Source organism: Camellia sinensis, chromosome 10 (genome assembly GCF_055761805.1).
Source record: "Camellia sinensis isolate YWXY chromosome 10, ASM5576180v1, whole genome shotgun sequence".
NCBI lineage: Eukaryota > Viridiplantae > Streptophyta > Magnoliopsida > Ericales > Theaceae > Camellia > Camellia sinensis.
The window spans coordinates 100,468,814-100,540,902 of NC_138970.1; the positions used below are offsets into that span (position 1 = coordinate 100,468,814).

At 37.5% G+C, this 72,089-nt stretch overlaps 1 protein-coding gene across 2 annotated transcripts; it reads left to right on the forward strand.

Moving 5' to 3' along the window:
• The first annotated feature begins 2,787 nt into the window (after positions 1-2,787).
• On the forward strand, positions 2,788-34,067 carry LOC114265968 (putative UDP-N-acetylglucosamine--peptide N-acetylglucosaminyltransferase SPINDLY). Of its 2 annotated transcripts, none has more exons than XM_028206833.2 (18): positions 2,788-3,132; positions 3,715-4,155; positions 5,452-5,613; positions 5,709-5,884; positions 6,000-6,075; positions 6,638-6,766; positions 7,036-7,155; positions 7,241-7,309; positions 7,391-7,472; positions 8,571-8,665; positions 21,947-22,011; positions 26,734-26,932; positions 27,243-27,437; positions 30,978-31,072; positions 31,235-31,370; positions 31,474-31,691; positions 32,168-32,295; positions 33,220-34,067. In XM_028206833.2, exons 2-18 carry the CDS (start codon positions 3,745-3,747, stop codon positions 33,621-33,623), a joined length of 2,760 nt encoding a protein of 919 aa, XP_028062634.2. In that variant the 5' UTR covers positions 2,788-3,132; positions 3,715-3,744; the 3' UTR covers positions 33,624-34,067. The 2 variants fall into 2 exon arrangements, with proteins under 2 accessions (XP_028062634.2, XP_028062636.2); XM_028206835.2 differs by having other exon boundaries at positions 3,720-4,155.
• The last annotated feature ends 38,022 nt before the right edge of the window (positions 34,068-72,089 follow it).

A 72,089-nucleotide genomic window follows, 5' to 3' on the forward strand; every position in this document is an offset into this window, starting at 1 on the left:
GGTCAAATCTTGAGTTGGTCTTTAAATTACTCAAGTTTCTTGCTCAAATCTTCCATTTCCTTCACTCTCTCTCTCTTTAGTCGACCCTCTCTCTTTCTAAGGTACAAAATCTGATTTTGAGCTCAAGTAAAGTGATTGAGGGTGTAAATTGGCCCTTTAAAAGCTCATTCTCAAACACATTTCTTTAATATTAAATAATTGAGCACTATTTTATTAATTTAATCAATTTAATTTGATCTGAATAAATTTTCAATTAAATTTCACCGTAGGCTCTAAAAATTACGCTAATCACAATGGCGTAGTCAATTTCGGGTTCTACGGCCGATAAGGCTTTCAATTTTCAGTTTATAATAGTAAGTTGAACAGATATTCCTACAGTGAACAGATAGAAATTCAAAACCACATATATTCATATAAATGGCACTCAAAATCATATCAAACACATAATCACATTCATAATAAAGGTCAATTAGCATAATACGGAACGAGGTTATCACACAGAGGGTTTGCTCGAGCGCACACTTGGTTGCTCGAGTTGTTTGTAAATACTGCAAAAGTACTAGACGCTCCATTTTTACGCTCGATGGTCGCTCGAGCCAACGACCAACAGTTTGCAAGAATACTGGATGCTCAAGCGACGGATCCTTCGCTCGAGCGAATTAGACGAATTCTAGGCTTTCCAAATTTGTGTTTGAAGTTCAAAAACACCCATTTCAATTTCAAAGCTTGCATAGTTGGTCTCAAAAGCTTAGAAACACTTTATAAAACATGCATCTTTGGAAAATATGAAACCATGATTTCAAATTCTCTTTCAATTGTTGAAAACAAAGCTCAAAATACATTGTTCTTGACATGCATGTAACAAACTCAACTCTTTTCTTTCCAAAACATGTTTATATGAGATGTTGAGTGCAAAACCATGAAGAACTTCAAAAAATAACTCAAGTAAGTCCAATGCATGTATGAATTTGAAGAAAACCAAGTTCAAAGATGAATAATTATGCATGCATGTACATAACTTACTCAAACTCACAAAGCTCTTGATGATTCATGCTTAATTCTTCCAATTACATGCAATGGTCCTACGAATTAGTGAATTCGTCTTCCTACACAGATTAACTTCATGAATTATAGGTGAGAATCATACCTAGAGCTTGAATTGGACCTTAGTTGAGCTTAAACTCTACAATCTCTTCTTAATTCCCTTGAGTTCCTCTTCCCTCTCTCTCTTTCTTTACAATGTTGAACTCTCTTGTTCTCCCTCAATTTTCAGCTCAAAGAATGGTTAAAATAAGGTATTAAGCTTGATTAGTGCATATATAGGGTGATTAGTGTTAGACTAATTAAGTGTGGTTATAACTAATCAATTAAGCTTAAATCTAAACGATTATAAATAATTATTCTAATTATTGATATGAATTAAATTTTAATCAAACTTACTATATAGTTCTAAAAATTCTAAGTAGCTTATAAAATTAATCAATTTTGGTTTTTGAATCCATTTGGGTTTTCAATTTCGAATTCTAAGTTGGTTTTCTAACAGATAATTTATAAACAAACAGATAAACATCAATTAAGCATATAATTATGTACATATGCTCAATAAAATAATATATAAAAATAACACGAAGGTCGAGGTCGTCATAAGTATGGTAGTATTAGGTTAGAAAAATAATATAAAGCCTTTTTTGTTTGTGCACAAATGCGGTACTACAAAGTTAGTTGAGATCAAATTTACAAAATTACATAAAAACTCAATATTACATACAGTGTAACTTCATTGATTTTGTAAGATTTGAGACACAGTTGTCTTTTAACCACCAATTTATGGGATTGGATTAGCAATCTCAATCCCAATGGAGATTCTATTAACCCCACTAGGTAGATTGGATTATTAATATCATGTCATTTTTCAACAAACAAGCATGATCTAGATGAGTCCCTCCAATTACTTAATCTAATTTCCTTTTCCAAATTCCCGATCAAACATTCAATATTAACCACTAATTTTCGCAGGTCAAAAAAAAAAAAAAAAAAAAAAACTAAGAGAGTGTTTGTGGTGCACTATAAAAGTGTACTTTTTATCTTTTTTAAGCACATCATTTTTCTACTTTTCTACATATCTATTTATAAAAAATCAAAAACTATCCTTATTTACATCATTCCAAACACTCCTTAAAATTAATCTCTCTCTACTCTCATTATCTGGGCCAAGTTTATTGGGCAAGATCTGAGCTTAACCATTGTATATTTTAGAAAATTGGTTAAAAGTTAATTTTTTTTGACCTTTTAACTTTTTTAAATCACATCACATTTTTTTATACATTTTTTTTTAAAATAAAAAAATTAACTTTTGAACCTATTTCCAAAATAGGCCAATATAGCACAAGTTCAGCCCTGCCTCGATCTGTCAGAGAAAAGCCTTATAAAAGCATCCGCATCAAAGTAGCGAAAATCGTTTTTTAGCTAAATTAGTGATATTGTTCATAAAAAATAGACTGCATCAGCATCGCTACTGTTTATCGTTAATTTACGAATATTATAGTATCTCACTACAACAAGCGAGGTACTGTTCATCGCTATAACATGGAGATTAGTATTATCGGATGTCCGTCCGGACATCTGATCGGTCAACGGCCAATTTTTTTTTGACATTTTTTAAGAATTGTTTAATTGGTAACTCATCAATTCAATAAAAAAAAAATAATAATAAATTTAATAAAAAATAATATTTTAATAAGGTTAAGTTAAAATCCAAAATTTGATACAATAGTAAATTAGCTATAATGGTGTGATGCTCTACGGGCAAGAACAGTGGCAACAAGGTAATATTGTTAGAAAACGAAGGTCGTTACAGCGCCGCTGTCGCTTTATGCTGCTTCTATGCAGCTAACCGACGAACAACTCTCTCAGAGGTCTCCGGGGCTCGGGAGACATCAAACCCATTGTGTCGGAGAGAGAGGAGGGCACTGCTCCGACTCCGAAAACCCCTCCATCCAAACCCCCCCTCTCTCTATATATATATCACTTTTGTTTTCAGACCTCTCTCTCGTCATCGTTCGTATACTCTCTCTCATCACTCAGCTGTGCAGCGGAGTTAGCAGAAGCATCGCATATTGATCGACCTTGATTGTGAGTTTTCGTAAATCTCTCTTCTTTTCGTTTCTTTCTCTAATAGCTGGGCTTTGTTATTAATCTCTTTAAATGTTCTTATTTTGAATTGCATTTTGTTCTCAAGAACCCTAATTTTGTGTTTTGAATTCTTCTATGGAGCTGGGTTTATATGTATTGATGATCATTTAAGAGCGTTTGACAATTATTAGGGTTTTGGTAATCAACTGTGATTGGGTACCGAGTATTGATTACAGTGATTGACCATACAATAGTTAGGGTTCAAGTTGGTTACTTGAAAACTTAAAATAAAAATAAAAATATATGTATTGGAGCCATATGTCTTCAATTGGTGTAGTTGCTATGGTGTTATTATGCTATTGGTTCAGTTGGGCTTGATTTGTGAGTGCAAAATAAAGCTTTGCCAAGTCTTTGATCAATAGATGAGGTTTACTACTGAAACCAATAGCAGAAATAGCGATTCCGTGAGGTTTATAACAAGCTTATTTATATTTCTTGTAAAACACAAACATCCATATTTGGATTTGATTTGGGATTTGAACCAAAACTTGCAATTTCTTACTTCTGATAATTTTGGTCAAGGAAAGGGAGCTTGTAGCTTACCATACCACCATGGCATGGACAGATAAGGATGCTAGTAATGGGAAACAGAAAGACCCTGTTGGTGACAATGGGTTCTTGGAAGGAGTGCAGCTTGCTTCTGGTACCACTAGCTCTCTAGGCTGCATTAGTCCTGGACTGAAGAAATTTGAAGGGAAAGATGCTTTAACTTATGCCAACATTCTTCGCTCCAGGAACAAATTCATCGATGCTCTTGCTCTTTATGAGAGTATACTAGATAAGGATAATGGCAATGTTGAAGCTCACATTGGTAAAGCGATTTGCCAACAGATGCAGAATATGGGACGGCTTGCTTTTGAGAGTTTTGCGGAAGCCATCAAACTGGACCCGCAAAATGCATGCGCACTTACTCATTGTGGGATTCTTTACAAAGATGAGGGTCGGCTTGTTGAAGCTGCTGAGGTATGCTGGTGACAATCATGTTCCTTAATCATGAAGAAAGATAATTAATGCAATCATTGTTTTATTTAGTGGCTTTGCTGACATTCTGCATAAACACTTCCTTTTCCATCATTGCATGTTGTTGCTGATTTTATTTTAAATGGCATCTAGTTGCTTTGGGTTTAGTTATAATATTCTGTGCAACATATACTTGCATATCTGACACATGGTGATGGATTTAATTTATGTTTCTTATATGAAGCCATTACAAGTTGTCACTGATTATAACATGCACTTAGTACTATTATTGTTATGGATATCACTTATTATAGGACGGGTGGTTTAATTCTTTTAGAATATGCTGAAGAATCTAATACCTCTGTCTTCCTTTCTTTGATCTTAAGCCTCAACCTGTGCAGAAATAGATTTGTGATTTTTCTTATCTGTAGGAATTAGAATTTTTCTGTGATGAGGTGTCTTAAATCTTAGGCCTAGTTTGGGAAGACTAAATAAGTGCACTTTTTGACTTTTTATGAAATATGGGTTGGGTTTGGTTTGGGTTGGGTTTGAAGTGATGTGTTGGAGAGGTGATGTGACTTAAATAAGATGATGTGACTTAAATAGGATAGTGACTTTTTGACTTTTTGTATTTTTTCAATCTTCCCAAACTAGGCCTTAATCGAGCTTGATTGACTAAATTTTGGGCAATCTAGTTTGAACTCTATGCACTGCTTAGTTTGTATGGAATCTAAAAATTTGTATTCTAAGTCAACTCCAATCAGCTGCAGTTCCTTGTGTGATGGATTGAAGCTGACAGAATCCTTTGGGGAAAGTGATTGGAAGTGCAATAACTTGAACACTTTTGAGAATAGAAACAATAACAGTGAGGTCAAACAGTTATCAGTTCCAGGCACAGAGAGTAGAATTACTAAAAAAGACGTCAAACTTCCAAAGCCTCAGTAGTTGGAAGATTATGCCTTTTTTGTCCAAGTAAATTTGGAGAAGCTGGTATTCTTTTCCAATTGGTGGGGATTTTAGCTTTCCCCCTGGGTTTGTTGTCTTGGATGCATGTTTGTAGTTGTACATGCATGAATTCAGTTGCATTTTATACTTTTGCTATGTAAAGGCCGTGACTGGGCTTCACATCCATGGAGCACCTAACAATTTTCTTTTCTGCAAGTACAATTTTCTTCTGCCATGCATGCATAGAATTATTCTAATGCTAGTTGGGATTTTAATATTTGGTTTACAACATTATTATTGCTCTAAAAACTTCCATGCTTACTCATCACTTCCAATCAATTTTGCTTGATGCAGTCATATCAGAAGGCTCTGAGAGCAGATCCATCATACAAACCAGCAGCAGAATGCCTGGCAATTGTTTTGACAGATCTTGGAACCAGCTTAAAGCTTGCTGGTAACACTCAGGAGGGAATTCAGAAATACTATGATGCTATTAAAATAGATTCGCATTATGCTGTAAGTTTATGTTCCTCCTAGTACCTCCTCTTTGATGTAGACAATTTTTAGTTTGCTTCATTATATATTCTGATGCATTCAGTTTGCATGTGCAGCCTGCATATTACAACCTTGGTGTCGTTTATTCTGAAATGATGCAATATGACATGGCCCTTAATTGCTATGAGAAGGCTGCTTTGGAGAGGCCCATGTATGCTGAAGCATATTGCAACATGGGTGTCATCTATAAGAACCGTGGAGACTTGGAATCCGCTATTGCCTGTTATGAGAGGTAGTCTATTTGTTAGAATCATATTTGTTTTCTGCAGGTGTTTGAAAAATATTTAGTATTTGATTGTAGTTTTCTCTGCTGATGCCGTGTGTGCTTTATGCTTCTGCTTTCTCAGGTGTCTGGCTGTGTCTCCAAACTTCGAGATTGCAAAAAATAACATGGCAATTGCGTTGACAGATTTAGGAACAAAGGTGGTTTCTGAGACAGTCGTTGGCTCTCGTACTCTTCTTCACGTAGTCACATCACATGTTAAACTGCATGAAATAATTCAGGGTTTTATAACCTGCAGAACTTTTCTGTCCTTTGCAATGTTACTATTTTGATTGTGACTTCACCCAGTAATGTCATAGTCACCATTTTGGAATCACGATCTGCTGTTAGATTAGTTGGAGTTGCTGCAATTTGTTTTGCTGATTTCGTGCTGTAACACAGTCCATGCCATGGTGCCTCAATATTATTGTTATTGAATTTGAAGTTTCGGTCTTCCATTACGTGCAACTCATCTGCCTAGATCCATCTGGAAGATGGAAGATGATGTCAAAACAAAATTTCATGTTCAGATTGAGGGGCTGTCACCCAACATATTATCACAATTTCTTTCTTTTACATATGGACTATAATTAGGGAGGAGAGAATTTCCAAGGATTATTTATAACAGAACAGTTTTCAACAATTGCTTGTAAAAATCATATTGTTCATTCTTTTATCGTGAGTAATTTTTTTTCTTCGATTTTGGATTCATGATATATTCAGGTTAAATTGGAGGGAGACATCAATCAAGGTGTGGCGTACTACAAGAAGGCTTTGTATTACAATTGGCACTATGCTGATGCCATGTATAATCTAGGTGTTGCCTATGGGGAAATGCTGAACTTTGACATGGTAAATAGCAGTAAAGAAGAATTATGTTCTCTTTCTCTGTCACTGTATCTGATGTTTGTCACTCTATCTGATGTTTGTTTCTTTCATTCTCAACAGCCGTCATGTGTATGAAACTGATCTTGTTAAATACTAGTATTTGTTAGAAAATATTTTATTACTATTTTATTTCTCTCTAAAACCATCTATCTATTATACTTTTCTGTTGGTACCTTTATTGGGTGAAAACTAGATCTTGAGAAGTTTGATTTCACAAATCTTTATCTGTGCAGGCAATTGTGTTTTATGAACTTGCTTTCCACTTCAATCCCCACTGTGCGGAGGCATGCAACAATTTAGGAGTGATATACAAGGACCGTGACAACCTTGATAAAGCTGTGGAATGTTATCAGGCAAATTTTTTTTATGCATATTTACTATTTTTAAGCATCAAGTGGTAATTGGTGGCACATTATAATTATTAATTATTTTATGCAGTTGGCTTTATCGATCAAACCAAACTTCTCACAGTCCTTGAACAATCTTGGTGTTGTCTACACTGTCCAGGTTCAGTACTCATAGTCTTCAAAAATAATTGATATGATATGTTTGGGACTATTGGTGACAAGTGTTCAATACTTCTTTCAGGGTAAAATGGATGCTGCTGCAGGCATGATAGAGAAAGCTATTGTTGCAAACCCCACATATGCAGAAGCATATAATAACTTAGGTCTCTCTATCTCTCTCTCTCAACCTGTTGCCATCATGTTTGTGGCATCACTGTTCCTTTGTTGTTGTTGTTGTTGTTGTCATTTTGTATCAGTGTTAACTTGGATACTGTTTGATGCTCAAGCTAATAATTTTATCTTTTTTCTTGATGTTGAGGTCATGCTTATTCAAAATGTTGTGATCATTGTTCTCTTTAGTACGGAATGGAATAATTAGATCATGATTCATAAGAATCTATGAATGGAAAGGACGAAATGTGAAGTTGTAGTTCCTGAAGTGGGCATCCAAAGTAATAAATTAAGTCATGCATTGGTTAGGACAATTTGAATTTTTCATGTTGCACAACAATACCGACAACAACAATAAAAAAAACAAAAATAAAAATAAAAAAATAAACAAACAAATAAAAAGAAACATACAGACAGATATTGTTGTCAATTAGCCTATGTATTTGTAGTGGTTTTATATTGGTTCCTTATCACATGTGAGCCTGCTGAGTATAGGGCCTGTATGCATTCCTGTTATTCAGGTAGTAAACTACGTCTGAGAATATCAGTTTCTACATTGGGGTAAATAGACGAGACATCACTCTGGCTTGCGCTATGTTGCGTTGGAGTTGCCTATAAAAGATTTGGGAATAGGTTTTAGTTTTTACCACTATGATGCACTATTGTTCTTTTGTCTGCAACCCTTACCTAACACTCCACCAGGGATAATGATTACCTCTTGCTTATAGCCTGCCAATAGAGGAACTCAACTCATTTTTTCATAAATAGTCCATCGGCTGAAGTGTAACAAATTGCATACTCGGCATTTAGTTTATCAGGATTTGGTGTGCTGTTTAGAGGTATGTCTTATTCTTTCTGCAGTTGTCTTCATTTCTTAGAATGCCTGGCCAAAATTGTGTTTGAAAAACCAAAACTGCATGGCGTGTCTTTTCGTTCTGTTCAGTGGGGACTTTTAGTGTCATGGAGTTTCTAGTTCTGCACATTTTAATTCTCTGGACATTGCAAATGGTGTTCTGCTTTGAAACTCTCTCTCTCTCACACGCACACACATTTATGCTATCAATTAGTTTCTTAAATTCCTTTTTGTATAGGGGTTCTTTACAGAGATGCCGGCAATATAACACTGGCCATTGAAGCTTATGAGCAATGCCTTAAGATCGATCCTGATTCTCGCAATGCAGGCCAGGTATTGCTGCTCAATATTGTTTACTTAGTTGAATGTTAATTGCTGGTTGTTTGTATTGCATGGAAATGTCAATAAAATGTGATTATGTGGGAGCAAGGTTTTGAAAAGCGGTTGTGGTTGCGGGGTATAAAGGCCGTAGCGTAATGGTTGCAGTAACCGGAACCGTGAATTTTAATTTTTCGCACAATTTGAAAAAAATTTGCCGATGCGTATATATATATATATTTTGAATTTTTTTTTTCAGAATCATATTTATTAGGGTTTAAAATATATTTTGATCAATTTTTATTAATTTTTAAGTATGATCCAAAAATTTCGTATTTTTAAATCACTATAAAAGGAGTTTTTTTTTACATTTTATTTCAATATTTCATGAATTTAAGAATAATTGATTTTAAATGTCTACAAAATTATTTTTGACCAATACCTGAACTAAGTAAAAAATATTTATAAGTATTAAATAAAATGATTATGAAAATAAAAATTGTGCCATAAAAAAATTTATTTTTGAGCTAATTATTTATTTTTTTTAAAAAGACATTTTCTTAAACAACACTTTACAGCTAACTAAATAAAATTATTTAAAATTAAATATTAAATGTAATGATTATAAAAATAAATACAACCATGGTTTATATATTACATGTTAATGTAATAAAATAAAAATTAAAAAATAAATTATAAAGAAAAAAATTCAAACAAGGTTTTTTTTGGGTTTAGATCACTTGAGTATTCTTTTTTTTTTTTAAGTTTTTTTTTTTATTTTTAATTTTTGTAATTTTTTTTTTTGGGAAAGGAAGCTATTCAGAATATTGTTAAGTGTGTAAAGGCCGTAACGGTACCTCTACAGCTGTTACATATGTGAATTTCTGTCACACCGCAAAAGCGGGTGTAATAAGTAGTGCCTACTACCGCAACTGTTACGTAACGAGCGCAACCATTACGTAATACCGCTTTTTAAAACCTTGTGTGGGAGGTCATTAGAGTTTAGCTAGATAGTTTCAGCCCATTGACTTTAGATGATGCAATGAGAAAGTACTTAAAATTGTGAAATATATATGTATTTGGGATAGAATAAGTTGAGATCATAGAAGCAATAGGAACATTATGAGAGTGAGATAGACAATACAATCGAGGGATTATATGAGCAAATGAAATCTTATCCCTTCATACATGCTCCCAACATCATCCTTATTTCCAACCTAAGAAACACCGACACTTGATGTGTTGGATTGGACACCAACAGGCAACACTCGTTGGACACTTCCCAAAACTTATCAGACACAAGTCCAAACCTGTCCAACTAATCATTCTAGAGTCAAAATGTCCAAACATGTCCAACTAATCATTCTAGAGTCAAAAACACTTCAGACACTGGAAAAACATGTGTTTATTGCTTACAAGTTTGAACAAAATGACTTGACATCCAATGATAAAGAAGAAACAACGTATATTTATATATATTCTCCGCATTTAGACTTTAAATATTCTTATTTTGAACTAAGGGTAAGTTACACTTGTCTCCCTTGAGGTTTAATGAAATTGCAGAATTCTCTCCTGAGGTTTCTGAATTGACTTAAACCTCCATTGAGGTTTAGTTTTCTATTGCACTAACCTCTCCTGAGGTTTAATGAAATGTAGTTCACTAAGGTTTTCGAAACGACAGAAACCTCCCTTGAGATTTAGTTTTCAATTACACTGGCCTCCTCCGAAGATTAGTTAAATTGCTAAAACATTTCCTAAGGTTTTTGAAATGACATAAATCTCCTCGGAGTTTAGTTTTTAATTATTGATTCCCTCTTTTGATAGTTTATTGTAAAAAAATAACAGAAAATTTTGACATCATTCAAAAATTTAATTAGATTTTCATTTTTTTTTTGATAACTAAATTTTATTACCACAGCATCAATAAGATGCTAAAAGAATACAAAACAGACCCCTCAAAACAGGGACCCAATTTACTAAATCATCAACAAAATCTAAGATAACAAATAAATTTGGATTCACCCTTCCCGACACCTAGCTGTACAAAACCCCCAAAAATTGAGTCTCGAAACAGGAAAAGGACAAAGCACTTCCTTGAAAAATCCGACGATTCCGTTCCAGCCAAAGCAACCACATCAAACACAAAGGACTTAAAGTCCAAGCCTTTCATCATCGCTTCCACACTTGGCCAGGCCCCCCCTCCCCCCCAAAACAACAAAGAACCTCCTTGACTTGCTTCAGCTGAACCAACACCACTCCAAACAAAGAGAAAATAAGCACCCACAAACGAGAAGCAAATGGACAATGAATCAACAAATGGTCCACTGTTTCTGCATCCGTGTAACACATGCAATACCAATTAACCAAAATATGATGCCGACGGATAAGATTGTCAATAGTCAAGATCTTACCAAAAGCTGCTGTCCACGCAAAGAAAACTACTTTCGATGGAACACCAGGGACCCACACAAAAAGGCAAGGGAAACCCCTCCTTCACCAATATAAAGAAGAAATTGAGAAAACATCTTTAGCCCTTGGAACTCCCCAAACCAAGACATCCGCCCCTTTCTGCCTAACCTGAACCCTGTATAGAAAGGCCAACAAATCCACAAACTGTCCAACCTCTCAATGCTGCGTATGATGATGAAGAACAATATCCCAAACCAAACCCTCACCCCCTTTAGCCAAGCAAGATGCCACCAGCACATCAGGATCCACCACCAAATGATAGATCAAAGGAAAGCGCTCTAGCAGGATAACCTCCCCACACCACTTATTCTTCCAAAACCGCACCCTTGTTTCATTGCCCACCCAAAACTGGACTCTATTCCGAAACTGGACCCTGCGCAGCCAAATCCCCTTCCACAACCCACAACTAAGAACCCCCCACCACCTTAGTACACCATTCTCCTCTCCCCAACCCGTACTTGGAAGCCACCATCCTGCGCCACTAGTGATCCTGTTCTTGAGAAAACCTCCATAACCACTTTCCCAACAAAGCCAAATTAAACCTACACAGCCTACGTACCCCCAACGCCCCAGCCATCTTAGAGCAACAGACTTGCTCCCAATTAATGAGATGATACCGAAGCTCCCCACCATCACTTCCTCCCAGAAAATTGCATTGCAAATTTTCTAACCAGCGAGCCACCGACACAGGACTAACATGCATAGACAGAAAATAAGTCGAAATACTACCCAACACACTCTTCACCAAAGTTAGCCTCCCCCCTCCCCCCCCCCCCCCTTCAATAGATACTGCCTCTTCCACCCTGCAAGTCGGCGCTGAGCCCTTTCTAACACCCCATCCCACACCTCCTTCGCCTTATAAGGAGCCCCTAAAAGCAAACTCAAATAAGACACCGGCAAATGCTTACAGCCCAAAATTGCTGCTAAAAGACAAAAGTTGAGCAACTTCCCCTACTGGAATTAGCTCTGATTTCGCCAAATTGACCTTCAGATCTGAGGCCACCTCAAAGCATAACAAGACACATCGCAGATACCCTAATAGCTTTGGATTAGCCCCACAGAAATCAAAGCATCATTAGCATGCAACAGGTGAGAAACACTAACCCCATCTGCCACCATAAAACCTTCCAACAAGCCCTCCTGCACCACCCGAGACAACAACTGACTCAGCGCCTCAATGACAAGAATAAACAACAAAGGGGACAATGGATCCCCTTGCTGCAATCCCCTAAACGTCTGGAAATAACCCGCTGGCGTCCCATTCACCAATACAAACATCCACACTGTCAAAATACAAAACCAGATCCACCACCTACACCTTTCCCCAAAACCCATGCGCTCCATAACAACCATTAAAAAATCCCAGTTGACATTATCATAAGCCTTTGCAATATCCAACTTACAAATCACACCTAGCTGACCTTCCGCAACCGAGAATCCACACATTCATTGGCTACTAAAACTGCATTTAAAATCTGACGACCACCCATAAAAACATGTTGGGATTCAGACACTACCTCCTCCCACCTTGAACCGCAACCTATTAGCCAAAACTTTCACCAGCAGCTTGTACACGCTACCCAACAAACTAATAGGACGAAATTGCTGAATATCCTTAGTCTCTCTGACCTTAGGAATCAAAGCAACAAAAGTCGCATTGAAACTCTCCCTAAACTGGCCCGTCTGATAAAACTGCGACACCACTGCCATCACATCCCCTTTGACAACCTCCCAACAGTGCTGGAAAAAAGCCATTGTAAAACCATCTGAACCAGGAGCCTTATCTCCACCCATCCCCTTCAAAGCCCCCACCACCTCTTGTTTTGTAAACGGCTGCTCCAATCCATCAAAATCCGAAAGCATATCAAAATCCAGACCGGCAACCCCCGGACGCCACCCTTCCTCTGGCCTCCTAAACAGATGCGCATAAAACCCGGCAATTCTCATTCGAACCTCCTCCGCATCTGTCAACACCACCCCATTAACCTGAATCTTCCCAATCTAATTCACCCTGTGATGCGTATTTGCCATTCGATGAAAGAACTTTATATTACGATCCCCTTCTTTCAACCACAAACACCGAGACTTTTTCCTAAAACAGACCTCCTCCATCTGTGCAATTCGAACAAAATCTGCCCACAAACACTCCTTTTGAGCCAACTCCTCTTCCGCCAAACCTACATGAAGTGCCACCGCATCCAAATAATGCAATTGAGCCAACACCATGGCCTTCTGCCCATCCAAAAACCAAAGACCTCGTATTCCAGTGTTTCAAGTCTGCCTTTAACCATTTCAGCTTCTACGCAAACCTATGGCTTAGAGAACCGAACACAGCATATCCCTCCCACTAACACTTCACCCCATCCACAAAACCATCCGATCGGAGCCACATGTTCTCAAAACGAAAGGGCAAAGAACCCCTCCAAATACCCCCACCATCTAGTAGAATTGGCCAATGATCAGAAACTGGCCTAGGCATCTGACTCTGAACCACCCCTGGAAAGTGCTCCTCCCAATCTCCTGTCACCAGAAATCGATCAATCCGGGAAGAAAACCGGCCCTGAGACCATGTATAGTCCCTCCCCTGTAAAGGCATATCCACCAAATGCAACTCATCAACCAAATCACAGAAGTTCTGCATCACACCCGATATACAACCCTCGCGAGATCTTTTACCCGGCCATCTCACCATGTTAAAATCACCCCCTACACACCACGGAGTCTCCCACCGAAACGCAACACACTCTAATTCCTCTAAAAAATAGCCGCCTCTCCACACCCTGCATCGGCCCATACACCCCTGTAAACGCTCAACGAAAACCATCCTCTACACATCTGGACAAGCAGGACACTGAGAAAGCCCCAACCTTTGACTCCTCTCACCACCACCCTACTATCCCAACATACCAGAACTCCTCCTGCCACACCTACTGCCTGAAGGAACACCCAATCAATACACTGACCACCCCAGATCTCTTGAATAACATCCCTATCCAGACACTCCATTTTGGTCTCCTGAATACACACATCTGCTTTCACACTTCCCTATAATGCTCCCACCGCCACATGCTTCCCCGTCTTTCAACCCACCCACATTCCATGATAAAAGCTTTAGTCTCATTTCAACAGAAGTTGCTTCTCCTTCCCAGGCCTCACCTTCTTCCTTTGCTCACCCAAACGACTATTGTAATTAATAGAACACTCCAAATTATGTAGCTCTCGTTCCCCCTTCTGATGATGAACACCATTCCAAACAACTTCGTTTGACGGAATCCCACCACACCAAGACATTTCTATTGCTGAGAATAATCTCATAGCCTCTGCCTCATGCCCCTCAAATGAAATCCCCAGCAACTGACTGACCTCGCTAATTCTCCCCAAAACCCAATCTGAAACCTCCAAAGCTGAAGGCTCAATTTCCATCAATAGACACTCCTCCACCCAACCCATTATGTGACACTGCCAGTGGCTGAAGAAGTCGAAAGTTTGAGGCGTCCTCATTCCTTGACACAGCCAGACCATCAGATGTATCATTCGCCAAATCCTCCCACCTTTCCGGCATGTGCGACTGCAGACCAACCGCAGCCTGTGCCTCCCACCGCGGAACCACCGCCCGAGCCTGACTATCCTGAGCCTCTGTCAGAAGAATTGATGTCTCCCCTCTAGTTGACCTGTCGGCCCCTTCGGAAACTATCCCTCTCCCGATAGCCATCATCAGCCCCCAACACCAAGTCAGCAGCTTCATTTTACCATTTAAAATTGTGTCCAATTACAATGAAGTAAAAAATACAATTTCTAATTTTTCTCTTTATTATGCCTGTAATTATTTTTGATTGTGTTTATCTCTTTTGTCGAAAACCCTCTAAACTAACATCATTAAAAAAAAAATGACAAAAAATATTGACATCATCAAATAATTTAATTACATTTTCAATTTTGCCCTTTAAAATTATGTCCAATTAGAAAGAAATAAAAAAAATACAAATATTATATGAGTTTTGGATGAACAAATATTCATTTTTTGTTTTTTTGTAATTGGACATAGTTTTAAATGATAAATTGAAAATGTAATTAAATTATTTAATGATGTCAATATTTTTTTGTTATTTTTTTGTTATAAAGTAACTGAAGAGGGAATCAATAATAAAAAACTAAATCTCAAGGGAGGCTTTTGTCATTTAAGAAACCTTAGGAAATGTTTTTGCAATTTGATTAAAACTAAGTGGAGGTCAGTGTAATTAAAAACTAAACCTCAAGGGATGCTTCTCTCATTTCAAAATCCTTAGGGGAGGTTTTTGCATTTCATTAAACCTTAGGGGAGGTCGGTGGGTAATTCTATTTACACACCACTAAATCTCTTAGTTTACACTATCTTCTCCCTATTTGCTCAGTTCACACCACATCTAAATTGAAAGTTTGATTTTATCTCACTACACACCTCTATTTTTTAAATAATACCAAATTATTCTCATTTTCAACAAATCGTTGCTTCTACTCCCATTTCGGCGACCTTCTCCAGCTCTCTTCATCTACTCTCTTTAGTCATCACCGTCGGGATCGCGCCAATCTTGGTTGCGATCACGATTGCCCCTCCCTCCGTTGCGATTGTGATCGCGCTCCCCCTTACACTCTGGCACCCCCCGCCTCATCTTCTCCACCCCATCTCAACCTCTACTACAACCGTCGTAGCCATCCTTTCTCCTTTGTTCTTCTTTTTCTTCTCTTCTTCAAATCCTAGATCTGGGTTTTCCAAATCTGTGTGTGTGTGTTTAGTAATGGCGTTGGGAATTGCTATCAGGGGTAGGTGGTAGAGTGGGATGGCAACCGGAGGTGGTGGTTGGGGATGATAGCCAAGAGGTGGCAGATGCGAACGGTAATGGTGGTGTGTATGGAAAAATTAGGGTTTAATTATTTGTCTAAAAAGGAAATTTGATTGAGGCATAAAATTGTAATTAAAAAAAATTGAGTGATGGTGTGTATTAAGAGTATTGAAGGTGTGTCAATAGAATTTCCTGAAGTCAGTGCAATTGAAAACTATATCTCAAGGGAAGTCATTTCAGACAATTTCATTAAACCTTAGGGGAGGCAAAGTGTAATTTACCCTTGAATGAATTATTTATATATACATGTATTAATTGCTTATCCTTATATACGCGACATAACAAAAATATATTCAAACCAAACCAAACCAAATTAATCTAAGCCTTGTATCCTAATCAAGTGGGGTCAGTTACATGAATCATTTTTTATCATTTTTCTTTATTAAGGGATATAATTAGATTAAATAAATTCACATCTTTTTTACTATTACATCCCATATAATTAGATTAATTAAATTCACATCTCTTTTACTATTACATCCCATGTCAGTTTAGGACTTTTCTTTCTCTTGAGATTTCTATTTATTGTGATCATATCATTCTTCCTTTATTGTCAAGAAATAAATTTTCAAAGAGATCAAGAATTTACCCAATTAACCACATGAGAATTCCAACCATTGTCCCAAGTCCCCATAGTTATGTTTAATGACAACGTTTCATAAAAAGTTTTATTCCACAAGAAATCTCTATAACCATATGCTTAGGAAGCACAAACAAATACTTAAAAATGAGGGTTGTGTGCCTGTTCAACACAACACCCATTTGGGATCAAAGTAAAATATATGGAAACAAATAAGGGGGAAGTGAAAAAAATAAATAGAAAAATTCACATATGCCCTAAATTTATTATATTTATATATTATATACATAGAAAATAAAAATATATAAAAAATTAGGCTACGTTCGGTTTAGTTTTAAAATTCTTTTTGGAAGATTAGTTTTTGAAAAGAGTTTTGAAAATTTAAAACTTGTTTGGTTAGAGTTTTGAAACTAGTTTTTGAATTGTATATTTTGAACGTAGTTTTTAGAAATTGGCAAATTGAAAACTTGTTTGGTTAAAGTTTTCGAAATTAGTTTTTAATTAGAGTTTTTTTGGGGATTGTATTTTATTTGTCTTGTAGTCAAAATTTTTTTACAATATTATAGTCAATTTTGTTAACTTCTTTTATGTACGTAGTCAAAACTTTTTACAATATCATAGTCAATCTTATTTTTATTTTTATTTTTTATCGTTATATATTTTATTTTGTTTTCTTCTTTTACATACGTAATCTAAATGTACTTTGTAAATATATCTAATATAATTTATAGGGTAGAGTTTCATATGTATATATTAGTTCGTAAGAATGTTTTCAAAATTTTAAAACTGCTTTTATGATTTATATCCACTCAATCTACATACATTTAAAACGTTTCATATTTATTACATGGGGTTTTTTTTTAGGGTCCCTAATATTAAGATTTTATAACATAAAGGACATTAAATATTTTCATAATGTCTAAGGTCCCTCAACATTGATCCAAAGAAATTCTTCCCTGAAAAATTCTCTCCAGAGAAATTCTAGACTTTCCAAAGAATTTCTTTGGGTTCAATCCAGAGAAAATTTAAATTTCTCTGGGTTTATTTGACCAATTTTCTCTGAGTTCAAATTTCTTTGGATTCATTTATAAAGTAGAGAAAATTTAAATTTATCTGGATCTCTGAACTAACATTAAAAACCTTTGAACCTTTCACAAATTTCTCTAGACTAACATCAAATTTCTCTGACCCTTGAACCTTTCACAAATTTTGTTCCCAGAGAAATTTTGGATCCATCACCAGATGAATTCTCTTCCTAGAGAAATCCTAATTTTCTCAGAAGCCATCAGAGAATTTCTCTGGGAACAATAGTTAGGGGTATATTGAACTTACTTCCTATGTGAAAATGTAGTTGCTACACATGGTTTCTTGAAAGTATGTTTAGTAACCATGTGTTTAAGGTTCCTATTTATATTCAAACTCTAGTGAAAACATGATTACTAACCACGTTTCTAATAAAAAAGTGCGGCCAGCAACCACGCATTCTCTGCACTTCGATTTTTAGCAGACTTCTTCTCCAAATCTATTTCAAAATGAGGAAATTTAGTAACCGTGCTTTCATGTAGTTTGGGACTTAATAGCAGGAAACTCGTATAGGGTCCTTGCTCCCAACATTAAACTCTTCCATTGGGCCCTCACTCCCCACTCCCGTTCCCACCCCCACTCCCTGGCTTCGTGCAAATGGTTTGGGAATAAAGTGCAAAAAATCCCTAGTTTTGTAAATAAGGTTTTGAAAAAACATAAAATGGTTAGAGAGCCAATTCTTATGGGGGGGGGGGGGGGGAGTTTAATATTGCTCCTCTGTATGTACCTTGTATTTCCACTATTTTGGTGGTTGAAAGAGATGCAGGACAACATTTTAAAAAATTTCAATGAACATTTGCCCAACTTCTGTTGGCTATTAGATAGTTTCATTGTAATGAATTCCTAAAACCCATAAAATTACACTTATTTATCAATGTAATCTCCAAAATTCTTAGACAAATTTATTGACTTATGCTACCTCTTCAGTATAGTTAGTAGTAGTGCCTTTATTTGGGTGCAAACAGTACCAAAATTTGGCTTTACTTTTATTCCAGTGTTTCCCATGATATATAAATTTAATCTTTAAACATATGATTGCACAATTTTTGGTGTCCATGCGATGGAAAGTTCACACTCATTGTGACACAAACGTACTTGCTTCTGGTTGAAAACTCTTATTCTTTATGTAGTTTCTGCATACTCTCCACATAATTGATTGCTTCTTAGTAACTTTTCTTTTTCGAGTTAACATACACTTTCATTCTCTTCATCGAGGGAACTTGGATGCTTTTAAGAATCCCAATAGCTTTACTAAATGGTATTATTTGAATGGTTTTTCATTTTTTAATTTACTAAATGGTATAAAATGGTTTTGTAAATAAGGTTCATTTTCTCAGAAGCCATCACCAGAGAAATTTTGATTTTGTTCCCAGAGAAATTTTGATTTTCGCAGAAGCCACCAAAGAAATTTTGGACCCATCACCAGAGAAATTCTCTTCTCAAAGAAATTCTGATTTTCTCACAAATCACAAAAATATGATGAATATTACACACACAAATCGCAAAAAGTACAAACATTTTTCAACCAAAAAGGAAATGAAATTACTTGAACAAAAAACCAGGAAACAAATTCTAGAGAGAGAAAAGGCATTGCTGATAATAACAAATGGTGGCAAGGCACTCTCAGGAATGGAAATTTTGGAATCAAAGAAGCTCAAAAACAGGATAAGATTGACGGGTCACAAATTAAAACCTAAAAATTTGTGAAATAAATTGTAAATTTCCAACCTGAATAAGAGAGAATTTGGAATCAGAAAAACGCAATCTGAGGAATAAATTGAAACTTTGAAAACAAAATTAAAAGAAAAAAGAAAAAAATAAAGAAGAGGATATGAGGAGATACTCTAAAATTACGCCATAGTAACCCTAATTTTGCAAAATCCGAAGAAGACTCCCCATGATCAATCCATAGACGAATTCAATTGAATACAAGAAACAATCATAACCAAGAGAGAGAGAGAGAGAGAGATTAGGTGAATTGACAAGTACCTAAAACAACGAAAAATCAGAGAAGAAACCCAAAAGAAAAAAAAAAAGGAGGGTAGGGGGGATAGAGTGAAATGGGTTTGAAAGAAAGAATTGGGAATCGATCAAAGGGTACAGAGTGAGAGAGGAGAGAGGAGAGAGGAGAGACGAGATAGAAACCGAAATGGTGAGAGGAGTGTGATATATGAGTGTAGAATTGAGGGACCTTAGACATCATAAAATAATATTGTGGACCTCTTCCATTACTAAAAATGGGAGAGAGACCTTAGATTAATTTTTCCTTATTACATTTGTTTTTCATTTCTTTACATGTTGTTTACTGTTTCATATATATCTAAAACATAACAAATTATTTGGCTAATACTTAGAAAAAGTTTTAGGAAAAAAATTCCAAAATCACTTTTTTTTTTACTACACATCAATCGATTATTTTTCTCTCTTTTCTCTTTCTAAATCACTTTTCTCTCACACCCATCTATCCAACTACAAAAAAAATATCATATCATCACAAACTCCAAAACTATTTTTAAAATATACAATCAATCAAATTTTCACATTTTTTAGACTCTCTAGAAAATTATTTTTGAAATAATATCTCAAAACACAAACCAAACAAGGCTAAATTTAAAACTTTTTTGGTTATGAGTTTTGAAAAGAGTTTGAAAATTTATAACTTGTTTGGTTGTGAGTTTTGAAAGAAGTTTTCAAATGGTTGAGTTGAATATACGTTTGAAAACCCAAAACCAAACAGGTTTTTGGGTTTTGGGCTGTCAAATTGTGATTTGAAAAGTAAACCAAACGGAGCCTTAATTTTTTTATAGTATCCTTGATGGGTTCATATCCTAACTTTTTCAAAATCATTATATTCCGTGTCAGTTCTATGTCCATGTCCATATGCACATCCATATCCATGTCCACGCTTCATAGCCATTTACCAAACAAAGCAATATTCTTTTCTGCAATGTGCCCCATAACCAAATCCCTTCCTATTTCCCTCTTATTATTGGGAAGAGAAACCACATCCTAATTAAATCAAATGGTTTTTTCTCTGCCCAATTCTACCTTCCCGCAAAAATTCTCATCATTTTCTCCATTTATTTTCCACACTCATTAAAACTCTAAACAAGGACAAATAGTAAATAGGTATTCTTAACAAAATAGATTGGACCAATGTAAACCTACTCCCTTTAGAAATTGAGGCCCTTTTCTACCCATCCAGCCTCTTACCAATTTTCTCAATCTCTGGATCCTAGAAATTTTCTGACCTAAGAGTGTTCCCTAAAGAAGGCCCAAAATATTGCTAAGGCTAAGATTCAATAGGGCAACCCAATGGTCCTCAAAAAACTTTGCAGTCTATCTTGTGTAATATTAATCCCTACCATAATATTTCTGTTCATATTTACCTTCACTCAATGCTATTTATCCCACCACTTGGGGGGGGGGGGGGGGGGGGGGGGGGGGGGAGAATAAAGAACGTATAAATCCTTCAACACCGAAATCCTAATATTCTAGTGATTTACGGTTTGGTATGCACTTTCATAAACAGTAACGCTGAAACACTAATATCCTAGTGATTTACGTTTTGGTATGCACGTTCAGAGACATGGTATACTTTCATTCCAAAGTGGTGAATTTAGGAATTCCCAATTTTTTTCCTTATTATTTTCTTTAAGGTTTCCTTAGAAAGGAAAAATAATCAAATATAATGAACTAATTTCTAGAGAAAGTAGAGTTTTGGCGGGTTACAATTTAAAGCGCACCATAATGCTCTTAAAAATATGTTTTTACATGATCAATTTGGAATTAAATAGACCATATTTTATTGAATGTCTAATTATTAAAAGAAAATTGTTCTAGATGTACTGGAACTCCAATAATGTAACCTATACAGGCCTACCCTTATCGTACCAAATTTTAGGAGAATGTGGTGTATTATGTTTCCTTGTTCCAAGTAACATATAGCCTTCACGTGTTGGATAAACATTGTTTTATAAGATTGCTGTAAATTATCTTACGTGGGAGATATGGAGTGACTAAATTTGAGGTTGACTTCTGTGATTTAATTTGTTTTGCATTCACTACAGCTGTTCATTGGTTGATCATACCATTCATGGTGGTGTTTTTCTTTTATTTTGATTTATATATTTCTGGCTTTGCATTATGCAAGTTCAGTTACTGTCATTTCAGTGCATCTTCAGAAAGTTGCTAACTAGTAACTCTGTTTTCATGTTTGTTGGGTCCCATTTAATTTTTTCCCCCCCTTTCTTATTCGTATTTTATTGACCATTTTTTTGCCAGAATCGACTGCTTGCAATGAACTACATAGATGAGGGAACTGATGATAAATTATTTGAGGCTCACAGGTTCAATTAACTATTATCTATGTTCATTCTTATTCTTTGAATATGTTGGCGAAAGAAGTTTAAATGAACTACTTTAGAAATTTTGATTTTAACGGAAACAACTGCTCGGAAGGGCCAGAGAAATTTTGATTACATGCATTAAGTTCCTAATTTAAAATTCTGGTGACCTTTTGAAAAGATACTTGTATAACCATGCATCGAATAGAAGGGAAACTCCCATCCTTCTATTCTCTCTTTCATTTTTTCAGTAAAATACCTGTTGGAATCCTCAATTGTTTCCTCTCATATATTCCTTTTAGATGTTGAATCTGAAGAAAAGTGGATAACTCAGATATTGAATCTAATCATTAATAACAAGGCCTTACGTGCCTGTGGTGACTACAGTTGTGAATTTTATTAGGTAATGCTCATTTGGATACTATGTCCAAATTGTTTCAAAGATGGATCACACCCAAGAAAGGCATTTGAAATTGAATAGGGGTGTGCTTATTGAACTTATTTGGATTTTCTCTCTTTTGCTAGACTTTGTTATCTTTTCACAATTCTTTTCTCTTTCTCTCTTCCCTCCTCTGTCATGGGATACAAAAGTTTAATCAAGAACAAATATGTCTGTATTGTTAGATCATCACCAGTCCTAAAAGCTTAAGTTATTAGGAAATCAGTCAAACAATGTATATAAAACTTTTTAACACTCACATTCAACGCCGTCTTGTACGTAGTAATGCAAACATCTATACATATAAGCAGAATGCAAATGGGGAACAAATGCAAATAGAAAGATTTGAACCTAAGATCTCTCTCAACTCGAGTTTTGATACCATGTTGGATCACCACTCGTCTCAAAATTTTAAGTTGTTAGAAATTGAGTCCAACAATGTATATCAAACTATCCAACACGTATGACTACCTATGTGAACACACACATATGCAGAACACTTTTTTTTTGTGGTTTTGGGGTGGCGAATGTTACACAGTTTTACAATGAAGGAGATGAACAATGAAGTGCTGAATCAAATAAAATACGAGGATAGATAGTAGAAAGAGCAGGAATCAAAATTCAATGTTCGTGTCATTGAGGCTTTCTCATTGTTTTTGTAGTTATTTGAAGAGAGATTATTGAGTCTCACTATCGAGTATTGAATAGAAATGTGTGGATGGAAGTCTTTACTGATGAGGATAATGATTCTCACCAAAACAATGTACGTGCTAAGCTTCATACTTGAGTGGGAGTGTATTTTCTGTTTATTAAAGGGTAGATGGTTGTGAGGGTAAAAAATGGTTATGTATTAATTAGTAGATTTAATTGTTTTACATGTACTAAAGAGTGGATAAATTATTTCAAGATGATTGCCTTCCAATTTAGGACATAGTGAAAAAAGTTTCTCAACAATCACATATGGTGGGCTAGGGCTTCAATTATAGGGTTTATGGTCGACAAGCTAAAATTAGGGTTGAAGGATGGAATAAAATAAACGTTGGAATGGTGAGATTTGAGGCTGTTTCACATTTTGATATTAAAGAAAAACGCTTGCTGGATTTTCTGGACTGCTGGGAATTGTGTTTTTATGGCTAGGATGATACAATAATTAGGGATTAGGGTTAGGGATCAAAGGGCTAGGGATTTGGGATGAAGTTAGGGTTTTAGAAGGGGCTAGTTGTGGCTGTTAGAAGAGCACAACAATGCTGAAATTGAAATAAAGAAGGATAAACACTTTAGAATCTATGGAGTTTCTCTTAAGAGAAATCTATGGAGTCTCACTGTTGAAATAGCACAAATTTGCTGAGAACTATTATTAATCTACTTGTCCATTTGTGTTGACAAAGAGTTGCTTATGTAGAAGCATAGTTGCTTTCCTAGCAGGAAAAGGATTTTCTAAAACCTATTAAACAAAGGTTTCCTAAACTAATAAATAATAAATCAACTAAGTGTAGGATCTAAAAAATTCATAGCCAAATACATAATTAATTTCAACTCCAAACGAGTATAAGCTAAGTCATTTTACCCCTATTTGGGGAAATTACCAAAATGCCTGTAATTATGTAATTTTTTTTTTCCTCGACTAACTACAAAGCATCTGCATTCTTTTAGGTTCAATCAAAATCATCCAAAAATAGTTTCCGATCAAGTGATGGCTATGCACGGACCCATTAGTCTAGTCCCCCTTGGTGGCCACTGCACTTCTTTTTCTTTGTGTGGGTGTTGGGTTGGGTCTGGTCCTATTCTGTTCGTTCAGTATTGAAGGAGAATTGGACACCAAACCAAAGAGTTAACCCCTGTCTAGTACCTGGCAGAGCTAAGGGGGCTTCAATCCGTACTCCTATACCCATCTTTGCCCAGGCTAATGGGGCCTTATTCAGGGGGAGAGTGGAGCCTCGAGAAACACTGTTGAGAGGAAAATCCTTTGCCCCTCTTTATTCTTTACGGGGTCCCAAAACTTTCTTCAACATAGGTGACAACGAGCGAGGCAGAGATCGCAGAGATCAAACACGGTAATAAGAAGCAAGCTCGCCTTCCTTATTGATCATTTTGATAGAGGGGGATGGAGAAAGTTGACAAAACAGGCTCGCATTTCCCAGTTGAAAAGATGGGTTCCTTTTTCGTCTCGCATTTCTCATCGAACAAATACAATAAAAGAATCATATTGAAAATGCTCCTAACCCAACCCCTTCCTTCATAGAGCAATGTATTGGGTTGTAAAATGACATGAAAGTTTTCTATCTTTTATTTGGCTCCGTCTATCATGTCCCTCCAACAAAACCTTGATATTTGATCGTCTATGTTACATGGTAACATGGACTACAAAATGATTATCAGATACATGTCTAAGTGTTAGACCTTCATAAACCTAAATCTTAGGTTATGTATCCAAAAGTCGATTATGGGTACAAGCGTTAGACCTTTATAAACCTAAATCTTAGGTTATGTATCCAAAAGTCGAATATGGGTACAAGGATGAGTCAAGGACACACACACACACGCACATATATATTACATTTAGTATAATGTTCAAATGTTCTAAATTATGTAATTCTCTACTTGAAATTAAATAGAATTTGAAAAAAAATATTAAATTTCTCTTTCTCATCCATATGAGAGGTTACAAATGTTTCTTACTAGCAGATTGAGTTTCTTCTTTTTCAAATATTGTAAAAAATTAGAGGATCCAAGTGTCTAAATTTGGTACAAGCTATGAAGCATCAGACTTCAAAATAGGTGCCATAGCCCTGTCGGACATGTATGGGACACGGAAACGGTGGGAACGTGTATGGGACACATCATGTAGCATGTCTATTCTTATAATTTTTTTTTTCCCCAGGGACAGCAGGATCTTATTTTAATTTTTCAAAGCTAGTTTTAGGGTAATATTATAATATTTTTAAAAAAGTAAGGGTTGAAATTTTAAAAATTGTAAAACTCATGTCAAACCAACAATAACATAATACGGATCTAACCATAGTTGTGATGTGAGAAACTGCATTCCAACGATCTCGGAGCCTAACGCAACAATGATATAGTATCTGGCTAATTTAAATTTAGTTTGTTTTTTAATGTTAAATTAGTGTTTTCATTAAAACGGGTTGGCTAAAGTGGATGAGTGCGTATGGGGTACTGTATGATAAACGAATACCCACTAGACTAAAAGGAAAGTTCTAGAACAACTATCAGACCAACGATGATGTATGGGATGGAATGTTGGGCAACTAAGAAACAATATGTAAATAAAATAAGTGTTGTTGAGATGAGGATGCTAAGGTAGATGTGTGGTAAGACTAGAAAAAAAAAAGTTAGGAATGAATATATTCGTGAATGGGTTGGAGTAGTACCGATAGAAGATAAGTTGAGAGCGAGTAGATTGAAATGGTTTGGTCATGTACAACGGAGACCAACCCATTGATGTGGTAGGGGAAGGGTAGATCTAGATTGATGTGGGATAGTGTTGTAAATAGAGATATGAACCTCCTTCATTTGATTAACGAAATAACCCTTGATAGAGCCGAATGGAGGAGGAGGATTTATGTAGCTGACTCCATTTGATGGGACTTAAGACTTGTTTGATTATTCATGGATGTAATATTTATATGCAAAGAAAATAAAATTTTATGTATATATATAAATAAATAAATAAAAATTATATCTCTGTTGTGCCTGTGTCCTAATTTTTTTGAAATCACCATGTTTCATGTCCCATGTATGTTTCTATATCTGTGTTTCCTCGGGTATTGGTGTTGGACACATACCCTCAAACCTTATGGGAGAAATAGAGGAGTGTATGTAACACATTAAAATATTTTGGACTGAATTATGATATCAGATCCTTCTTTGGGTTGTCTTTTGCTTGCTCCTGATAAATTTTTCTATGAGGTTTAAGTAGCAAATGCTTCTCGGGAATTCACATTATAGAAGATGGCTTATTCCCCCCTACCATAAGGGTGTGTTTTTATGTTTCTTTGAATATTGTTTAAAATCTACTTTGAAGGTTATTTTCCTGAACTTCATGTAACAACAAATCTTTGCACCCCTTTTAACCAATAATGAATTACTCCAGGAAATGTTTATATTTTTTCCTTTGGGTGTTATTATTAAGTGGTCTATTGTAACATTTTTTGTTATATATTTCAAAGCTTAGATTTTTGTCAAGTGTTGCTATTGTTACTATTACTAAACATACATAAAGCTTTATCTGCAATTGGGCTTAACTAAGATGAAATGTATACTTGCAGAGATTGGGGTAAGCGGTTTATGCGGTTATATCCACAGTGCTCTACATGGAACAATCCAAAAGATCCAAAACGACCACTTGTTATTGGATATGTATCACCTGATTATTTTACTCATTCTGTATCGTATTTCATTGAAGCACCCCTTGTCTATCATGATTATGCAAATTACAAGGTGGTTGTTTATTCGGCAGTTGTGAAGGTATTCCCTTTCTTTATTTCTTTATTTTCCTTTTCTTTTGAAAAGAATTGTTTACATTACTTACCCTCTTCTTCTTCCCTTTTTTTTTTTTTGTGTGTGTGTGTGTGTGTGTGTCTCCCCCTTTTGCGAGTACGCATCATATCATGCTGCTTTGAAATATTTGCAACTAGTTGGAATGTTTTGTTTACTTTAAACTGTTATTATCATATAGTTTTCTATTACCTTATAGTCACCTACACAGAATGAGTACTCTACTGGCCTGGATGGATAAAAAGGTTGATAAACATATCCTTTTCTTTTGATGTCACAGGCAGATGCAAAAACTAATAGATTTAGAGACAAGGTTTTAAAAAAGGGTGGAATATGGAGAGATATCTACGGGATTGATGAGAAGAAAGTTGCAACCATGGTTAGAGAGGATAAAGTTGATATCTTGGTTGAACTTACAGGTCATACTGCTAATAATAAGTTGGGAATGATGGCATGCCGACCTGCACCTGTTCAGGTATCCTTAAGGCAATAATTTTTTCATTTTCTTCCCTGGATGTATTTTTCTTTTTAGTTCTAGTCACTTCAGATGGATTGCCAAGTAGATAGATTAGATCCAGATGCAGCTTTTGCTATGCAATGATATGGATTCAACTGTTCGTGGCTTCCTGTCCAATTTGATGTCACAGGCAATGCAGTTCTATCAATTTGATTTCACTTTTTTCTCTACTCCCAAACTCTCTGCAAGTAAATCTGTTGTCATTTCAAGTTTTTTAATTGGTGGCTTGCAAAGCTTTTGTAGGTTTAAGCATTTCAACTGGTCCTTTGACCAGTAACCTGGAGCAAAGAGAGGGGGGAGTGATTAGAGTCAAACAAGATTGCCTCATATTGTTTTATGTTTGACTTTTTTTGTTATTCATCTATGGATCAATTTACAGAAGTGGATTTAGTTATTTTAAAGTAGAACTGGGATTAGCTTTACTTAATCATTGCTCCTCAGTGGTCTTGACTTATTACATTGCTGTCCTCTTGGTGGAATTATGGCCAACTCTGTTACCTCCTACATTTGAATTGCTGTAGTGTACATCTACTAAAAGTCATGAACAAAGTACATTTGAAGTAGGGGTTTTTTAAACTGTATGGTACTTGTGTCGGACCAAGCACAACAAAAGCCAGAGACACGAGACACAACATTCAGCATGCAATTTAAAAAAAAAATGCAGGATACAATGCGCTTGGGACACATTAAATAATTATACTTCTATAAATTTATTATATATCAAATATATGAATAGTTTATTCATTGGTAATAATAATAATAATAATAATAAATAAATAAATAAATAAGTAAAAGGCAATATAACACCTATTAAAATTACAAAGTCATATATTCATAAGTTAAACATCAAGGTAGCATTCATGTAACAATTGCATTCTAAAGCATGCAAAAACAATTGTAGAACATTGAAATACACATGATCATCTTATAAATGTTTAGAAACATGTTTAGTGTGCACAAATTGCATTTTGAAGAATGCACAACATGGTTACTTCAAGAGATTCGGCACATAGATCATGTTAGAAGGATTCAAGAAATGTCATCAAGGTGTCCGAGAAGTGTGTATAAAGCGCTCAATATGAATTTAGAATTTTGATTAAGAAACGTTGAAGAAGTGTCAAGACATATTTTTATGAGTGTCCACAGAGTGTTGCGTTTGACACTCCTCGATAGAAATGTCCATGCTTCTTTGCAAACACTCATCTGATTGTAAGAGAAAATGATGGCTCTTTAACTGTGTTTTTAGTTCATGGAATATTGCACATGTAAGAGACATGATGTGAGTGTGAGCCATAAAGAGTGATCTTTATAGGACTTCTTCTCTTATTGCATGTACGGGTATGTGTATTAATATTGGTACGATACAGGTACAACGATATGGTAAAATCTAAAAAAGTATGGTACAGGTACGGCTGGGTACAATCATTAAACTATATTTATTTTTAATTTGAAGTGATGCAAAAAATTGTTACATGATTTATTTTATTAAGATTTAACTTGCAATTTGCATTTAATTCCAAAAGTAAAGTATAAATCAAAATTAAATGCCATTATATTAAAAAATTTACAAATAAGAGTGTAATTTTAAAATTATACTAAGCATAAAAAACTATGAAGCATGGATACTCCAAAATAGGCCGCGTACGAGTATTGGATATGTATCGGATACGGATTCCTGTCCGATATGTTTGGATACGTATCGGATACGGCTAGCAAGTATCCAGTTTTTTATTTTTTTGAATTTCGGATACGGCTCAGATACGCATGGATATGTGAGCGATATGTTTCGTATACTTTGGGGATACGACAGGGTAGAAAACGTAATTTTTGAAAACTTTTTTGGGGTCAAACCGTAAATAAAAGAAAATCCTAAGCTTGATCCTTAGAACCATGAAGAAGAAAACCAAACTCGAAGAGGATAAGAAACCCTAAAGCTCAAATCAAACAAATCGAAGTGAGAAATCGAACAAAAGAAGTTAGAAAGGTAAAGGTAAAGGTACAAAGTGGGTAGGCAGTTGAAATGAGCTCAAAATTCATCATCAAAACCAGGTTCTCCAGCCGACTGCTGTCGAGAGTTCGCTGGAGATGACTCCACTCCCGACTACCTCAGCTCTTGTTATCTTCCATCACCACCCGACTACAGCGCACATTGATCACGTTGATCGATTGTCTTCAGATCAGAGTCGTCTCTCTCTCTCTCTCTCGTTCTATTTTTATGTATATCATACTGACTGTGTATGTATCTATATATATATGTTCTTATCTTTTATTATTGTTATTAACTTATTTTCTTCTTCTTCTTTATTATTATTATAATAGTTTCTGCGTAGTTTTGTATCAGTATGTATAATATATCTATCGGTGTGGAATTCTTCTATTTATTTATTTGTTTTAAGTTTTATTTTCATGCATATTACATTATTAAAATTAAATTTTTTTTTTTTTTAACGTGTGCATCCCTGTCTTATCCATATCTTACTTTTTTAGATTTTGATATATCGCCGTATCCGTATTGTTGTTTCCCGTATCCGTATGGTGCTTCCTAGATAAAAAACATGTCTAATGAAACTAACTTCGCCTCTGCATAGAAGAAAATACTATTCTAGCTTAGGTACGACATGGGTATATGGTAGGTACGTCTAGGGTACGGCAAAAATTAAGAAGAAAATTTTGTGTACTTGTTTCGTGTATCTAGTATGTATGCAGAAGTACCATGCAAAGCAACAATGCCCGGTGCGGGTACAACATGTTTGCTGAAGTACCCATGCTTACCCATGCTTCATAGAGTATCTTCATTAAGTTTTCGCTATGCATCATTGTGGGCCTTTTGATTTGTAGCTAGATGATATATAAAGAGGTGGTCAAGATAGTCACCACTTCATGTATTGATGTAAAAGGGTGTAGAAGTTGTGGGGTTTGTTTGGTATTCCCTCATTCAACTTGTCATTAAATTTCAACTTGGTGAATCAATAGTAACAATACATACATTAGGGATGTTTACAAGTGTATGTAGGGAGAGGAGGATTTTAATAATAGAGCTCCCATTGGCGAAGTTGAGTCATAGTGTAGCGCCCCCCCCCCCCAAAAAAAAACCCTATTTCTTAACAAGATGGCAATGGACTTTGTGGGTAGTCTCTAGAACACTTGTACAGTACGCATGTTCCATTATGCCTGCCTGCCAGAAATGCATTACTGTACTTTATGAATGTGTTGTGTTTCATAATCACTTATTTTTGGTCATGCCTTTGTTTTGGTTTAGACCAATTTGATGCATAGCAAATATCCTCACCTTGTAAATATACTCGAGTCCATGAAACGTGGCCTTTGGCCTTAAAACAGCTATCCTGAGGACTTACTAAGGATGTTTGAGCTTGCTTTGTATGTTGAAAATCATTGCTGGGCTCCCAGGAGTTATTTGATGTGGTGGATCTGTTGTTGATTTTGTACTCCCATACTTGCTTGGCTTATAATATTCTTGTTGGCTTGCCTCTTTGTTAGGTGACTTGGATTGGCTACCCAAATACAACTGGTTTGCCTGCTATTGATTATAGAATAACTGATGCATTGGCTGACCCTCCCGATACAAGACAGAAGTAGGTGACATTTCCATTTTTTAATCATTTTCAAGTATTAGTTCCTGTGAAAGATAAAAGCATGGATTTGCAATTTGAAATCTCTCATGTAATTGTTTCATTAATTTGCAGTCAAATTTTTTTATTATTATTATTTATTTTGATAAAATCATTAAATGACAGGCATGTTGAGGAGTTAATTCGGTTACCAGAATGTTTCCTTTGTTATACACCATCCCCTGAAGCCGGGCCTATATGTCCAACTCCTGCTCTTTCCAATGGCTTCATTACTTTTGGTAGCTTTAACAATCTAGCAAAGGTATTTTGATTAGATCTAAAAGAAATGTTTTTCAGTGCATCTTTTAAACATAATGGAACTTCCACATTCACAGATAAACTGTGATTTTCCCTGCTCTTATCAGATAACACCTAAAGTGCTACAAGTTTGGGCAAGGATTTTATGTGCTGTTCCAAACTCTCGACTTGTTGTAAAGTGTAAGCCCTTCTGTTGTGATAGTGTAAGGCAGAGATTCCTTTCAACACTGGAGCAGTTAGGTTTGGAATCCCTGCGAGTTGATCTCTTGCCTCTAATTCTACTCAACCATGACCATATGCAAGCATATGCTCTTATGGACATTAGGTAAAACTCTGTTCTTTTTACAGGATCAGTAGTTTAAACTTTGTTCTTTTTACTGGATCAGTAAGATAATTGTTCATTCCTCCCTATTCTTGTTTTCCATGAAATGGTTCAGGAACCATCTTGTGCTACTTCTAGCACACTTTAACTGCCCATGGTTTTGTTTGCTATTGGTCAATTCTGTTTTAGATTATTTGCTATGGGATGGACAACATGTGGTTTTGCTTCACTAGTCCGTTCTGAAATTAGTCGGTGTTTCTACTAAGAATCAGAACTGATCTTATCTGATGACCCTTTGAATGGCTTATTCTGGTGTGTATTATATTTTGATGACATGTCTAGTCTATGTTACATGTACTCGAGCACGGGTGCAAGTCTGGATTCATGTCTAGTGTCAAGTGTTTGACACGAGTATTTGATTTATTTTGAAGAGTCCATGTAACGTCGTGTCTAATATTTATGCTCTTGTTTCTATGTAGCTTGGATACTTTTCCATATGCGGGAACGACTACTACTTGTGAATCTTTGTATATGGGAGTTCCATGTGTCACCATGGGGGGTTCAGTACATGCTCATAATGTAGGCGTGAGTCTTCTCAAGACAGTTGGTAGGAAGCTTCTGTTTATAATACCTTCATTAATATATTAGCTACTTTTTTAATCTTTTGTATTGGTTGTTTATTATTATTTTCAACGTTAAAGCTTCCTTGTTTCAATGAGACATTTTGTCTAGAAACTTGTAAAGCAAAGCTCCATGCTATATCCTTACTTAAGGATCAAACCTGATTACTGAGTCAATTTGGGATTGAGTTTGAAAGAATGTATATTAGGAGAACACTAAACTTGTCATTCCTTTCCTTGCATACGACAAGATGATAAACTACAATTGACGTATGGCAGAGTCTAATGATGGCTTCCTTGTAGGTAATTATGTCTGGAAAATATTAGGGGTTCATGGATGGATTAAAGTTAGATTAGCTTTGGTTTAAGGCTGTTTTGAGATCCAAAAATAAAATGTTATAGCTTGATGGACTTTCTGGACAGCAGGGAATGTCTGGTTTTTAAGGACATGACTAGGGTAATTAGGGTTGGTTTTAGGATCGAAGGTTTAGGGGTTTAATCATGGTGATAGAAGGGCTGCTTGTGGCTGCAAGTTTTGCATGACAATGCTAGGAATTAAAATCAATTAGAACAAAATGAACGAGAAAGAGAGTAGAAACCTTATAATCTTTGCAAGGCCTTCTAGGAGTCTTGCCTGGATGAAACAAATCAAAGCGTGCAAATATATAGATCAAAACTTTCTAATTGTCATTACAAAAATTGCTTATGTACAATGGTGGATCCATATATATATATATATATATTTTTTTTTTCTTTTTCCCATAACAGAATACCAAATAATGGATGTTAGCATTAGCTGCTCATTTATTAATTGCTTGTTTCTGCTGATGCAATTCCCACTCCAGCATCTATGTAGTAAAATCACATAGTAAATCGTAACTAATGTGGATTTTCTGGATATTGAAATACAGGGTTAGGTCATCTGGTTGCCAAGAATGAAGATGAATATGTCCAATCGGCATTGCAGTTGGCTTCAGATGTTACAGCTCTCTCAAACTTGAGAATGGGTCTGCGGGATCTCATGTCCAAGTCCCCCCTTTGCGATGGATCGAAATTCATTCTTGGTCTGGAATCAATATACCGGAACATGTGGAGCAAATACTGTAAAGGTGATGTACCATCTTCAAAATACATGGATATGCTGCAACAACCACATCATGTTGCTTGCGACAAGCCCCCAGCTGTGAAATTGTCTGAGCCAACAAAGATCGCTGTAGGGTCAGTCAAGACAAATGGATTTAATTCAGGGCCACATTCATGTGAAGAAAACGGGGTCCAGTTGCATCTAAGCACTAGCTCTGGCAAGTTGAGCTGAAGCTAACGGTTAGTCTATGAGGCATTTATAGGAATTCAGAGTTATATTCCGGAAGGTAAGTTTGTTGCTCGCGTGGAGTTAAGCCTACTGTGTCGTATATATATTTATGAAGGCTTGATCTGCTGAATTTGAGGCTGGAGTTGAATATGGTAACAACCGGTTGCATTGGATCAATTTTTTTGGGGGAAAAGAATGCTGGCAATATACTTGTTGCACTAATTTTGTTCTGTTCGAGATAGAATTGTAGTCTATTGCAATGTCATAAGAATGCTTGTGTTTAGACTAGGTGTCTTTTTTTCTCCCCCTGAATTATAGATGCTACCGTGGTTTGTAAAATTAAGGTTATTCTTTTTCTTTTCTTTTCTTTTCTTTTCTTCAATGTAGCTTCCTTCCAATTGGAAATTTCTTGATTGAGTGCAAAAATTGATGACACATAGTTTGGAATCTTGGATCTTCAATTTGTGGAGCGAAAGACAAGAAAAGGATTTGTGGGGGAAAAAAAATTACCTTTGTTTTCATTTGCAAGTTCTCTTTTGTGTGCGTGTGTTGGGTTTTTTCTTCCTTCCACAAATTTCTACAAAATCAGGATCTAAACACAACTTAAAGGATGAAGGCTGTGTTTGGTGTCGAGTTCTAATAATGACTCCACACCCATATTTGAGTATGGTGTTTAGTTACAACTTTCAAAAATTAATTTTACAGTACTTTTGAAAATTTGTTTTAGACGGGATTTGTATTTTGAAATTTGTCCTACTTGGTTGTCTGGCGGTTGACCGAATAATGCAAAATTTTATTTATTTATTGGACAATTGACACTTGTTATTTTTTATATATTAAATAAAAAATATTTTTTGAATTTTTTAAAATATTTGATGAAATTTGAATAGAATTTTGGGTTGTGTGTTTGTTATAATTCCTAAGTTTTTAAATCAAATATCGTATCACATCAATTATTCTAAACTCATTTCAAAATATATAACCAAACAAATTTTTTACATTTAAATCATAATTTCAAAACTTACTTAAGATATAATTTATTTTTAAATCATAATTTTAAAATTCAATCAAACGCAATCTAAATTCTTTTCACGAAGTGTTATTTCTTATCCTTCATGCATTTCGTACAAATCTTTACACAACATTAGAGATGTTTTAGATCATGTAAAGAAACTACAAAATCAAAAGCCTGATTTCTTTTTTCAGGAAACAAGGAAAGTCGTTACAAAGTAAGAAAGATGGGGAGAGGGTTAAACCCACTTATACACAAGTACAACCATTTCGGCTACTAAAATGGGCCTTATCGAATCAGGAGAGTCCTTATAAATCTTCAGGTCCTCTAGCTGGTCTGTTCCAATGCGTACAATCAGTGCTTTGATTGCCTCTTGGAAGATGTGCTTGATTGTGCAACCAATTCAATGGGTAAGGAATTTGGTGTCTTCTACCAAAGCTTGGTATGGGCAGTTTGGGTGGGCGCCCTCATTGATCAGATTCACTAATGATGGTTGTGTGTTGATAGATGGCCCAGATCTCCGCTTCTAGGCGTGTTGTATTATCAAGCTTTCCAGAATAGCCTGGCACCCAAGAGCTTTTATCATCCCTGAAGTCCTCCATATCCAACTTTTCTCCAATCTCCTTGGGCACATCCATCTGCATTTAGTTTGATTTTCCTTGCAGGAAGAGACAACCAAGTAATTAGTTTAGGTCTTTGTTGATTAGTGCTTAGGGGGGCATCAAAAGGCCTCATGGATCTCATAGGTGTACTGGAACACTTGGCGTAGGCTGTCATGAATGTTAACTTCACTATTTTCAAAAGCAGTTTTATTTCTAGCCTTCCAAATTTGCCAAAGAGTGACAGTGAACCCAATGTTCCAACTAATACCTGTAAGGCATGTTTGTTTGGGCGGACTGGATTAGCATTCCCATGACTAATAGTCCTAGGATTACGAATCCGTTGGATTATGTATCCTATCTTAACTAATAGTCAAGTTTAAAATAATTAGTTCATACTTTAATTGTTTAACCAAACATCGGATTAATAATTTTATTGGACTATTAGTCCAATCCCAAGCTCATGTCCACCCAAACAAACATGCCCGTAAGGTTTTTAGATTTGTCACGAAGATTATGAGATTACTAGTCTTCAAAAGGCTTGTGTATGCCAACCCTAATCCAGTGATGATTTTTCACTTTTTTCTACAACTCCCTTGAGTAGTTGCAGTCCTTTAGGAGGTAGCTCATTCTTTCTGCTTGTGTAGTACATCTAGGCAAAGATCAGAGTTGTCAAGCCCTTTAGTAAATTTGAATTGGTTTGTGAGTAGTTTACCATGCATAACAAGCAAACTTGGTTCCAGTTAATGAGATGGAATCTTTTTCTAGAGGCTGAATTGCCCAAAAAAAAGTTCTCATTCATTTTGTCAATGCCATTACAAAGGTTTTTAGGGAGCTCGATAGTTTGCATAACATAAGAAGGCATAGCCGAGGTGACAATTTGGATAAGGGTTGCTCTCCTAGTCAAGGAGAGGTTGTTGGCTTTCCAACTAGAGAATTTCTTACGCATTTTTTTTAATAATAAATTGGAAATGGGCTCTGCTGACTCTGTTTTGAAGTAGGTGTGGGATGCTTTTGGGGTTACCAAATGCGCCCAACAGTTTGGACTCCCAATCTCCTAATCTAGTCTCACTAGTACAATGTGAAATAGAAAATGAGAGTCCAAATTTGGCAACTTTTATAGAAAATCCATTTTATTACAAAATATTGTCAGAAATGGACTACATCACCAGATTTCAGAATTGCCACCTAAACTTTTGAGAAAATTAAGAAACCAATGACTCGTGCCGAAGGCCACCATCCGTCATAACCAAAGTGTCTCGGCTCGAGAACATAGGTATGAGAGGGGAAGGTCATTAATTGAGCACCCCCACTCACCCCATCAAAGATCAGCCTCTACTAAGTCATAATATGATTTTTATAACCAATGTAAATCCAAATTTTGATTATTAATAATGCTACCATTACTATTTGAGGCATTCAAATATAGATCGTGTTGTAAATTTTGGTTATACTCGGACTTCATGCATTTTTGAAAAGGGGTTTTCTTGGATAAAATCTGCAGCATAAGAATCATCTATACTCCAAAATAAATAACACAACCTCCATCTATTGGCACGACCTTCATCCACTGGTATTCAAACAAATATCTCACTTATGCACTTAGCCTCGTGTTGTAGCAACAGATATAGTAAGGAACACACACATGCAATATGCTAAAATTCAAAATGCTCACCTAGTACTCTAAGGTGAGTCACAACATATACAGATGTGTACAAATATACTTGATCCTATATGCAAGTTTCTAATGCAACACAACAGAACATGTATCTAGGAGTCCGGATTGTTAAGATGTAGCATGAGCATGGCACAATTCATGGATTTCTGCATGTATTCATCTTTGAATATAGTAAATCATATTAATGCGGATGATCCAGATCCAAATGCATGAAAAAATGGATACAATATATAGGCATGATAAAGAAAACATGATGCAATACCGAAAGCAGATCAATAAAAATGTTAGAAAGACGTGGGGTTGGAAGATTATTACAACAATTTGAATAAGAAATGAGGAGAGAGAGATTGTTACAATAATGAATCGATTCAGCCTAGCTATTGTTGAATCTAACAAATCATACTAAAGAAAGAAAAAAAGCAATCGGGGGGTCGAGAACTGCTTACAGAAGCATTCCTCAGAAATTATCTATTCTATTCTTGGGGAAATGATTGACCAAACACCAGGTGAGTCGGCTAAAGTAGAAAGTGGCTGGCCAAATTCCACTTCCAATTGGAATTAGGTCAGTGTAGAATCTCAGGATAGAGGCCAAATGGAGGCTTTCTAGGGAGTTCTCATACCTTCCACCTCCTCTGTTAACAAGGATCACTTGGAGAGGCGTGAATGGGCCATAACCCTCAACCATAACACAAACATATATATACGACGTATATTTTACTTAAAGAAACAAATTAAATGGATCAAAATCAAAACAAATTCAAGCCGAGAATTAGATGGGAACCTATATATTCTCTTTGCGAATAAGGGCAAGTTAATACCCAAACCCATGGTATTAAGTGGAGAGCGTAGATTAATGCAAATCATTTCTTGGCGGAAGCTTTGCTTACTAAAACAAGGAATTCATCAAATTCATTGAAAACTCCTTATCTAGTCATAGAACAAGGATGATAACACCCCTTTCTATGTTCACAAATGATTGAGAAGGGAGGTTTGAACTTCCTTTGACCCAAAGTCTCTTGTTTTACTTCCAAAATACTCAATGAAAAAAGAGACAACACTTGTCAACACCAAATCCCACAGATCACCCAAGCAACTTCATGAAACAACCCCTAACACTCATTGTTATTGAGTAAAGAGTTGAAACATATAGATTAGCACACTTGAGAGAAGGGGATAGGTAAAGATAAGTGGTGTAATAGGGAGAAGAGTTATTCTACTTATTGAGCTTGTGAATAGATGGCTAAAACTACTCCCAAGAACATCCACAAGGGTCCAAAATCCACAAGAATGAGATAGTTGAAATTAAAAAAGACTATCAACTCAATGGATAAGTGGCTAAGGCTACTTCCTCTACATCCATGAGGACTTACAACAATTACATAATTGAAAACAAAGCTAGAATTAAAGAAAAAGTAGGGATTCACCTCTTAAAGAGGATGAGCCTTTCTTGTTCACAAACTCCCTTTAAGGTCCCTTAAGAGCTTTTGGGGGTGTTCTTTAATGTCTAAAATCCTTTGTCTAGACCTTAGGATCAAGCTTTAATGGAGAAATGGGTGTTAAGGTTGAAGGTGGTAGGTGAGAGATGAGGAAAGAAGAAGAGAGCTCTCACGCTTTTCTATCCTTAGGCAATCTTTTTTTTAACCCTTTGAAAAGAGCTGGCAAGCCCTATATATAAAACCCATATCATAAATATCTGAGATATTTGTGGAAGGTTAGCAAAAAAAGATGAAATTCTAAAAAATGCTCTGTACCTAGAACATTCAGTCGGCCGAGCTTCCTGGTGATCGACTGAGTACTTTTGTGGTAGGCCATCATTTGGTGTCCAGCTAGCCAATGGGCACATCGTTAAATCAACAAGAGTAGGTTAGCTTGAATTGAAGGGAGAAATAAACATTTATGAGGATTTCATCCTTCCCATTCACTTCCACTATATTCTTCGCTCCATTTGTTTGAAAGAATACAACGCTTGGACTTTAAAAATATGAGCGTCAGAACATTACGGTAATGTTTCAAGTTGCACCACTAAAACTCATTTTGAAAGAGGTTTCCATTTTGATCTAAAAATATTTTGTCCACAACAGGTCGTTTGGAGGGTTTAGAGCTCGATCTTTAGAGCTTTTGCTATGGACCTTACAAAGATTAGGACCTATCGCTTTCAGCATCGAGAACTTAAAAGCGTGTAACCAAGTCTCAAGGCTAATAAAAAATAGCGTGTCTATAGTTATCCTTCTTTGATAGAGCTTAGTGCGTCATTTCATGACGTGAGTGAATATCAAAGCCCAAAGACGACCTTTTTTGACGAGGCCGCAAGATTTAGGCAAACAAACAAAATGTAAATAAAGATTTGATTGAACCCAAGGGCTGTCTATGTATCCTTTTGTAAGGAATCAAACCAGCTTAGTTCAAGGGCAAAATGCTAATGCTATGTTCGAAATACAGTTTGAAAAGACAGGCTTACATGGCAAGCGCTGCGATGATTTGATAATTAGGCTTACGTATACCCCACTGCCAGAGTTTGATGATGCGAACGCCACGAATGGTTACGAAATGGAAAAATAGATAAATCTGCAAAGATGGCAAAAGAAAGACGGGCCCAACACAAATAAACATGCAATGTATGAAAGAAATGCAACACCCACCGGTGCCATGGCACGAGAGGGAAAGAGAAAAGGATGATTGTAGCCAAAACCACATATGGCTAGCAATCACAGTAATAACGAACTCCACAACACACTCCAAACATGCCGCAACATGAAGAAAGAAAAGATGGTGTTAATCGCTAACCCCGCATGGGACGATATTAATTGGAGGGTGGTGTTAATCGCCAACTCGTAGGAGGCAGTATTAACCAAGGGTGGCGTTAACCACCGACTCGCATGGGGCAGTATTAACCAAGGGTGGTGTTAACCGCTAACCCGTGCAAAGGGCGGTATTAACCTAGGGCTATCGACCCGCATGGGGTGGTGTTAATCGAGGGTGGTGTTAACCACCAGACAGTATTAACCGAGGGTGGTGTTAACCGCCAACCCATAAAGGGGGCGGTATTAACTGAGGGCGGTGTTAACTGCTGACCCACAGGGGGCGATATTAATGAGGGTAGTATTAACCGCCAACCCGCGCAGGGGGTGGTATTAACCGAGGGTGGTATTAATCACCAACCCCAAGGGGGACGGTATTAACCGAGGGTGGTGTTAATCGCTAACTTGCGTAGGGGGCGATGTTAACCGAGGGTGGTGTTAACCGTTAACCCGCACATAGGGACCGGGTGGTGTTAACTACCAACTCCGCACGAGGCAGTATTAACCGAGGGGTGGTGTTAACCGCCAACCCCACAAGGGGCTGTATTAACCGAGGACAGACCGAGAACCCCATAAAGGGCGGTATTAACTGAGGGTGGTGTTAACTGCCAACCCGTGCAGGGGGCGATATTAACCGAGGGTGCTGTTAACCGTCAACCTGTAGAGGGGGCAATATTTAACGAGGGTGGTGTTAACCACCAACCCTGCAGGGGGCGTTATTAACAGAGGGTGGTGTTAACTGCCAACCCGTGTAGGGGGTGGTATTAACTGAGGGTGGTGTTAACTGCCAACCTCGTAAGGAGCGGTATTAACCAAGGGTGGTGTTAACCACCAACCCACACATGGGGGGTATTAACCGAGGGTACGGTAGAGATGACAACCATACATCTCTAAGTAACTACTGTACACTTCTAAACACCTTTCTTCAAATATGCAGTTGGCGCTCACTTAGTCGGCTGAAAACTTGGTCGGCCGGCTTTATTGGGTTTTTACAAGGTCGGAACAGTCATTTCACAACTTTGAAAGTTTATAAAAAAGGCGCGACCATCCAACTTCCTTCACTTCCGTCCGAAGACACCTCTCTAACTCTTTGAACTCATTTCCAAACACTACCCATGGCTGACGTTGACCTTCTCCATTTTCTACCCAACTCTTCCATCAATTTTGACAAATCGAACACACCATCGTGCAGTGATACCTCCTCTAGAAACACGGTAGCAGAGGCTCTTGTTACGGCCATGACAGATGGCATTGACCCAGAGCTTACTTATATCATTACCCATGTGAGGAGGCATGAACAAGGACACCCTCACAGGGGTGCTAATAGTAGCAGACAGGTAGCGGTTAATGAGCCTGTGGGACTCAGGCCTATGGGCGAGGACGTTACTATGGTCCTGGACAGGCTCTTCATGAGCGACACAGCCTTGGCCTCCGACGTCGACGAGGATGTGGGCATGGCTGAGTTTCAGTAGCTATACATATTCCAAACATCCACCTCGAGGTTTGGTTTCCTCCAGAACTAATCATTTCCTTCTGAAACAGTTTCCATGCAATACTTTCTGCTTTTCTCTGACTAACACTCTTTTTTGTTGGAGGGCAGAGTTGTTTTGCCCAAGGTGATTGCCATTAGCAGTGATGATGACGATGATGATGCACCTTATGAACCCCTTGATTATTCCTCTGTAAACACTAGTGTCTTCGGCAATGGGGCTAGTGATGATGATGACTGTGACACCCCAAATATTTAATTAGCACCATGTTACAACCAAATAAACAAACAAATACTAATAAATATATGGAATAATATATCTCATTTCATAGCTATACGTGTTAAAGATGTAATTTAATTTAGCTTTGGTTTATCAAAAATTAGATAAATATATTTTACTTAAGGGCCAAGTTAATACAACAATTAATTATGCAAATTGCTGGCGGAATGAAAGCCGAGCCATCTGTGCTGTCTAGCACTTGGGGGTGTGAGTCATCAATTTGGAGGCATCATTACAGGGTGATTCATCACGCAGGTCATGTATATATAAGGGGGGGGGGGGCTGTGAAGTCAGTATGGAAAAAAAAAAAAAAGGAGCAAGAGAACAGTCTCGAGTAGCCGGCAAAAATAAGAAGGAAATAGGAGGAAATAGTCTTTAGATGAGTTATATTATACCTTGAGTTACCATAATATATTTTACATATGTTTTTAGTTACCATAATTTATTTTACGCAAATTGTGTATTATAGATTATATTAATATTTCAATTACATTGATTATTTTCTGAACTTTATTTGCTTAAATTGAAACCCATGGATATGTTTGTTTAAATTTTAGAAATTATTTGACAATGATTTTATAAACAATTATTTTCTGTAAATACCATGACGGGGGTCCCATGCCTTGGGGGACTTAAATAACCATTGGCCTCTGTTTGGTCACCATGTGACCTATTTGTCATGGATCTATTGACCTATTTTCTGATTGTTACTCCAGTGACCTCTGTTCTGTTCTGTTCTATACCGTAGTTATGGTTATTTATTTACATAATTTTTGTATTTTGGCTTCTACCACTTAAATGATTGGTTATTCAAATGAAGTTATGTTAATGTTTTAGCTTAAATAACTATCCATGGTTATTTCGTGTCCCCTTTACTCTTGGCATAATATTTCTCATTCTGCTGTGTGCTTATAGTTGTTACCCTTTGTAGGTGATGAGATGCAAAGAAGAACTGTAACCTCGTATAGTGGGACCCGCATAGAATTTGATGTCGACCTGTTACATTTTTTTTTTCTTTTCTTTTTCTTTTTCTTTCTAAAATTCTATCACCACATAATAAAATAATAAAGGCCCTACAAATGTATTTCCTTAACAATAGAAAGATTAATGAAGTTAATTTTCTGTTTAATTATTTTCTTACTTCCATTCTGCTACCTCCTACGCCATTTAATTTGTTAAAATTAAGTTGTGATTCCAGCCCTAAGCCCCTAGGGTTAGGTCGTGACAAAGGTGGTATTAGAGCAATAATTTTTAACCTTCCTTGTAGAATTTTATGTTTGTACCATAACTAATTTTGGTGATATAGGGATGTCTGAGTTTATTCTTAGTGAGTCATTTTGGAAGGAGCTCGGGGTTATAAATTTGGAGGACATCTTAGTAGAGCACCACGCCCCCGCCTTGCCGGAAGGATGGGGAGACTCGGAAGACATAGTTAGGCGACTACATCCAGGCCTTGCCCAATTGACGGGTTGGCCAATCTATGTACAGACCGATCCTAATGATGTAACATACTTATCATGGAGGCAGAGTCGTGCCTATATGCGCGGACGATATATCGGACCTACTCGCGTAATCGGCCTTGCCCTAGGATTTGACCGCCTTCACTACATAGTTGGCCCTTTGGCCCCAAATTTTGCCGAGAGGAGGAGAAATGTTTATCCCGAAAACTACATATTCACCAACATCCCTAGCCCTTTGGAAATTATTCATATTTAGAATGTTGATTTTAGTAATGACTTATCATACATCGAGATACCTAGATGGATCGTTGATTGAGCGTTTTGGGAATACCTACAGTCTGTCCCCATTTATATAGTCTAGGCAGTGTAGGTTTGTTTTGGTATGGTACAGTTAGGATGGGAAGTTGAGTTTTTTATGCAACATTACTTTCCATGGTTATTTGACCCACCAATCTAGATTTTGTAGAAAAGAATTTTTTTGTGAGCTAACCATGATTAGTTTTGATTCCTATTTTGTTTTTGATACCAAAGGGGTTAGACACTAACATAACTTTTAACTTTTGAGATAGGGATGTAATGCTAATACTATATTAGTATAAATAGTAAAGCTAGTATTTTATATATACTTTATAATGCCTTATAAATGTGATGTCACATTTACTAAGTTATTTCACACTAAAATCTACTTTGTAGTAATGGCCAACGATGGTAACGGAACCGAGTCATCAGTCAGCGGAACTGAGTCAATGGAAAGAATCATGGAAAGAGCGGTTACTAGCTTTTTGCAGGCCTTGCAGGCCAACATAAACAATGGGATGCCAGAACGGCGAGAAGAGTCGGTTACAATAAAACAATTCCAAGATCTAAAACCCACCACATTAACTGGTAGTCCAAACCCACTGGTAGCAGAAGCTTGGGTTAGGGACATGGAGAAAATTTTTTGCAGACTACCCTTCACCGAAAGACAGAAGATAACTTTTGCAACTTTCACTTTCAAAGAGAATGCGCAGGAATGAAGGCTTCTTACCCTGGAGAAAAAAGAAATATTGTCTTGGGCAAGATTCTTGGAAGTATTTTATGAAAAATACTTTCCACATTCACTGCAGGAACAAAAGGCGTTGGAATTCACACATTTAAAGTAAGGAACCATGACGGTGGCCGAATACAAGAGAAAGTTCACGCAACTAGCCCGATTTTCTACATATGTCATCCCCACCGAAGCTCAAAAAGTAAAGAAATTCAAAGCAGGATTGGATGCTGAAATCAAAGATAGGCTTGAGGTGTTGAAACTACCAATCTATGCGGATGTGGTGGATCAAGCATACATTGCAGAAAAAGGGATTAAAACATCCCGTTCCGGAGAAACAAGCCAAATGAAGCGATTTTTGGAAAAAGACAACAGAAGATCCGGTGCAGCGCCACCCAAGAAGGTAAATACGGGCACAACTAGTTCAGGCAATCAAGGTCCTACTAACCCTAGAGGTGGCACTCTTCCTAATTGCCATACTTGTGGAAGGGCTCATTGGAGACGATGCCATCGAGACACGGGAGCATACTTTAAATGTGTTCAAGTTGGCCACTTGCTGAGAGATTGTCCAAAGTTTACCAATCCTATAACTGGCTCCTCTGAACCAGCTAGAAAACCTGCAGAACCTGGAGGAGTGAGGAAGGACCAAAAACGCGAAGGAAGAGCTTTTGCCTTGGTGCTTGGAAAATCAAAAGTGACTGAAAACATTGTGTCTGGTACACTTTCTGTCTGTGGACATTTAGCTCATGTCCTCATTGACTATAATTCAACTTAGTCTTTTGTTGCACCACACTTTGCTTCCAAGATAGCATCAACACCCAAACCCTTAGGATATATGTTGTTTGTGTCTTTTCCTTCTGGTTATTTTGCCCTTGGCACTAAGGTGTACAAATCTTGCACTATATCCTTAATAGGTGAAACCTTATACGTATATTTGATTCCCTCCGTATTGCTAACTTTGATGTGATTTTAGGAATTGATTGGCTGGCTGCCAATCATGCCTCTATTTATTGTAAAACTAAAAAGGTCTCCCTTTGGTTACCAAACCAACCCGAGCTTGTCTTTGATGGGACTGGAGTTTCCACCCCTCCCTGTCTTATATCCTCTATAACAGCCCAACGATTTTTAAGAAAGGATTGTTGTAGTTATATCTGTTATGTGATCGATACTCAAAAAGAGGCCCCCCACCGTCGATGTAATCTCCGTAGTTAGAGAATTCCCAGATGTCTTTCCCGAAGACCTACCTGGTACCCCAGTTGATCGGGAAATCGAGTTCACCATTGAAACCCAACCTAGTACCCAACCAATCTCAAAAACTCTTTACCTCATGTCAATGATAGAATTAAAAGAACTGAAGACCCAATGTAGGCACCCCATTTTTGATCGTCCTCAAGACTTGGACGTTATCATTTGAACACCCGATGATTGTGCTCGCTCATGTTCATTTTGAGTCCCTAAAGGTCTCTGCTGAGCGCCATGCCTTGGAGCCTCTAATCTTGTTTGTTTTGTGCTTGGTTGTGAGCCAAGAGCTTGTTGCTTCACTTCTGGAGGAGAGGGTGACCTGTCGGCCATCCCCTTAGCCTGCCAGCCATGATTTGTGCCTGTCGGCCACCAATGGTAGCCGGTCGGCTATGTTTATGGACGGTCGGCTACATTGATGATGGCCGACAGCCATTTTTCTCATTTTTCAGATATTTCTTTGCCAGCTGTGCTAGCTATTGTTCACTGATGCTCATCTCCATACACGTGTATGGAGGGATGAATGCAAGCTTTTAGCTTGATTTTCTATATAAGGGGGGGTCTCTCCCCCATTTTGAAGGGTTACACAATTTGGAGCAAATTTTTCTCTCTCTCTCTCTCTCTTCTCGTTTTATGCTTGAAAGTGAGAATTCTTTACACTTTTGCACCTTTAACCAAACATCTTCATCTTGGAGCTAAAGTTCTTTGAGGCTTGGTTTGAGCTTCTAAGGGTGGTTTAAGCTCAGAATTGTGACTGATTTTGTGTTGTGCTTCAAGAGGTAAAGGACTTACCTTGTAGACTTTGTTTTAATCAATTGCTTGGCTATCTTTTTACATTGTTTTGACCTGGTTTTTCAACTATAAAAAATTCTATTTTTAAGGTTTAAAAATGGTAGTTTAAGTCTTGGTGAGTTAGGGGGTTGTCTCCCCATTTTTGCTCTTTGGCTTGTGAAGCCTTTTGTGCCATTTCTTACCACCTTTAAATCAAACGTTTTGGCCATTTTAAACACTGAAATCCAGAGTTATTTTAGTGGTGAAAATCAACTCTTGGAGTCCAAAATAGGAGGGGTTAGCCTCCCCTCTTTGTGTCTTGCTTCCATGCCTAGGTTGCTTCACGTATTAGCTTGATTTTGTAGCTTGTGTTAGCTTAGTTCAAGCATGTTTTAGGCTCTGTTTTGGGTTGGTTGGAGCATTTGTTGCTTTCTTTTTGTACTTGTAGTGCAATTATGCTTACTAGTCTAGCATGCCTAATGGTTTAACCTATTTTTTAGCTTGTGTTAGCTTAACTTCAGGTTGTTTTAGCTACTATTTTGGCTTACTTTAACTCTGTATTGGGCTGGTTAAGTCCTTCGAGGCTTGTATTGCATGGCTATAGTGTAATGGTCTTCACTAGCTCATTGTTTTGAGGCCTCTAGCATGAAGTGTTTGAGTGGCTTGCATGGTGTAGCATCATTTTGCATATGATTTTAGTGTATATAGCTCTGTCACACTCTCACTTATTTCACTCTTTCATTGCTTTTGAGAGTTGTGTTTGGAGCCTTGTTTGCAAGCTAACACGTGAGCATGTTTGTCTAGCCTTTTATGCTTCAATCTCAGCATATTTTAGCCACTGTTTTGGCATGTTTTAACCCTGTCTAGAGCTGGTTTGGTCAATTGAGCTTTGTGTTGCATACTTATAGTGTTGTGATCTTCATTAGTTTGATGCTTTAGGTTCTTGAGCATGTCTTGCATGAGTTGCTTGCATGATTTAGTGTCTTTTTGCATGCCATATCAGCATTGAAATGTCTGCAACCTCCCTCTATTCTTCATTTTTTACTTTGTTTTGAAAGTGGTATTGAGCCTCTTGTTGGCTTGAGTATAGAATTGAAGCTCTCATGCCTAATGGTTTTAATCCTCCCTTGAGGGTTTCTACTAACCAACATCATGAGGCCTCTTTCATGCTCAAGGTACTTGTGACTTAGGCCCTCTTTCCAATTAGAGGACTCTCACTTTGGACTTAATCGGTTAAAGGACTAATCAGTAATGTAAAATGTGTAAACAAAACATGACAAGTAAAACTTGAGCAAGATAAGCATGTTTGTGTTGCATTGCATGTGTTTGGATCGGATATTAATTCAAACACAAGAAAAATGGGACGTTTCATACTCAAAGTAATGAAACGTGCCACTTTTCTTAGTTATCGACACCCTTGATCATGCATGATAGGGTGGTGGTCCTTCGAGTCTTATCTGTGCATTCATTGACTTTGTACAAGCTTGGTTTTCCAGCCATCATGCATTGAAAATGCTTGGTTAATGGCTTGAGAGCCAAGAGCTACACTCTTTTGAGCTTAATAAATGATAAGGAGTGTAGCAGTACACACATTCCTTGAAAATGCTTTGTTTTGTCTCTGTTGCTCTCTGTTGCAGCAAAAGCAGAAGTCCAGAAATGGGGGTGGCCGACTGGCCACTTGCAGTAGCCGACCGGCCAGTTAAGGTGGCCGACAGCCACTTTTTGTGGCCGACCGGCCACCAGTGAATTTTTGTGCAAATGTGTTCCTGTGTTGGAGCAGAGGCAATCTGGAAGTTGGTGCAATTTTCCAAGATCAAATGAGTGCAAACAGAGGTATCCGATGGCAAGGCAAGAGCATTTTCGAGAGGAAGCAACTGAGCATGCATGCATCCCTCGTCCCTCGAGGCCATTTAAATTGCTTTACTAGTTAGTTAGCGTAGCTAACCATTCAGTTCGTTTTGTAATATTTTAATTTGCATAGTGTAGATAGTTATTCAATTGTGTTGTAATAATTAATTAGCTAGAATAGTTAATTAGTTTTGTTTTGTAATAATTAGCTTAGCTTAGTCTAGCTTAGCTTATTTATTCGGACCCTCTTTGGAGAGGGCACAATGTTGTAATGAGCGTGCGTGCATGTGTGCATGTCTTCCAACCCCACTTCTTTCTCCCTTTTATTTATCTGCTTTCGATGGTTAGATTAGGGACATATTTCAATTGGCATACCTTATGCTTGTATGTTTGTATCATTCATTTGTCTTGCATGCACCGAGGTTCGACGCATCATTCAAATGGCATCGTTATTTCAATACACTTCTTTGAATATGTGTTTTCAAAGCATGCTATCAAAGTGTTGCAAATGTCATATTAGTAACCGAGCCTATTAATTACATATTGCATGTGTTGCATTAGGCATCTTGTATAGTTAGGAATCATACATTTTTCTAACTAGCTTTTGTTTTGGCTTGGAGTACTCAGTAAGCTTTTACACTTTAGCATATTACATGAGTGTAATTGCCATAAATGCCATGTTTTGCATGCTTGCCATGAAACTATTTGCTTAAATGATTAACTGCATGAATGCCTGTGGGTGAAAGCTTTGTTACTTGAATTGGAACATTTCAATGAATGTATGTTTTAAGCCCACTTTGCGAAGTGGCAAATCATGTTTCAAGCCCATCATGTTTGATGGCAAATCCACGTTTTGTGGGTGGCAAATTCAAACCATTTTCGAAAGCAAACATGAGTTGTTTTGTTCCAATTCTCTCAATTTTAGTCTATACTTGCTTGTGTGCGTCACATAGTAAAGTTAGCTAATAATCAGAATAAGAACACATGTGTTTATAAAACATCATATCATGATTAGTAAAGACCGATCTTTGGTCGGGCGAGCGAGGGTGCTCATTTCAGGACCTACCCCTCTCATACCCAAGTTCCCAAGCTAAGACAACTTTGGTGATGACGGATACGTGGCCTTTGGCACGAGTCAGGGTTTTCTAAATTTTTCAAAAATAAAATATTTAAGTGGTGACTCTATAATCTAGCAAAGCAGTCTAGTTTTGGCATTATTTGATTCAAAATTTGATTTTCCAAAATGATTTGCCGGATTGGACTCTTTGGTGCTTATCAGTTTCACATTGCACTTTGTGAGATTAGATTCAGAACCGTGACAGGAGTCCGAACTGTAGGACCAATTCGAGCTCTTCGAGAGGGGGGCGCGAAGAAAGTCAAGTCTACACCCAACTTCAGTAACTACTGGACAAAAGTTTCATTCGACCTAGTTCTTCACCATTGAGAGCTCCAGTACTATTCGTAAAGAAAATGGATGGCATAATGAGGTTATGCATTGATTACCGGGAGCTAAACAAAGTCACCATCAAGAACCGGTACCCTCTGTCACGAATCAATGACTTATTCGATCAACTACAAGGTGTCCAAGTATTCTAAAAAATCGACTTGCGTTCTGGCTATCATCAACTAAAAGTCAAAACGAAAAGCATCAAAAAAACTGCCTTCAGAATGCGTTATGGGCATTATGAGTTTCTCGTCATTCCATTTAGAGTCACAAATGCTCTAACAGCCTTTATGGACCTCATGAACCGAGTGTTCAAACCCTATCTTGATGAGTTCGTCATCGTCTTCATTGACGACATTCTCATATACTCCAAGTCACCGGAGGACCATGAGTAACACTTGCGAACAATCTTGCAAACACTACGTGATCACAAACTGTATGCCAAGTTCAAGAAATGTGAATCCTGGATCACTAGTGTACACTTCCTCGATCACATCATTAACAAGGATGGCATCTCTGCCGATCCCCAAACGGTGGCAGCAATCGTGGATTGGCCACGAGCTAGTAACATGTCAGAAATATGAAGCTTCTTGGGTCTAGCTGGCTATTACCAACGATTCATGCAAGATTTCTCAAAGATAGCATCACCCTTAACTCAACTAACTCAAAAGAACACATCTTTTGAATGGACTAATAAATAGGAACGTCGCTTCTAAGAATTAAAAAGCAGATTGGTGTCAGCTCCTATACTAGCACTCCCCGTGGGAACAGATGGGTTTGTAATTTATAGTGATGCCTAATATAATTGTTTGGCTTGTGTTCTTATGCAAAACAGAAAAGTCATTGCTTATGCCTCATGCCAACTAAAGACTCACGAGAGAAATTACCCAACCCATGATCTAGAATTGGCTGCGATGATTTTCGCCCTTTAGATCTAGCGTCATTATCTCTACGGTTCAACTTGCAAAATTTACACTGATCACAAGAGTCTTAAACATCTGCTCACACAAAAAGAACTGAATATGAGGCAACAACGGTGGCTACAATTTATGAAGGACTATGATGTAGAGATCCATCACTATTCAGGCAAAGCTAATGTGGTAGCAGAGGCACTGAGCTGAAAGACAACCAGAAGTTTGGCATGTACCCTCGTTTCTCGCCAGATAATGGATTGCTCGCCAATATAATCGTGGAACCCACCTTCATTGAAGAAATTAGAACACGCCAATGTGAAGATAGGCTTTTGAAGAAAAAATACGAGGAGCAAAGAAGTAAGCCCAACCCTGACTTCACTATAAGCATTGGGATACTAAAATTTCACAATCGAATTTGTGTACCCGACATTCCTGAACTCAAGAAGAAGATATTGGTGGAAGCTCATAGATTGAGGCTTGTAGTCCATCTTGGCAATACAAAGATGTAGCATGATCTGAAGGAACACTATTGGTGGACAGGAATGAAAAGAGACATAGCAAGCCACGTCTCCAAATGCTTGCATTGTCAATAGGTTAAAGCAGAACATCAGAGACTTACAAGAATGCTGCAACCACTCCCTATACCTGAGTGGAAATGGGAACACATTACTGTGGACTTCGTGGTCGGGCTGCCACAGTCAATCTCGAAGAATGATGCAATGTGGATCATAGTAGACCGATTAATGAAGTTAGCGCATTTTCTACCAATCAAAATCACGTACTCCCTTAATAAGTTTGCCACTTTGTACATCAAGGAAATAATTCGGTTGCATGGTACCCCAGTTTCAATCGTGTCTAACCGAGACCCTCGATTTGTGTCTTACTTCTAGAACAAATTGCAAGAGGCTTTGGGAACAACACTAAAGTTTAGCATGGCTTATCACCCGCAAACTGATGGACAGTTGGAAAGAACAATCCAGACTTTGGAAGATATGTTACGTGTCTGCGTGCTAGACCTCAAGGGTACTTGGGATGAGCACCTACCGTTAGTGGAATTTGCCTATAACAACAGTTACCAAGCAAGCATTGGAATGGCACCACATGAAGAACTATATGGAAGGAGGTGTCGATCACCCCTGTGTTGGGAAAAAGTTGGAGACAGGAAGTTATTCGGCTCTAAAATCGTACAGATAACGAGTGATAAAATTCAACTCGTCCAATAGCGAATTCACATTGCTCAGAGCCGCCAGAAAAGCTATGCAAATTTATAGAGATGGGACTTAGAATTTCAAATAGGAGATCATGTGTTTCTAAAGATCTCGCTAACAAGAGAGGTTATCCGAGTTGGCAAGCGAGGAAAGTTAAACCCACGTTACATCGGGCCATTCAAGATACTAGAAAGGATTGGTCCGGTGGCCTATCGCCTTTCACTGCCCCCTGAACTGTCTAATATCCACAATGTGTTTCACGTTTCAATGCTTTGACGGTATCTCCGAGATCCAGAGCATGTTGTTGATTATGGGGACCTGGAATTTCAAGAAGATCTCTCTTATGAAGAACAACCAATGCAGATTCTCAATCGTCGTGATCAAGTTCTTCGAAACAAGACTATACCTCTTGTAAAAATCTTGTGGAGGAATCATCGTGTCAAAGGAGCAACATGGGAAACCGAAAGTCAAATGCAATACCCACACCTCTTCAAAAACCAAGGTACGTCAAGTTTGAGGACAAATTTCTATTTAGGATGGGAGAAATGTGACACCCCAAATATTTAATTAACACCACGTTACTACCAAATAATAATAATATATCTCATTTCATAGCTATACGTGCTAAAGATGTAATTTAATTTAGCTTTAGTTTATCAAAAATAAGATGAATATAATTTACTTAAGGGCCAAGTTAATACAACAATTAATTGTGCAAATTGCTGGCGGAATGAAAGCCGAGCCATTTGTGTTGTCTAGTACTTAGGGGGGTGAGTCATCAATTTGGAGGCATCATTACAGGGTGATTCATCACCCAGGTCATGTATATATAAGAGGGGGATGTGAAGTCCGTAAGGAAAAAAAAAAAAAAAAAAAGGAGCAAGAGAACAGTCTCGAGTAGCCGGCAAAAATAGGAAAGAAATATGAGGAAACAATCTTTAGATGAGTTATATTATATCTTGAGTTACCATAATATATTTAACGTATGTTTTGAGTTACCATAATTTATTTTACGCAAATTGTGTTTTATAAATTATATTAATATTTCAATTACGTTGATTATTTTCTAAACTCTATTTGCTTAAATTGAAACCCATAGATATGTTTGTTTAAATTTTAAAAATTATTTAATAATGATTTTATAAACAATTATTTTTGTAAGTACCACCACGGGAGTCCCATGTCTTGGGAGACTTAAATAACCATTGATCTCTGTTTGGTCACCTTGTGACTCTCTGTTTGCATGGATCCATTGACCTCTGTTCTGACTGTCACTCCAGTGACCTCTGTTATGTGCTGTTCTGTACCGTGATTATGGTTATTTATTACATAATTTCTGTATTTCAGCTTCTGTCACTTAAATAATTGGTTATTCAAAGTTGTGTTAATGTTTTAGTTTAAATCACTATCCATGGTTATTACGTGTCCCCTTTACTCTTGACATAATATTTCTCACTCTGTTGTGTACTTATAGTTGTTACCCCTTTCAGGTGATGAGATGTAAAGAAGAACTGTAACCTCGTATAGTGGGACCCACACGGAATTTGATGCCGACCTGTTACATTTTGTTTTTCTTTTCTTTTTCTTTTTCTTTCTAAAATTCTGTCACCACATAATAAAATAGTAGAGGCCCTACAGATGTATTTTCTAAACAATAGAATGATTAATGAAGTTAATTTTCTGTTTAATTATTTTCTTACTTCCATTCTACCTCCTCATGCGTCATTTAATTTGTTAAAATTAGAATTAATTAGTAAGTTGCGATTCCAGCCCTAAGCCCCTGGGATCGGGTCATGACAATGACGCCGCCGGTGGAGTTGGTTCCCCGCTGCCCACTGGGACAAATGGCTATAGCCACTTAGCTTTGCATTAGTTTGTACTTCACTTTTCCTTACTCTCTTCTTTCTTTCTTTCTTTCTTTCTTTTTTTTCTTTTTTTTTTTTTGTCTTTGTATAGCTCGTTTGAACTGTGCATGTAATGCCCTCAACTGTCGTAGGATGTTTTGTGTCTGCCTTTGTAACCAACTTGTGCCATTCGTGGCCCATATATATAACAAATCTTTTACTTGTGGATGACTTCCATCTGCTACACTTCGTATCTGAATGCTTGTATACCTGACTGAACACCCTCTTCTCTCCCAAACTCTATAACTGCATGTCTTCTCCTGTTTAGGCATTCTGAAACTCATCAATACATTTAAACTACTTTCCATAACCTGCCGGCCATAGTCGGCCAGCCAAATGTGGGGTCAGCCAGTTTATCCGGGCTTTTCCCAAGTAGCTCATGACTTTTTCACTTCTGACACTGTGTAAAATGGTGTTACTTCGGCTGCAAATAACTCTTAGCCACCCGAAGTTTGTTGTTTATGTGGCTTTATACACCTTCTTTCATTTCAAATGGTTCATAACCTCTCTCTCATTCCTTTCCTAGACATCTTAAGAATGGCTTCTCTTCATTACTTGGACTTTGCCGGCATGTCCAATGAGAGCTCTAATGATACTGTAGTCCCGGACTCGGAAATCATACGCTCAAGAACTCCCTCTAGTGGTCGAAGAGGCAGTAGAAGGCTTGTTCGTAAGAATGAGAATCCATGGGCAGTCTTGAAGAAACCCATCGTTGACAACGAAAGACGAGTTCGCGGCCACGGCAAAGTTATCGGCTGATCTTTGAGCTACGCTTGTGCCCATAGCTATTTCATGGACTTGGCCCGATGCCTCGTGTATTCTAAAACTCCTTGCCCATGGGATCTTCATTCCCTCATCTCACCAACTCCCTGGAGGTATAATGCACTGATCTTGCCATTCATTTCCCATTCCGCATGTTATTCTTTACTCCTTCCTTCAATGACACAGTTCTTTTTATCTTTAAAATGACACCTTGGAATCACTCCAACCACCTATTCTGGTTTCTCTGGTGGTGAGTAGCAATGAAGAAGATGACACGGGAACCGCTTTCAGCATCGAAGAAAACTCTAATGATCGCGACGATTCCGACAATGACGGTGATGCACCGAGAAACTTTCATATTCCTTGCAGCACTGGAGCCTTTTCCCTGCAACTTAGGTTACCTCCAGATGCATTCTTTCCTCATTTTGCTCTTTGAAGGACAAGGGTTACATCTTTATGTTCATAAAGAACCCAGCGTATAGAAATAAGCATGTTTTGGGCTTGCATATCCTAGCACTTTCCTCGTGTGAAACACAATTGCTCTTGTAATGACTAAGCCCTCCTCTAGAGTTTTGACGAAATTCTTGTAATCCTCTTATGTTTAATAGAAATCTTTCTTTATGAATTAATTAGCTTCCTTTGTTTGCATGGCTCGGCCTTCCGGGCATATACTTGATATGTTTACTTCACACTAGAACTTGATTGGGATCAATTCTCCATTCTGGGTACAAACATAGCTCATCCGGACAAAAGTGTGACTTTAGTGGTATAAAAAGCCCCTACTGGTCACTCATTTAGGTTGCCAGCTACAAAGTTGGTTGGCCGAACAAATGATGGATCGGCAGGCTGTTTTGGGTTTTCCAGGGGCAATTTTGTATGTTTGCCTCCCAAAACATTTTATAAAAGCAAACCAACGGTTCATTTGAACTCCACACCACCCAAAAACATCTTTCCTCTTTTTTCCACTCTCTCTCTTTCTAGATTTTCTACATCTCACATTGCCTAATATCCCACACCCTTTTTCCTTTGAAACTGCTACTTTCCTCTAAATTTTGAACCGATCAGTTTATGATTTGGTTGAGTTTGAGTCTTCCACCATCCATTACGTGTTTCGCACATTTCGGCTTAACCACTCACTCTTTTCCTTTGGTTCCTCACATTTCTCTTTATTTTTTCAAATTTTTTGGGCTCCCTTGGGTAGTCTTTTAGTTTTCTTCCGCCATCTCCCTCGTTTTTGGCTCACCCACAAGTACTTTTTCTCAATGGACGTTGATATCCCTCGAGGAGATGTTCCTCCCGTCTTTCCAGAGGTTAAGGTGCCTCCCCTAGCCCCTAAGGCTGACGCACATATACTTGTCAAGGGCATAGGCATCCGAGTGGATGACCTAGACATGGTAGTGGAGGACATCCTTCCTCCCATGTTTGGACTTAAGCTTCTACCCCTGACTCTCAGGCCATTTGATCCGGCTAACTACTAACCCGATGTTCACTGGATTATTCATGGTAGCATGCTCACCTTCACTGAGTTTCGGCTAGGGGTTGCCCCGGATGTGCTTTTTCGGAAGTGACAGTTACACTTGTCCTACGGTGCCCAACTGGTAAGCCTTGATTCTAAACCCCCATGTTTATTTACAATTTCTCACATCTGTACTGTACTGATTCAACTTTCTTGTAATAGAACGATGGCCACTAGGTGAAGGGCTATGGGACAGTCATATTCCCTCACTGATGGTACCAAGTTCTCCTAACTAGAGTCCAGGCCTTGGTGTAGCAAGCCGACTTCGGTACCTTTTGTTCTAGGATTACTCAAATGTAGGCCACCCGGTCAGTCATTGCAGCCCTTATGGAGAGGTGGTGGAATACCACCAACTCCTTCCACTTCTCTTCCACTTAGGAGATGACGATGACCCCTATGAATTTTTGATGATCATCGATCTTCCAGGAAGGGTGATCCGATCCCTTTTAAATCGGACATGGGATCTTGGAATGCCGCCCAGCTTCATCCACTAGGGGCCATACCCCTGAAAGATAGCCCAGGGATCATTCCTTACAGTTGGCTGCATCAGAGGTTCTACAACACACATCCTTACACTCTAGAGGCCACTGCTTAGTACACCCGTGGTTTTCTCCTATATGTTCTTGATATTACCCTGTTTGTAAACAGAGAGAATACCGTTGGATTATACTTTTTGAGCACGGTGGTGGACATCTCGCGGATGAAGGATTATGATTGGGGAGGCACCAGCCTCGGCACATTGTACAACTATGTACGCTAATCCTCCTGTCAGAAGGCGAGGCTGCTTGAGGGGTATTGGTGCGCATTTGAGATGGCTTTAACCCTCTTTCAGTTTTCTTTACTACATTTTTTTCTTTGTACACTTGTGACTTTGTTTCTACTTGTTGTTTTGATGCTATCCCTCTTTCTTTCTTGTGCATGTATGGGCATATTCCTACTTCCTTGAGCTCGCTCCAGTTTCTGTGCGAGAGATTGGTTGAACGGTGCCTCGGTCTTTATATTTTGATGAGGCCCTCAGGCCACGCGACCGTCAGTCTCACAACTTCACTCATTTTCGCTATTTTTTCGACACCGTAACTCTTGTCTAGGTAAACATTTTGAACTTAGAACCCATACTGATCCATTTCAATCTTTGGCTTTCCTTATTTGTGATTCCGATTGCAAATCTCTCTTTCAAACATGCAAGTAGACTGGCACCCCTGGGTGGTGTAGACACCCCATTTTTTACTACCCTTAAGATTTAGGTGCCTCAGGTTGATCACTCAATGATGAAAGTTATGCTGCACAAACGTTCAATTTCTTCAGCAAGAAGAGCTTCTAAATTCCAACCTTATACCCTATTCTGGCCAAAACTATTTTTGACCAAAACTATTTTAGACCTTAAAATCCTCTTTTTCCAAATGTTTCTACGATGTTCCGAGGCTCGCATTTCTTTCAAAATATTGCATTTTTCAATAAACCGAGTAAGGACAATGGAAATAAATAGAATGGAGGTGAAATCTTTGAAAAATCTTTTAAAAAAACATCTTATTTATAGGTTTGGAGTTGGAGGAAATATGAGGGGAGGGAAGAAAACTAGTTGGGGAAGAAGTTGGGTATCAATCCGTTAGGATAGAAATGAGCAGCCTTTACTAAAATAGGCATATCTCTTTGCACACTTTGAATTTAGTTGTAAGGCCACCACCATTGGAAATTGGACTTTTGAGGCTTCAATTTAGACTTAAGAATCTCCTAAAGTGGAGTCCGAATGAGGGAGATAGGGTCATTTGAAGTTAGGCATCAATCCGTTAGGATAGAAATGAGCAACCTTCACTAAAATAGACATATCTCTCTGTACACTTAGAATTTAGATATGAGGCTGCCACCATTAGAAAGTAGAATTCCGGGACTTCAATTTAGACTCAAGAATGACCTAAAATCGAGTCTAGATGAAGGAGATATACCCATTTGAAGTCGAGCTTGGAGGCAAATTTTTGTGGCCGGCCGCCCACTATTAGTGGCCTGCCGGCCACTTGTGTAAAATGCAGATATTTGTTGCCAGCTATCCCCCAAAAGCTCCAGCTGTTCGTATACAGATATTTCCGACTTGAGAGGCAGTTTTTCTGTATATACAAGGCCAACTTTCATGTGTTTAGGTTACAAAAAATTTCATAAGTCCCAAAACTTGAAATTTTCTCTCTATCTGTATCTTGCAACACACACACCTTACCCAAACACTTCATAAACCAATATTGGAGCTTTCCTTGCTGAGATCATTAAGTCCAAATTTCAGCCCTTGAGAGTGAGAACTTGTGGGTTTGTTAACAAAAGAGTTGTCTTGCTTTTAGAGGTATAATTTTGAGCATCTTTACACTACTTGTTTTCTATCTTTTCTTGTTGATTGTGAACTATTTTTACACTATTTTTATGGGCTGAAACTTGTGGTTTAAAGCTACCAAAGGTGGAGGGGTTAACCACCATTCTTTGAACCTTGTTCTTTAAGCTATTACCCTTGTGTTTCCCATTCTTTTCTTAACTTTTTTTTGAGCTTTTTACCACTGAATTTCAAAGTTTTTCAGAGGCTAAAAATGTTGTTTTGAGGTCCCAAAAATGACGGGGTTAGCCACCCCTCCTTATGCTTGTTTACTAGCTTGCATTCTTCATTGTTTTAGCTCACTCTTTTAGCTTTTTTTTACATCAATTCAGCACTATTTTAGTCTAATTTAGGACAGTTTTGAGGTGTTTATTTCATTTAAGCTTTGTATAGTATGCTTGTAGTGTAATGGTCCTCATAGGTTTGGTGGTTTAGGCCTTAGCCACCAATCTATTTGAGTTGATAGCATTTATTTCTTACTTTCCATACTTGTGTTCACCTCTAAGCATCTCTCCAACCTCCCTCATTTCTTGATTTTTCATTCTCTTTGAGAGTTGTTTCAACCGATGGATTATTTAAGCTTGAGATAGAGATTTTTGTGCTTAATGGTTTAATCTCTTCGGAGGTTCATTACCAATGGCATGACATCTCTCTTATGCCCAAAACAACCATTGGTTTGACACTTTCCTTCATTAGTGGACTTAATCTTCATTATTGGACTTAAATGACTAATGTATGGAAATGTAATTAAAAGAGGTATTAAAATTGGAATAAAATGGAGAAAGATAATAAAAAGGTTTGGGTTCAATCGGATGCTAATTGAACCCATTGAGTCTTGAGTCGTTTCATACTTGTTAGTGATGTAAACGGTTCAAGAGTCAATGTCAACTGCTTCCCTTGATCAATCCATGATAGAGAGGAGGTTTTGAGAGTCTTTTATTGTGTATTTATCAAAACTGTATCCCTTGATTCATAAGTCATCATGCAATTCAATTACACTGATTGATGGCTTGCTAATTGAGCCTACCTCTCCTTTGAGCTATTTGATGATAAAGAGAGACAGGGTCGACAAACATCCCCTGAGAATACTCTGGTTTGTGCTCTGTTTGTTCTCTGTTGCTACAGGAAAGAACCAACATTACTGGACGGCAGGCCACTACTTCTGGGTTTCCGGCCACTTTTTCCAGGCAGGCAGTGTCCTTTTTCCAGCAGAGCAGAGTAGAGGTTGAGGTGAAAAAACAGTACAATTTTCTAACTGTGCAACAAAGGCATTTTGATAGCAAAATGAAGAGCATTATCGGGTGAAAATCCACATCCATGCATGAATCAGCAGAGCAGGCAGTGTCCTTTTTCCAGCAGAGCAGAGCAGAGGTTGAGGTGAAAAAACAGTGCAATTTTCTAACTGTGCAACAGAGGCATTTCGATAGCAAAACGAAGAGCATTATCGGGTGGAAATCCACATCCATGCATGAACCATCCCTCGATTCTTGGGATCCGTTAAAATGATGTTGTAATATTAGTATGTTGTACTTAGAGTAACGAACTTGTAACTAATTAGTTAAATTAGTTAGAATAGCTACTTAGTTTTGTGCTGTACTTAATTAATTAGCTAAAATAGTTAGTTCATTTGTGGTGTTGTAATAATTAGCTAACATAGTTAATTTATTTCATTTGGTTTGTAATAATTAGTTAAGTAGTTTAGATAATTCATTCATTTAGACCCTCCTGCGCGAGGGCAAAAATGTAATAATGTGTATGTCTTCTAACCCCACGTCTTTCTCCCTTTTATTTACTTGCTTATAATGGGTAGTTTAGAATATCATGTTTCTTTTAGCATACTCTATGATTTGCATCCACTTGTCTTGCATTCATCGAGGCTCGGTTCATCATTCTAACAAAGCATTGTTGTTTATTACTTCGTCGAATATGTGTTTAAACTGCATGCTATCAAATTGATTCACGTGTCATAATTAGTAGCCGAGCCTATTAATTACATCATGGCTTGTGTTGCATTAGTCATGTTGCATTAGTTAAGGGCATGCATGTTTTCTAACTCTTTTGTTTCTTTTGGCTTGCCTTGAAGTACGAGGTGGGCATTTTTGTGCTTTAGCATATCGCATGCATTTGATTGTTGCCATGTCTAGTATGCTTGCCATAAGGCTAAGTGCTTAATTGATAAATTACTTGAATGCCTGTGGATAAAGGCTAATTGGTTGAATTGGAATAATTTGAGTAATGTGCATATGAGATCACTTTTTCGAGTGGTACATATTCGAAACAATTTTCAAGCAAACATAAAATCAAAGTGTTGCACTTTTTGCAAATTAGTCTATGCTTGTGTGCGCATCACATAATAACAATAGCCTAATAACTGGAACAAGAGCATATATTGTAAATAAGAATCACATCATGATTAGTAGAGATTGATTTTTGGTCGGGCGAGTGGGGTGCTTAATTCATGACCTTCCCCTCTCGTGCCTAAGTTCCTAAGTCGAGACAATCTTGGTGATAACAGACATGTGGCCTTTGGCACGAGTGATGGGTTTCCTAAATTTTCCAAAAATATTTAGGTGACGACTCTGTATCTGGCAAAGTAGTCCATTTTTGGCATTTTGATTCAAAATCAATTTTCCATAAGAATTGTCGGATTTTGACTCATTTGTATTTTTTTATTTCACATTGCACTTGTGGAATCAGATTTAGAACCACGGGAGTCCGAACTGTAGGGCTAATCGTATCCGAAAAGAGCACGAAAAGTCGAGCTACAGGTGGCTATGCCCCAGGATGAGAGGGAGCGGTATGCTACATCATAGGTGGTATCCCCAACGAGGATACTATTTGAGGGTCCATTCAGCAGAGCCTAGTACTTAGGAGAGCGCTTCCTTTGCCAGACTCTAGATGACGCCATACCAGATATTCCATCTCCTCCGCCAGCTCATATGAGGACTGCTGATCTGATTATTAACATGGTGGAGCTCCAGGCCATGTTAGATATGCAGGATGCCAACTTGTTCCATGTGTCCGAGGATTACACTGCCTTTTTGTAGTCCCATATCATGCCTCTCATTACTCTTGATACAGCTTGAGTTCTGGAAGGTACCGCAACTGCTGCTCCTATTCCTGCTAATGCTCCTACCCATGGAGGTGTTGTTATTCCTTCTGTCTATCCTACCACCGGCTTTCTAGTACTTCTTCTCTCAGTTACATATATAAGGCCAAGTGGTGCTCTCAAAGAGGTCCCTTTAGAGCTTCTTGAGGATCAGATGCTCACCCTTGCACCGAAGATGAGACAGGTATATCTTGTTTTGTCCATGGTTTTCTCAAATGCCCCTATACTGTTTCTTTCTAATTCACACTACTCCACACTACTTCACTCTACTCCACACTACTTCACTCTGCTTTACTCATATTCCTACTTCTGCTTGCAGCCTCTTGTGGCCTACACTAAGCGATGTCTGAGGTGATCGAGTCTCTAGTTCATATGGTGTGGAGGAGGGAGCACACTTTTACCGTACCTGGTGTTCAGGTATCCCATTCTGGCTCATTCTATATTGCCTGGCCTCATACTTTTGCTCTGATACACTCTGATAAACTGTCTTTATCTTTGCATCATTCTTATCTAACATTCTATTTCTTGCCAATCCTTCATTTCAACTTGCTGCGGTACCCGTGATGCCTTCTGCAATAGTCGGAGGGAAGTAGGTCATTCTTTAGCCCGAGGGAGAGGCATTGATGGAGGTCGTAGCAGCGTTACCCTTGGTAGAGGTAGGGGAAGAGGTGACTAGGTTATGGAGAGCTCTTTCTATTCGGAGAGGACTCCCACTACTTCTCGGGTGGAGAACCTTGTCACCGACGAGACCTCCGAGGATAGTGAAGGAGATGCGAGCATGAACATTGAGCACTCGGAGGGAAGCAATGTTGGTGATGATGATGATGATGAGGGTAGCAGAAGCGATAGTGGCTCTTGTGGTGGCTTTGGAGATGATGCCAGTGGCGGTGCGAGCGATAGCGGCTCCGATGGAGATGGCGACAGTGAGACCGGTGGTGAGGCAATTATTGTCACGACCGGGACCCGCCCCAATAGGTTTAGGTCATGACCAGCCAATAATCCCAGATTACCTTCGGCCTCAAGGACAAAAACAATCATGTTATATTAAACAAGGCTTAGCGGAAGCAATGTTAATATATAAGATAGTCCATTGAGTTGTGCATACATGAAAGACCTCTTTATAGTAAAATAAACTTTCATCCTCTTACATAGATACATCATAACAAATTTAAGGATCTTTTACGAAACATTTATCCCAAACAAACTCCAAAATAGCAAAAACGAAACTAAACAAAAGAAGGGTTTAACAAAGCTTGACATCGTTTGAGTCCAAGCACACCCCATCGCGGAGGCAATCCAAAACAGCGTCACGAGGGTAGACTCTTGTGGCATCTCTAATTCTGATGATCTGTCAGGCCCCAAAATTTGGACAATTAAATATTAAATTAGAACTAAACCCTACTCAATATTCCATCATCCAAATCCTAGGGGTGAAACAAAATCTAAACATTTTCGTCTCCATAAGGTTTAAGTAAATTTCAATGCTCAAAAAAAATACAAGGGATAAAACAAAATAATTAACAAACACCAACCAAATTATCCATCATAGATTCATAACTATCCAATACCTAAAAAATTAGAGTAACAAGAACTAGTCAAAACAACTTAAATAATGTAAAGTTCAAAAATAACCCACAATGTCAAATTGTCAAAATACTAAGGTCATGAAAAAATAAATAAACTAATGTCAATCCTAAACTCCAGAAAACAAAAGAAGTCAGAAAGACATGTCCTACAACCATAATTATTTCTCGTCACCACTGTAGTCCCAACTAATCCTGCAAAAGAAGCTTGGCTGCGCTCAAACAGAACGCACCCGAGTTACCAAGAGACAAAACGAGTCAGTATACAAGTATACTGGAATGAGTATAAGATTTGACACCCACGTGTCCACCAGACACAAACAAAAAATACATTAAATTCTTGTTATGGGACAAGACAAGTAGTTCCACCCGCACCGAGACGAAAGGGTAGTTTCCCGAGAAATTGTGACATTTAGTTTCTTACCCGTAACCAACTAAATATAAATTGAGTATAAAATAAACAAAATAAAAATAAAAATAAAAATATGGTGGGTCTGCCCTGCATAAAAAGTCAGTAAGACCCACCATTCTACAAAAAAATAAAGTTAGTATAATTTAATCATAAGTAACTTGCTGAGAAGTATAAAAATGCACCGTTTCATGTTTAAATAATTCGAATTGACCAAACCTCAAAGAACAAAAGTTGTACAGAATCAAATTTCCTAAAAGGCTTCATGAACGAATTTAGTAGAAACTGAATAGGTTGAGGGAAAAACTTGATGGAATAACCTAGATGGAACCAAAAAATCTAAAGCTGAAAACGAAAAGAAACTGCCCTAAATTTTTTTTTTTTTCGAAAAAGTTCAAAACACGAAAAGTGTTCAAAATAATGTTTTACTTCAGTTTACACGAAATCAATAAAAATAAGCTTGTTTCGTGGGTTAAAACAACATCTAAAATCTGCATTGTTAAAATGAACAAAAACTATTGTAACCAAGATCATCCCATTACAAGTTCTAATCAATTTTTTTAGTAAAAAGTTAAAACATAAAACTTGTCTAGAATTACATATACATGCCTCTGCCCAAATTAGGTAATTTATCAAGGTCGTTTACTATTTTCCAAGATGTACAAATCAGCGCAATTCAAACTACACCAATAAGTTCATATTTAATTCTTTGTAAGACTCCACCACTTCAGCCCTGCACTTCTGGCCTACACATATATCCCATGTGCCTCCCATATACCTAACACCACTCCGAAGCCAAACTTGCATGGGGATATCGTCCCGAGTTTGACCCACACTCCACGGATGGTTAGAATATACATACGCGCGTAAATCAAAGCACTCATCTACTCTTGAGAACGAGGCAACAATATAGACATACACAACCCCTCATCTACTCATGAGAACAAACATAACAATGCCAAGCCTAAGACATTCAAATAAATCTCATAATCCTCACTCTTCTTTTTTTCTTTTTTCTTTTTTTTTGTACATCCTTTTTCACCAACACTCAAATAAAACAAACAATTCATGGAGTCATGGTGGAGTATTCGGAATTTATCTATGAGTTCTAAGTTTATTTTAATCTCATATATCCATGAGTCTGATTGCAACCACAAAATAAATACATATAAAACCCTAAACCTGGCATACACAACCAATCAAAATAATTAAAATCAATCCATCATCTTTATGCCAACACAATATCAAACTAATATCAAATAAATAAATAAATAAAAACAATAAAATAAAAATAAATCAAGGGAAGTGGGTTTTGCACTCACAATTATTTTTCGAAGATCAATGAGTTACTTGAAGAATTAATAAAACCCCTAAAATAAAACCCTAACCCCATTTTTTTCCTTTCCTCCTCTCCACTTTCTCTCCATTCTCTCTCTCTCACGGCTTTCTTTTCACGCCCTCTATTTTCTTTGATTAATCTCACTTTTTTTCTTTTTTTTTTCTCCGTGGTTGCTACTCTCTCTCTCTCTCTCTCTCTCTCTCTCTCACACACACACACACACACGCACACACACACACACACTCGACTGTTGCTTTGAAAATTCTCCACACCTTTATGATTATAACAACCTAAGTTTAATATATAATAACCTAATAACATTATATTTTATAATATTATACTATACAAATTCAAAACAAATACAACATGTATAATATGCTATATAAAATTAATATATATAACACCTTTTTTATATATATAATAAAATATATATAAATATTCAGATTAATTATATACAATTAATTATCACATTAAGTTAATTAAATACCACATTAAATCCTCATGTAACCACACAATTAATGAAGTCCAAAAATAAAATAAGGTTATAATAATAAAAAAAATAATGACTTAAGAAAATTAGGGTCGCTATATGATCCATGTGCTCACCTACATATATATAAGGGAGAAGGGTGAGTTAGAGCCTAGTCAGTAATATCAATATAAACAATTTAAATGAATGAAGTCCAACATAATTCAAAACATATCTTTTCAATATCCAAAACAATTCGTATAGCCAATTATATCAATCTTTTGCATTAACAATAACCAATCAAGTCATTATACATGGTACATCCAATAGAGTAACAATGTTACAATGTGTTGAAACCAATAGGACCACTAGGGTCAATCCAATGGGACCGGTCAATCAATAAACCATTACATGTAATTCAATGTGGACCACTAGGGTCTAACATCAGAGATCTCTATGTTTCAATTAATCCAATGGGCCATAGTATTATTTTCCCCAAGTGAGGGCCTCTCTAAAGGATGCCACGATTACAAGTTCAAAATGGAGCTTCATTCATGGATAACAAAATTTGACTTAAAGAAAATAACACTTGAATAATTCAAAAATACTTTTCAAACATAGCTTTATAAAGACATTACTGACAATGGGTTTGTATCGATATTAAGCCTTGGGCAACCACCTATACATAACACGTAATAAAGCACACACTGAAACACATGTCTTAAACAACTGTTCCATCTTATTTCAATTCTCATTTTTAATGTGTTTTTGATTCATTTCCTTATTAGTAGTGTCTAAATAATGTTTAAGAATGCCTATAAGAGCACAAGGATGAAAATGTGTACATGAGAATGTGTTTCAAAAATTTTAAAAATAGGGAAGTTCACTTGAGCGGACCACTTGGTCTGCAAAACTACTGGATAGTGTGAAAGTGGGCTCGAGCCATCACTTGGTCGCTTGAGCCAAGTGTAATGACCTTGGGTTTGCTTGAGCATATAGTTGGTCGATCGAGCCAACTGTAAAGTTATGCAAATATACTAGGGGCTCACTAACTGCACTCAAGCGATGAGTTCATTGCTCGAGCGATGAGGTCAAATTTTGGGTTTTCCAGAATTGAGTTTTGTGTTCCAAAGCATGAATTTCAACCCCAAAAGCTTGCATGGCTGATAAAACACATGAGGAAACTCTTTGTAAAACATGAATACTTGATAATTATCAAACCATAGTCCCAAAATCTTTTTTAATTTTCCAAAATAAAACTCAAAACTCTATAATCTTGCCATGCATGTAATGAATTCCACTTATTTCCTTTCAAAACATGAATATATCAGATGATAAATGTAAAATCATGAAGAATCCTATAAATTAACATGTATAAACTCCATGCATGTATGAATGTTTGGAAAATCAAGCTTGATGATGACGAGTTATGCATGCACGTCCCAATTTAGCTCTTGTTTTCTAAATTTATGGTGATTCTAGCATTTCCTTCTCAAATTCATGCATGTGATTCTACAACTTTATGAATTCAACATCTACATGGAGCATTTACAAGGATTACAGATATAATTCACACCTAGAGCTTGAATTTGAATATTAACTTGCTTAATTCCTCCAATTTTCCTTCAATCTTCACAATTCTTCTCTCCCTCTCTCTAAAACTTGAGCTCTCAACTCTCTTTACAATTTTTAGCCGAAAGTGTTGAAGAAATGAGCTCATTAGGCTTATATCACCTATATATATATATATAGGGTAGATTAAGTTAGGCTAATCAAGTGGGATTAAGGCTAATTAACTTATCTTAAGTCTAATTAATCCTAATTAATTCTAATTATTTTGGTCTAAATCAAATTTTAATCAAACCTACCATATGATTCTAAATATTTCAATTAGCCTATTGAACTAGTCAATTTTAGTTTCTGATTTCGTTAAGGCTTCCAATTTTTGATTCAAAGTAAGGAATTATACAAAAATTTTATATACAAACAGATAAGCACAACATTAACACATAATCATGCAAACTCTCTTAGTAAAATAATATGCATGTTGGGATCGTCATAGTTGCCAAGGCCGAGAGGGTGGCACTCGTTGTGGCTGAGGGTAGTGGTACTGATGGGGACAATACTGGGGTTTCGTCGGCGAAGCGGACGAAGAGGGCGAGCTGACCCTGATTTCTTTTCTTGTATTTCTCTTTTTGGTATATTTCTTTTGCTTTGTAGTTTGGAATATCATGTATAGTCTCAGATAGGTTTTTGCAAAAACTTTTGTAGCACTTTTGATCGGGAAGTAATGAAAGAAACACTTTTGTTTTTGGACCATATCAAATGTTTAAGCATGCATGGCACTACACAAGAGTTTTATTTTTATTTTGAAATTGAGAACGGTTGTACTTGGATGTGTTATGAATCTGATATTGAGCCCACGACTAACCAAAACACAAAATACAACTTGATAAACACATAACACAATAAAAACAACCTACACATACCTATTTACACCTACTCGGATGGAAAAGACTTAAAACAAGACCTGAAACAAAATGTATAAACTAAACTACAAAACCACACTATTCTTGTGATTCTTAGGGTCGGCCAATCACAAACTTGGCCGACCGAGCCAATCCTGGCTGGTCGGTTGAAGGTTCCAGCTGGACAGTGGGATACAATTGTCAAGCACTCATGCAACCTTATCTCTTTAAAAGGTGGCTTGTGATTGCTTATTCACCCAGTAGTGGAAGACTAGAAAGTTTTTTCTGCAAATGGAGGTTCCTACTATGGCTAGGCTCCAAGATTGGATAGCCTCTTTGGATGGCACCGATAAAGTGAATTTCGCGTGATTCAGCCTTAATGCCCTTTTTCCTCTGAGTCGCACTCCGCTCCATCTTCCTTTTCTTCAGGTCGCAGTTCATTGTTGGGATCCAATTACCCATGTATTCCACTTCGGCATGTAGGAGCTCTGCCCGATTATTGAAAAATTCTAAGCATTAATAGAGCTTTCCCAGGATGAAGAAATCATACCTCAGCCTAATTTTAGCCATGCTCATTCCTTAGCCCGGATGTGCGGTTTATCTATGAATGAGGCTCGATCCTTAGCTCTCAACGAGGGTTTGGATGTGTTCAAATTGATTCACATATTTTCTATTGTTGGAGATAGGAGTGATCCTATTTGGTGGGCGCGTCGTCAGCGCATGTGTCTACTCTCATACTTCTTGCTTGCCCCTAGTGGTAATAGGATGAGCTTCAAGGTTATCGAGGTGGCCCAAAGATTGTGGGAGGGTTAGAGTTGTATGGGCTTAACATTAGTTGAGACTTTGATGGGTTTAGATGTATTCCATAGACAATAAACGTTTCAGTTTGCAGGGAGTCCACTTTTTTTTTTCAGGTACTATTTCTCACCATTTCTTACTTTATATTTCTCACATCACTCTGGCCCTCTTCACTTGATTTTTTCTCGAAAATCCCTTCTCATTTTTTTTGCTCAACGCACATCTCTCTATTATTTAATTTCTCTTATTTTTCATCCCTCCCTAGGTATGGTTGATGGATAAATTGAAAGTAGTGGCTCCCTGTGCTCAATACTCAGGTAGGAAATACCTTTTCACAGCCCGGACAATAAATTTTCCTTCATAGAGCTTGTGGTACGACTGGATATGCAATAGAGCTGCAGCAGACATTGCTTAGCGTTGCCCTTAGCTAGATTTGTCTCCAATGACATACAATATGCTCCGCCAACTGGGTGTGCAATTACTCGTCCTGATACACTGTGTCTTCTACTTCCCTTTTCAATTTAGGCGACAGTTTGAACATGATCTGACCTGCCCTACTGATGAGATTGAATATCTAACTTCATTTTCGCTCTAGGCTAGACAACTTCCACAGCATGCAATTTCCTGGAGGACGAGGGAGCTCTTGGATCCTGTCGGAGTTTTCAATCATGCCCTTTCCCGTGAGTGCTTGCTTGGGCATGAGGAGAAGGCTCAGATAGACGCATCGCTGGTGGTGGAATCTTCTGATGCTGATGTGGGGAGAGGGTCATAGACTTGACTCGACTATGCCCTAGTTTATTACTTTGACCTTAGTTTTTACGATGTAAAATGCTTTAATTAACATGGGAGTTAGCTTAAGCATGTTTGCTCCACTTTTGTTTTGAAAACATGTAAGAAAGATTTTGGGTATTTGTAGACACCCCATTTTTTACGGCCCTTCAAGACTTGGGTGTTCTTGCAGGTACATTCGATGATGAGTTTGGTTGCTCGCCGAGCGCTCAAAGTCCTCAGCGAAACGCCATAGGTTTGAGCTTTCCAAACCCTGCACCCTTTTTGTCTCATTTTTGGACCATGTCTTGGCCTTTCTCCCCTGTAGTCTTTGGTGGCCTGCTGGCCATCTATGAGGGCTGTCGGCCAGGGCTTTTGGCCTGCCAACCATTGATGTGCCTTGCCAGCCAGCCACCAGTGTTTTCTGCAGATATTTTGTGCCAGTTGTGTCAGCTGGTTGCACAGAGGCTTGCATCTTCACACACGTGGAGGGCTGGATCTCTTTGTATGGAATTCATATTTTCTATATATAGGGAGGCCCTCTCTCATGTTTTGAGGTTGGAAAAATTAAGACTCAAATTTTTCTCTCTCTCACATTTATTTACATCTTTGCCTACTTACACTACACTTTTGCACATTAACCCTTAACCAAAAGTGATCACCTTTGAGCTAAGGTTGTTTGAGGGCCTATTGGAGCTCTACAAGTTGTTTTTGGCTTGAATTGTTGCTTTGAACCACTCTTCTCTTCAAGAGGTATAATACTAGTCTTTGAAGCTTGCTTTGCTTACTTGTTTTTCCATCTTTTTCCTACTATTATGGGCTGGTTTTGAGCTAAAAAAAAAAAATTTGTTTTCATGGGCTGAAATTGGTGTTTTGGGCCATTAAAGGTTAGAGGGTGGTTCATCCCTCTTTATTCCTTGTAATTAAGGCCTTTGCACCTTTGTTTCCCATTATAAAATTAACTTTTTTTTGGCCTTTTAATCACTAAATTTCAGAGGTTTTTCAGTGGCAAAAAACTCATTTTGAAGTCCAAATTTGGAGGGGTTAGCCTCCTCTTCTTGTGTCTTGTTTGCATGAGCTTCAATGTTAGCATGTTTTTTTAGCTAAGCTTAGCTTAATTCCAGTATATTTTTGCCTCTGAAATAGCCTACTTTAGCTCTATTTTGGGCTGTTTGGGTCAATTGAGTCTTGTTTTGCATGGTTGTAGTGCAATAATCCTCACAAGCTTAGTGATTTAGGCTCTAGACACCTTCTTGTTTGAGTTGATAGCATTTGTTTATGCTTTTATCACTCATTTTCAGCACTTAACCATCTCTGCAACCTCCGTCCTTTCTTGGTTTTATTTTTGCTTTGGAAGTGGTTCAAACCATTTGCTTGTTTAAAACATGAAATTGAGGTTTTGTGCTTAATGGTTTAATCCCTTTGGGGGTTCATTACCAACGACATGAGGTCTCTTTCATGCCTAAAACAACCTTTGGTTCAAGCTTTCTTTCCACTTAGAGGACTTAATTCGCCATTTGGACTTAATATGATTAAAGGATGGTTGGTAACTAAAATGTGCAAACAAAATTGATAAGTAAAAGAGGCAAGATAAGCATCTCTTTGTGTTGCATTTGCATGTGTTCAAATCGGACGTTAATTTGAACACAAGGAAAATGAGACATTTCATACTCAAAAGTGATGAAATGTGCCACTTTCCTAGGTCTCCATTGCTCTTGATCATGCATGATAGGGTGGTGGTTCTTGAATGTCTTGTTTTGCATTTATTGAGCTTACACACCTTGAAGCACAAGCCATCATGCAATGAAATTGCTTTGATTGGTGGTTTGAGATTTAAGGTCACAATTCCTTGGATTTGTCTATGAAAATGAGAGGTGAATTGTGCAGGCAGCCCTTGGAAAAACCCTTTTTTTGCTCTGTTTGTGCTCTGTTGCAGCATCAAGATCCAATGCATCAGTGGCCGGCAATGCATAATCAGTGGCAGACAGTATACTATCAGTGGCCGGCAAACCCCCCTTTTTGGCCGGCAGAGGGCCGGCATCAGCCATCCATGGCCAGCAGGTCACTGATGTGAAGCTCAGTTGATTTTGATAAGATGGAGCAGAAAGATTCTGGAAATGCTCAACCCTGCAAACAGAGGCTTTCAAGAGCAAAATGGAGGTCTTTTTGGGCCAAAACCGAGCATGTGCATCTTTCATTTCCCGAGGCGGAGCAGTGGCAGCATAGTTTAATGTCTTACATGCTTAGTTCGTGTGCATTTATGTTGTAAATTAATTAATTAGTTTACTAGTTAGTTAAAGTGTTGTAATAATTAGTAATTAGCTTAGCTTAGTTACTAGTTAGTTAGCTTAGTTTGTTCATTCGGACCCTCCTTCGCGAGGGCGTAATGTTGTAATAAGTTGCTAGTTAGTTAGCTTAGTTTGTTCATTCGGACCCTCCTTCGCGAGGGCGTAATGTTGTAATAAGTGTGCGTGTGTGCATGTATGTCTTCCAACCCCACGTCTTTCTCCCTTTTATTTACCCACTTTTGATGGTTAGATTAGGGACATGTTTCAATTAGCATGCCTTATGCTTGCATCCATTCATTTGTATTGCATGCACCGAGGCTCGGCGCATCATTCTAACTGCATTGTTATTTCAATACTTCTTTGAATACGTGTTTAACCTCATGTTGTTCAAATCGATTCATATGCCATATTAGTAGCCGAGCCTATTAATTGCATTATTGCATGTGTTGCATTAGGCATCTTAACATACTTAGGATCATGCATCTTTCTAACTAGTTTCTGTTTTGGCTTGGAGTACTCGGTGAGCTTTACGTTTTAGCATACTCTCATAAAGTGTGAATGTTGCCATGATTAGCATGCTTGCTATGAGGTTATGTGCTTAAATGCTAAACTGCATGAATGCCTGTGGATGAAGGCTTCTTGTTTGAATTGGAACGATTGGCAAATCATGTTTTAAGCCCACTATGTTTAGTGGCAAATCAGCAAACTTTTAAGCTTACTTGAGGTGGCAAATTCAAACCATTTTCATAAACAAACATGAGTTGAATTGTTCCAAATTAAGCAAACTAGTCTATACTTGATTGTGCGCATCACATAGTAAAGCTAGTCTAATAATCGAAACAAGAACACATAATGTTGGTAAAAATCATATCATGATTAGTAGAGGCCGATCTTTGATCGAGCGAGCTGGGGTGTTCAATTCATGACCTTCCCCTC

Excerpts from the sequence above, each read along its gene's own strand:
- LOC114265968 (XM_028206833.2), top strand. The coding sequence starts at position 3,745 with ATGGCATGGACAGATAAGGATGCTAGTAATGGGAAACAGAAAGACCCT. Across the intron at positions 4,156-5,451 it reads GGCTTGTTGAAGCTGCTGAG|TCATATCAGAAGGCTCTGAG; the intron begins GTATGCTGGTGA and ends TGCTTGATGCAG. Across the intron at positions 31,073-31,234 it reads CCTCCCGATACAAGACAGAA|GCATGTTGAGGAGTTAATTC; the intron begins GTAGGTGACATT and ends ATTAAATGACAG.